Raw genomic sequence first — 66,657 nt, 5'->3', positions numbered from 1 at the left:
TCAGTTGATTGATTTTTCTACTAATTATGGGCCATATTTTTCTGCTGCTTTGCATGCCTCTCAATTTTTTACTGGATGCTACACATTGCAAATTTTAACTTTTGGGTATACAAATTTTTATTTTTCTATACAAATTCTTTTTTTTTTTTTTTTGAAATGTATTTATTTATTTTGGCGGGGGAGGGGAAGAGAGAGAGGGAGAAAATGAGAATACGAAGCAGGCTCTGCACTGTCAGTGCAGAGCACTGATGTGGGGCTCAAACTCACAAACTGTGAGATCATGACATGAGCCAAAGTCAAGAGTTGGCTGCTTAACTGAGCCACTTAGGCACTCCTGATTTTCTATACAAATTCTTAAGCTTTGTTCTGGGATGCAATTTTTTTTTAAGTTTATTTATTTATTTTGAGAGAGAGAGAGTGTTAGAGTGCACGTGCACAAGTGTACCAGGAGGGGGAGGGGCAGAGAGAGGGAGAGAGAGAGAATCTAAAGCGGGCTGTGCACTGCCAGCACAGAGCCCGATGTAGGGTTCCAACTCATGAACCCCGAGATCATGATCTGAGCCAAAATCGAGAGTCGGACACCAACTGAGCGACCCAGGCCCCAGGGAAATAGTCTGATTCTTTTGAGTCTTGCTTTTAGTACATGTGCTGCACTGGAGTCCTGGCTATTAAAGTTTTTTTTTTTTTTTTTTTTTTTTTAGATGGGAGCAGAGCAGCACTTAAGTCTAGGGTTAATTATGGCCCACATAGAGACAAAAACCTTCTGGGCACTCTATTCAATGTTCTGTGAATTATGAGCTTTGTCACTCTGGCTGCGGAGGACAGAAACTACTAGTGTCATGTGAGCTCTGAGTACTGTTCTATCTTCTCCTTTGGGGTGGTTTCCTCACATGCATGTGCTGATTAGTATTCAGTTGAAGATTCTGGGTGGGGGCCAGCTCTGAAGATCTCTGGAGATGTCTGTCATTATAGCTTTCTTATCTCCAATACTCTTCCCTCCCAACTCCCAGCTTTACCTCAACTGAGGGAGATTGCCCGGCCATGCCTTGATTACCCCTCACTGCTGGGACAATCATAGGATTCACTTTGTTTCCTGTTTCAGTCCTTTTTTGCCTAAAGTCCAGTGTCTTGAAAATTGTTGTTCAATATGTTTTGCTCAGTGTTTAGTTGGTTTAGGTTAAAGACTAAATCCACTCCCCATTTTTCCATCTTGGTCAGAAGCAGAACTTTTAGAGCACCCACCTGGCTGGCTCAGTCAGAATATCACGTGACTCTTGATCTTGGGGTCATGAGTTTGAGCCCCACATTGGGTACAGAGATTACTAAATAAATAAATAAATAAATAAACTTAAAACAAAAAGAAGCAGGACTCTTTAACATTTAAAAACACCCAAACATATCTTTTGACTCCATACTCTTTGATTACATCTTCATATTTATGGTGCATTTATAATTGTGTGCATTGCATTATTAAATATTTCCCTGGCAAGAGAAAACTTTTCTTTTGACTAGAGATTGATGAGAAATTAATTACCCATTATGATTTTACACACAAAATAACTGGATGAATTTCTAGAGACCAGCTTCTAGCTCCATTCATTTAAAACCTTGTTTCCACCCCACTTCTCACTTTACTTTTAGTGCCAGGTGCTATAGAATATGTCAATAGCAATACAACCTTTGGTGCTACTTCTTCATGTCGTTATGCAAAGCAAGGCAGCATGGTGACTAACGGGAGCATTTCTGGAAGTTGTTCCGACACTGGGATGGCAAAAACTCAACCATACATGCAAGCGATTGCAAACCACATAAATGTATTTCACTCAAAAATAGTCCCCTTTAGCTGAATTCCAAAAATGCTTGTGGCCACCATTCCAAGGTTACCCAGTATAGGGGAAAGTATGATATAGGAGAAGTCAGAATGAAGAGAGACAGCAGTCTTAACCGATTGCAGTGAAGATATCTTACTTTTGCAAATTTTATAAAAACGTATGACCATACGAACACATTCCTTGTGCCCTTCAGGGTTGGAAAGGTGCCATGCCAGCGATGGTCCTTGAAGCTTAAACCATTAGCTCCATGGTCAATCTACTTCTGCTCATGATGCCTCAATTCAGGCTCCCAGTGGCTCACCAACGAGAGTCTAAATTCTTCCTGTTTTTATCATAGTCCACATAACACGTTACTTTACGTTTGTCTCTCTCGCCAGCATTCGACCCCCCTAAAGTCCTGTAACTCACTGGTTTCTTCATCCCAGTGCCTATCCGAGTGTGGTACCTAGCAGGATGTCTGAATGAATGAAACGTCTTTGTTTTCCTTCCATCGATCGCTGGCTCTTGCTTACTTACTGGGCTCCTTATTAAGGACTTGTTTTTTATAGCATCGACCGTATAGGAGGAGTAAACATTTTGGAAGCATAATTAAATGGATGAATGGATGAATAAGTAAATGTTGATAGAGTCATCCTGACCCCTGTTTAACAAATAGTTATGCAGCACCTATTATGTGCCAGTCACTGTTCTAGGATTTACATAACCCTAACAGCTATCTCTTGCTGAGGGTTTGCTTCTGCTCCGACTAGTGTGTGAAGTCTTGGATTTGCTCATTTAAGGCTCACAACCGTCGTGCAGGGTGGCTTCCATTATCTCTCCCATTTTACTACTTCGGGCTTCCACGCGTGCCCCGCGAGGGGGACTGCCGCTGTGTGCCGCGCACGTCCCCCCAGAGAGGCGGCTGAGCGCCAGCACCGGGAGGGGACGTATCCCTGTTCCCGCCGCGTCTCCCAGGCGGGTCCCTTTCTGACCGTAGACCCTGCCTTTGCCCCGAGAATCACAGCGACTGAAACGCCAGGGGGCGCCAGCGATTCAGCTTTCGGACCGGGGGCGGGGCTGCCCGTCGCCCGGAGCCGCCTTGCGTGGGAGCCACCCAGCTTCCCTTCCAGACACGCAGTCCGCGGGCCGCCCTTCCACCCGCTGCCTCTCGCCATAAAGGCAGCGAGTCTTCCGCCGGGCACTCACTGTGTGCCGGGCACTTGCCTGCTTCATCGCACCGAATTCTCACAAAACTCTAAGAGGGAGGTGCTCAGATCTTCATTGTATTGATGCTGACCCGGAGGCTAGCAGAGGTTGATCGACTTGCCCAAGGCTACCCCAGAATGGCAAAGCTCTCGTTCTAAGCTGCTTTCTTGCTCCGTCAAGCCTTTGCCTCCCTTTATCTTAGGCACACAATGTACGCACACCCCTGTCGTTACAAACCGGGATCCTTCTCCCTTCTGTGTGCCTCTGGACCCACAAATTTCCCTGCTGTGCTGAACTTCTCTGGCGGGTTGGGCCCCATCTCCCGCTCTCTCGGGGACACCTGCTGCATGCTTCCGAGCCCTGCCCTGAGATGTCCCATCTGCTAGATTCGTTCCCCCATCGGAGTGTAATTTCCAGCCCTTAGCATGAGGCTTGACACGGAGTTGGTTCTTAATAAACATACGGTGAATAAATGGCTGACACACACAGCAAGTGTGTGTGTGTGTGTGTGTGTGTGTGTGTGATCAGCATAGCTCAGAGCCTGCACAGAGCCAGCAGCAACAAACACCGGTTGAAAATATGTGATTGAGGACTTAACAGTTTGACATTTACATTTTGTTCTCCCTTCTTTATGTTTGTATCCAGCAGGGACTGCAAACTCCCAGAAGGTGGGGATAAGGAATGTGGGCGTGTGTGTTGGGGGGGTGGGCAGTGCACCCGGTGTTGGGGTGGAGAGGAGAAGGCACAGGGCAGGGAGCAGAGCTTTCCCATGGTGAGAATAAGGCCCACATAGAGAATGAGAGAGAGAGGAAGGGAGTGAGAGCAGAAGGAACATGAGGCCTGAATGGGAGCCTTGTGTGTGGCCCGGTGCTGCTGACTCACCAAGACTCAGGAGAGGGAAAACACGCTAGGGATGAAGAAGGGGCCTGTATGCTGTGGTCGCCACTCTAAACCACCCTGCCACCCTGAGGACACCCTGTCTGCTCTGAGGCCCCAACGGTCCTGGAAGGCTCTGCTCTGGGCTGGCTGCACTGGGGGAGCGGGAGAGTGGGCCTGGCTGAGAAGGGAGATGGGCAAGTCTTCTGAGCCCGCAAAAGGCCCTTCCCAGGAGAGCCAGCCGTGGGTTTTGAGTTCAGGTGGGGAAGGAGGCCTAGAGGAAGAGGCGTCTCTCTCCCTTAGCAGTCGGCTGCCCTCCTTTGCCAGCGGGCGTGGCAGGAGGTACAAGGAGATAGATGCTTGTGGCTTCAGTGGCTTCTTGTCCATACCTGAGAGCACATGCCTTGTGAGCAAGTGCTTCTCAGAACTGATGCTGGACAGATGGAAGCACAGCCTGGGAACAGAAGCTCTACCATCCTCCCCACTCCCGGCCTCACCTCAGCTGTCAAACCGGTTCAGGGGCAGGAGGACGGGATTTCTGTGGCAACAGGTATGGCAGGCAGCCCTAGGCCAGTGGGCAGAGGATGAAGCTTGGAATATGGGGCAGCCCAGGTGAACAAGATCAAAGCCCAGACACTGTGGAGAAGCAGGTGAGAGGAAGGAGGGAGTGCCGGAGGGAGCAGCCAGGGCTGGGCCAGGGATTCCTGCTTCCAGGTCAGCTCAGGGAGGAGCAGTCAGTGCAGGCTCAGAGTGGGGGGCCTGACTACAGACAGTCTGGGCTCTGCCATCAACTAGACCTGGAAACCTGAGCAACTCACCTGACCTTTCTGGGCCTCGTTCTCCTCTGTAATATGACAGAGCTAGCTAGCATCAAAGGTCTCTAAGCTTCCTGCCAGCTCTAACATTTGAGGACTTCATGTGTGTAGGCAAATCATCCCTCTGCTTTCTCTTCACCAAAACTCTCATTCCTTCAGGATCTCGTTCCTACTGAAAGTCTCAAAAGCTGGCTAAGCAGTGGATTCATACTTAGGTGGGTGACTGACAATAGGCTAGTATTCTTAACTCCCCAAATGTATTATTGTTTTGTTTTGTTTTTTTAAGTTTACTTATTTATTTTGAGTGAGACAGAGACAGTGCAAGAGGGGGAAGAGCAGAGACAGAGGGAGACAGAAAATACCAAGCAGGCTCCACGCCATCAGCGCGGAGCCTGGTTCTGGGCTGGAACTCATGAATCTTGTGAGATCGTGACTTGAGCAGAAACCAAGAGTCAGATGCTTAACTGACTAAAGCACCCAGGAGCCCCTATTATTACTGTTTTGACTGTTGTGTGGCCAGTGGAAGGAGAGTGGACTCGAAGGCCAAACAGGCGAAGGTTTGAATCCCACCTGTGTCGTTGAATCTCAGCCCTGCTCTGCTGCAGGGCCGGAGGCAATTTACTGGGCCTCAGTCGGCCTTAATTACCTTGTGGGTCAAGAAGGAATCCCTGCTTCGATTAAATCAGGTAACATAGGAGATGCCCTGGCACCAAATAAAATACTCAGAAAATGTGCCTGCCCTCCTTTGGAGGACTTGATCGTGACCTAAAGGGACAGAGGAGAGTGAGATGGAGGCTGGGTGGGGGGTGGTTACACACCTTTGGGATGCACAGGAAGGGAAGAGAGGGAGAGGGGGGAGGAAGAAGGGAGGAAAGGCTGAGCTGCGTTAGTCTCAATAAAGGGCTCAGCCAACCCTACAGGGGTTTTGAACTAGGGAACGACCCGGCAGAGTGGTCTAGATTTGGGATGGGGGGGCCAGGTCTTTATACTCCATGCCAATCAGTCTTTGGACAGCAGCTCCAAAGTCTCCCTTACAGTCTCCAGTCTCCCCAAAGTCTCCAGTCTCCCTTACAGGAGAGGTGACCCTGGCCAAGCCGATTCCTTTCAGTTCAGGCAATTCCTGAGGGGCTTATACCTGAGGGCTCTTTTCTGACATTTCCTGCAGCTCAGGCAATAAATCCTTCATTTCTGAAGGGGACCTGAGTGGCTACCATGTTGAGTTAGTCAGTTGGACTCTTGGCAAATTAAGTAGGGGACTGATTCCCCGGGGAGAAGGCCAACCTTCTCAGTAATTTCTCAGAGGCAACCATTTCACAGCGGCGTGGAGAGAGCCACATGATACTCCACGTGCTCTCCGGTGTGATGGCAGCATGAACATTCACGCTATGGGGAGAAGAGGAGAAGTTGCTTTTATATCCCTCCAAGGCAAGAAGTCACTTGCAAGGTGTCCCAGAAGGATTCATTTGACTTAAAAAAAATTTTTTTTTCAAATGTTTATTTTTAAAAAAAATTTTTTTAACGTTTATTTATTTTTGAGATAGAGACAGAGCATGAATGGGGGAGGGGCAGAGAGAGAGGGAGACACAGAATTAGAAGCAGGCTCCAGGCATTGAGCCATCAACCCAGAGCCCGACGCGGGGCATGAACTCACGGACCGCGAGATCGTGACCTGAGCTGAAGTCGGATGCCCAACCGAATGAGCCACCCAGGCGCCCCTATTTATTTTTGAGAGAGAGAGCATGAGCTGCGAGGGGGCAGAGACATAGAGGGAGAGATACAGAATAAGAAGCAGGCTCCAGGCTCTGAGCTCTCAGCACAGAGCCAGACGCAGGGCTTGAACCCTCGAACCGTGATATCATGACCTGAGCCGAAGTCGGGACGTTTAACCGACTGAGCCACCCAGGCACAGGTCATTTGGCTCTTTTCAAAGTTTGGTTTTCATTTCTCTCTTTTGCTTATGGAGATTTTGAGGGTAAGAGGGAACACTTGTGGGTAATGCAGGATTTTTGCAAGGAGGTCCTTTCTCTATTTGCCTTTTCCTAGGTTTTCCCTACAAGTTACTTGGGAATGTTTTGCAGATGCTGTGCCCTGGGGGCTCCTTCTTACACCAGCCCCAAGTCCTTGCAGAAAGCACACCACACTGGTGTCTGTCAGTCTCCCTGAAACAGGACTCAGTTCTTGGGGACTTCCAGTGCCTCTGTCTGTGACCACGTCCTAAGACTAAGACAAGCCAACTGAAGCATCATGCAAACACAGGGAGATACTGCAGAACCCTAGGTAAACCAGGGCTTTGGAGAGAGGAGAAAAGACATTTGCTCCTTTTCTAGTTAACTTTTTATCTGCCCACAAAGAGCTCTGTGTGCTACCATAACGCTTTTGCCAGAATTACCTTCAATAACCCTGTATGGCATTTAAACCCCACTTACATAATTCAGTTGTCTCTGTTAACATTTCATGTGTTAATGTTTTGCTTTGCCCAACTAGAAGATGAGTACCCTGAGGGCAGGAAACACAGTTCAACGTGTGTTTTCCATAATAGCTACCTTTCTGGCTCATCTTAAATATTTAAGAAACATTGGTTGCTTGAGGGGAATTAACAAGAAAGATGCTTTTTGTTCAGCATATCTGACCTGAGAAAGGTCTCCTGGCGTTGGTTAGGTCTGAGAATCCACTCCTGGGGGTGGGGGTTGTTAGGGCCAGTGGGAAGAGCTGTGTGGTGTCTTGCAGGGTTCCACCTGGTCCAGCCTTAGAATCAGCCCAGGCACTCATCTTAGAGCCCCACCTTGGATTACTGAATCAGAATTCCCAGGGCGGGGCCTGGGCCTGGCCAACAAGCACCTCAGGAGATACTCATTTGGGAAACACAAGTAGTGGAAAGTGGGAAGCACCAGGGGCTTAATCCATGCTGTCACTCACCAAGGGCCCTTATACCAATCTCTGGTACTCAATGACCTCATCTGCACATGGGCGGTAACACAGTGCTGGGACCCAAGTAAGTACTCTTGGCTCTGAATATCACTGACATTCTGGCAAACCAGATTCAGGAGTTTAAGACATCACCTCAGGTCAGAGGCAAAGTTCTTGTGAAAGAACAGGTAAGGGCAATGAGGCACTGTTTCTCAAGATCGAGCCTCAGACCACCTGCATTAGCAGGCCCCTAGGCCGAATCCTCAGGAGTCCTTATCTTAGAAGGTTTCACAGGTTACAGTAAGGTTTGGGAACCGCTATCCCAGTCTTCTTTCTCCTTTGCTTTTACCAATGAATTGGCCATTGACGTGCAAGCAGCAGATGGGTGCTCTTAAGTTTTGTCAACTGGCTTTACAGCAATTACATGAAAATTACTCCCATGAAACAATGCTCATTGCTTACATCAGACTCAGAATTATGAGAACAGATCCTATTTTGAAGCCAGCATTTCAAGACATTTAAAGTTCTGTTTCAAAGACCAAGCATCAGAAGAGCTGCTTATAAATTGACAAGGCAGCATTGCTACTTCTGGGGAACATGGCAGAGCAAGACGGTCCTAAGGCTCACTTCGTCCCACAGATACACCTAGATAACACCCATAGCAGTATAAATAACCCAGAAAATGACCCAAAGACTGGCAGAATACTCTCCACTGCTAAATGCAGAGAAGAGGCCACCTCCAAGAGGGTAGGAAAGGTAGAGACACGGTCTAGAGCCAAACAGACCTGCAGGATCTGCAGGACTGTCCGTGGGAGGGAGGGATGCTCTAGGTGTAGAAAGGGGAGAGGAGCAAACCCCACCCAAGGCATGACGGACCACCTGGGGAAGACAAGGCAGCATTACTGACAGTGAGGCTGTTCTGGGAAGACATACCCAGTGTTTGTTGAAATGATCATTAATTGGCTTAAATGCTAGAAACTTAACATATGTAAACATCCATATTGTTTGAACGTCACAAGATTTTCAAGTGCTTTTTGTCTGCCTACAGCTCTCACTTGCTAACGATGTAGCACAACAGCACTGGACTAAGAGGAATGATGAGGGATTTGATAGTCACCTGTAAAATGAGAGGGTACGACAAGATCAGGCGTTCTTAAGCTAGAGGACGTGAATCATGGATGGCTTCAGGGTCTTTGGATCCTGTGAAGCCATCAACCAAACTCTACATACTAGTATATCCATTTGTCTGGGGATGGTGCCTAGCTTTTTTCAGATTCTCAGGTCCAGACCCCCCCCCCCCCCCCCCCCCGCCCCAGGGTTTGAAAAGTACAGACTGGATTATTGCCAAGGCTTCTTCCAGCTCTAAGGTTCTAAAGAAAACCAATATGCCAGCTCCTTTTGGAGTCTAACCTGGATGGGTCACTGACTTCACTTGGGTTTTTGAAAGCTACAGACGAGTGCTTCCTCTACACCACCTGCTCCTTCCCCAACAAAACAGGCCTTGTTGTGCAACATCCTTCACTTTGTACAAACAAGACTAGATTTTCCCCAGACAGAATGATTTAACTTGTTTTAATGTAGTCTGCTATAAAAGTGGATGAAGACTTCTGCATGGTACATTTGGCTTTACAAACGATGATTTAGTTAATGCTTGTGTTATGTGTCGCACATCCATTATAATCTGTTGAGTAGTAACACAGCTTTCACAACATGGGTTAATACCGAAATTGTGAATCATGGAACTTTTACTTAGCACACACACAATCTACAGCAAATTTAAATACTAATCTAGAATACCTAACTGGAGTATTGGATCCATTGCAATATTGTGCTTATTTATCTTAGAAGATAGGCAACTAGCAAAAATACACGTTTCTTTTGCATTTCCCCCACCCCCATATTACACTGTAAAAGAAATACATTATTCAGTGCATTTCCTAAGAAATAAACCTCCTTATAGTATTTCTCTCTCTATATATATATCTATGCCAAAACAAAGGAAGAGCACAATGCAACTTTTAAGATTACCATTTAAAGCAAGAGAGGTAATAAAACTCTGGGGCTATAGCCCCCTCTCCTGTTTAAAAAGTTCAGCTATTTTATCATCAACACTTCATTTGGCTATGCGTGGGAATAAAATTTCATGCATGATCGCTTTGGGCGATTTCTAAGATACCACCTTCATCATTTGGTAGATGCCCTGGGCCATTAGTAGTATTTTAATTTTTTCTGTATTGGCCTTAATCAAACCGTAAGCCCTGGAGACACCAATTGTGATTTATACATTGATTTCCATCACCTGCCTGTCCCCCCATCAATTCATATTGGATTGGGAAGAAGTAGATTTAAATTATAGCAGGGCAGGGCTTCTGGGTAGACACTGGCTAGGGAGAATGTATGTGAGGACACCAAGGCCTCTCCATCCATGGACAAATCATATAACCACCTTGTTTGAGCTGGGTTGCAAAGTCTTGTTTGGAAGACGAGGATCCTCATTATATTCTATAGCCTCTGTCAGCTGTACTAGCCTACAAGTTGGAGAGTGGAGGTGTCTGTCCTCACAAACTAACAACGATGCAAATGATGGAAGTTTCTAGAATGAATGAGGTTGCAACTTGTCAGCTTCTGAGCTAAACCCAGCTGCACAAGTGTTTAACCAGAAGTTTAAAATTGTTTTTGAATCTGTTTTGATATTTAAAAATGAGAATGTTTCTATGAAAATCTGGCTTTCCCCCAAATTTGAGGAGCTGGTAACCCTGGGCTAACACTATCGCACGGCAGCAAGCAGCTGGAGCTCAACAGGGGTGGCCCTTTCCTTTCACAGGGGGCCTGGGCACTTCCGTTTGCTACAGCTCCCCCTCTCCTGGCTGTCTTACAGCGCTTGATTGAGTGACCTGTTTCACTCATTCATTTGGCCAGTGGAGTTTTGTGATGCTGGGGTGAGTTTGGCTCTGGTTTTTCGTGATGCTGAAGACCTGACTTCATTTGGAATTTCCCCATGTCCCTGTGGACAAGATTCCTCCTTTGACTGGGTCCCAGCTGCATCTAGTTGCTGTGACAGGTAATCTTAATGTGCATGTCTACTCGTCCTTTATGCTATATTGCAAACTCCAAAGATATAATCACGCTAGTATTTATGTGTTTAAGTGTGTGTATGTTAAACACGTAAAGGGGTGTGTATCTATACATATATGTATATATGTATATGTGTGTGTGTGTGTGTGTGTGTGTGTGTGTGTGTGTGTATACACACACACACACACACATTCTTCCATTTAGGGAAAAGTTAATTTGGTTCCACAGATATAGACACCAAGTGTTGGCAGCTCGGAGAAGAAGTGTAATATTGGTAAAACCTGTATAATTCTGACTTATAATATTACAAAGAGAGTGACTTTTCAGTTATTGCTTTTTGATTACAGAATAAAGATCTCATTCTGTTGAAAAACTTTTATACAGAATGAGTAGCCATTTTCTATTCAAGTAATAGCGATTGGAATCAGAAGTTCCTTACACAACAGTAGATGCCCGAAGACATTTTTTGAAAGGAGATGTGATTTCATTCCATTCAAGAATTTATGCAGGAAACTGGGAGTGACTTAATTTTTCAGAAGTACAAGAAAATCGGCACCCCAGCTGCTTACTGCTCAGGAGGGTTTCTCAAGGGCTCTATAAAGCTCAGCTTTGTGGGGAGTCCACAACCACCTTTAGGATTCCCATCCTACTGATGCAGCCTTGTTTCTGGACACAGAGCTTATATTAAAAACAGCAAAAGAGGGTTAAAAGCAGTGTTGGTTTTTAACATTCAGGATTCACGGAGGATCTCATTTTCTGCAATTAGATGATCCATTTTGTGTTTTCGCTGCAGAATCACATTCATATGGCAGTCTTATTTCAGGCACTTTTTAAACACGTTCATCTGGAATAAAAATTTACACGAACCACTTTCTGCATAATTCAAAATGAGTGTTGAGTGATTCTAGTCCCAAAATAGCAAATCACCACCTGGTACTCAATTAGCTTTCTCCATCACAACAGGTTGGTGACTGCCGAGCTGGAGATGTCTTTGAGGTGCCCTTCCCGCGTTAGTACAAAGGTGTGAGTCATACAAATCCAAACTACTCGGTTTCTACTTAAAAAAATACAAAAAGGTGAAACACACTAAATGTATTATACAGATGGTTTCAGCTACTATCAAAATAAATAACATGATCTGACTCAACGGTTTGACTCTGAGCTCTTGGACAAAATCTGGTGGAATGTCAGATGTGGAGCCTCCCGCTAGGGACTAGCTGCTGGTAGGCAGAAGGATCTCGACGTCCTTGCCGTTAGCCACAACGGCATTTGAACAGCAGCTGCCGGCTAGGTCTTCTGCGGCAGCCAAGGAGGAGGCCTGGGAAGGGGTTTTGGTCAATGGAGTGGTAGTGGATGGAGAGGGAGTGAGGCCCGGTTTTTTGGGTGGGATGGGAGGCGGGTGTCCTCTCTCAGCTCTGGGGATGGTGGGGGACTTGATCCCTGGAGACAGAGGGCTCAGTGGACTGGACACTTTCCCTGGAGTAGGGGAATGGCTGGTGTCCCCTCTCGAGGTGGCAGTGCTGGCCAGATTCCGATAGTCTGTGCCAAAGGGAGAGCTGTTGGGGGAGACGGGCTTGATCGGCCCTTGCTGGCTAGTGAACCTGGAGAGCACCTGAGTGACTGTGTTGCGGGCCTGCTGCTTGGCGGCAGAATTGTCTAGGAGTGTGGGAGACAGGTCCCTGGATGGAGGGCTCTGCAGACCACTGGCCTGTTGGTCCTGATCTGCTTGGGACTGAAATTTGTGCCGCGCTGCATGGAACCGCTGGTTGATCCCTACTTGGTAGGATGACTGGTAGCCAGGGCTGCTGGCTGAGGACCCCAACAAGCGCTTAGTTAGCACTGGGGAAGAACAAGGAGAGGATGTGAGAGAGGAGGAGGCGGTGCTGCTGGGAGACAGCGAGCCCCCGCTGGACGGGAGGTGACCAGGTGCTGGGACAGGAGTCTCAATTCCCACAGGACACCCGCCATTCTCCACTGCTTTCTCTTGGGCCAACCCCACAGACCTCTCTCGTGGAGGCACTTGGTTTTCCACACTGCTGCCTGTAACCGACTCCTTGGCAGTTTGTATCTCGGGCTCCAAATGGCCATTGGTTTTTGCATAAGAGTAAGTAGGAGTGGTGGGGCCAGGCAGCCCAGTGGTCAGCACCTTGGCTACGTGGCTCCCGTGGGTTCTTTCTGCCTGGAAACCTTCTGTTTGGCAAAATACAGACACCAGCACAGGAGACTCAGTCGCTGTGCCCTTAGATACGGTTACCGGTTTCTTGGATTGCTCAGTAGGGCTACTATGCTGGTGAGAAGCCTCCAGATCCTTCACGATCTTCTTCAAACTTTCCATCTCTTCTTTTAGAGTTCTGGTCCGGTTCTCTTCTCGGTTCAGTTTTGCCCTCAGCTGCTCTCTTTCGATGTCGAACTCAGACAGCTGCTTCTCCACCTGGGCTTCTGTCTGCAAGCCTCGCTTCCGCTCCGCGGCCAGCTCTTCCTCCAGCTGGCTCACCCGGCTCTTCTCCTTCTCCAGTTTCCGGCTCAGCTCTCCCGCCCTCTGACCCTCCTCGGCTGCCTTGCTGGTGGCTTTCTTGCATTCGAGCACCAGCACGGACGAGAGCTGCTTGTGGCGGGAGCGCTCCTCCTCCAGCTGACTGGACAGCTTCTTCTGCTCCTTCTCAAACTTTTTCACTTGGGACTTCTCAAATTCCAGCTGGAAAAGAAGGCCGCCATACATGGTGATTAGAGTAAGAAAATGAAGAGATACGCTGCAAAACTACTCTCCAGGCGAGTGTCCTGGCTAGCTCTTCTCTGGCACGTGGTCTGCCACGGATGCCATGTGCTTAGCTCCAGTATTTCTGAAGTCTTACAGTCCCTCCCACGGAAATGGACACGCTACGGCTTAATCTTTCCCTGATGGTCGAGGAGGCACCTCTGCTTCCTGTACTGTTATCGGCAGGAATATGAGCCATCATCTGTGTTTTAGGTCTATGGAGCGCTCAGAAGATTGGAACCCACCGATACAGAAAACAGGAAGCCATATACACCAGGTTTCATGCTGAATGCTGATGAAAACAGAACGATTTATTGATTTTAACTCTGGTAGAGTGAACACACGGTGTTTTGTGTGTCTCAGGTGTACAACATAGCGATTCAACACTTCTACATGTTACTCGGGGCTCATCACTTTGAAAGCTTTGGTAATCATTCTTTCTGGTCTTAAAAACGAATAGTTGCATTTAAACGCTACTTGTTATGCAAATGCAGTCTATTTTAATTATCATCCCAACCCCCTATTTAAGGCAGAGAAACTCTGACCTAGAGGGAAAGTGTTGATGGAACACTATTAGTGTTTTTCAAACTCTGAGACCCAGTGGATGAGGAAACTAATCTCATGAGCCACGATCAAAATTAAAAAAAAAAAAAAAAAAAAAAGAATGGTTATTGTAACCAGTAAGGGTTATATGGGATTTCATCAGATTTTTGTTTTAGGCATGTGTTTATGTATGTATATATATTGGGCTGTGATATAAAATGTATTTCTTACTAGGATTCCTAGGTCAAAATACTTGAGAGTTTGAAGCTAGTGTTCCCAGAGTACATTTTATAGAATGACAGTCCCACAGTGAGTGATCTATGTCAAAACAAGATTCTATGAAAACATAGATTTGCTAAACTCAGAATACCCTATCTTGTTCTTAAGACTCACAATGTGCTTTTCTGTACTACAGGGTCCAACAAATTGAATTAGAAATCTATTTAACTTTGTTTAATCCAGTAATTCCCAGATTTGACCACAAAGCCCTTTCTTTTTGAGCAACACTAATTTCCACCCTGCAGAACGATCTTTGAGAAATGCTATTCCAGGCAAATGGTGTTGTGAGCCCCTCCACCTAACTACCTGCTGGGTCAGCCGCTCTCTCTCCTTCTCCAGCATGTAGGTGACATCATCTCCTTCAGCTGTGTCCTGTGCGTGCCTCTGCCTTTCTTCCTCAAGGTCTAGGATCACCTTTAAAGAATTAAAAAATAATAATATCCAAATAGCAGGGAAACACACTTGTAATACAATTAAATACTAAGTGCCTATCTAAGCACTTAAGATACTTCTAGAGATCAATCAGTCCATCCCAGTCAGGGCCATCAAGGATCACATTATCTAGCAGGGTAAAAGAGATGTAAGCTATGTGCTAGAAAACAGTAAGATCTATGCTTTACTTCAACATGCACAAAATGGCATGTAAATAGAAGAGAGCACCTAATTAGCTATAGGGATTGAGAAGGTTTCCAAGAATGCAGTTTGCTCTGATTAGGGGATGGGTGTGGGTGACAAAGCAAGGCAGGACCATGGAAAGCTGCAAGCTGCAAGCTGAGATCTTTCCCTCAAGCTCAAATCACTGTGCCTTGCTTAGTCAGTAATACACATTTTGTATGCAGTTAGCTAAGAGGTGGAAAGACTCTCCGAGTTCTTCCTGCATGTAAAAAGGCTCAACACTTGGGATCTTATGTGTAGATTTTTCACAAGGCCTCTGATTAACCTGCCTACCCCATTCCACTTATCCTGGCACCAAAGGATTAAGCCCAATTTGGAGGCAAATACTGCACAAATTTAAAGGGACATTTCCCTACAAATCAAAACCACATTGAGATACCACCTCACACTGGTCAGAGTGGCTAAAATTAACGACTCAGGAAACAACAGATGTTGGCAAGGATGTGGAGAAACGGGAATCCTCTTGCACTGTTGGCGGGAATGCAAACTGGTACAGCCGCTCTGGAAAAGTATGGAGGTTCTTCAAAAAATTAAAAATAGAACTACGCTACAATCCAGTAATAGCACTACTAGGAATTTATCCAAAGGATACAGGAGTGTTGTTTCGTAGGGGCACATGTACCCCAATGTTTATAGCAGCACTTTCAACAATAGCCAAATTCTGGAAAGAGCCCAAGTGTCCATCAACTGATGAATGGATAAAGAAGATGTGGGTGGTTTATATATACAATGGAATACTACTCAGCAATGAGAAGGAATGAAATCTTGCCATTTGCAAAAACATGGATGGAATGGAGGGTATTATGCTCAGTGAAGTAAGTCAGCCAGAGAAGGACAGATACCATATGTTTTCATTCATATGTGGACTCTGAGAAACTTAACAGAAGACCATGGGGAAGGGGAAGGAGAAAAATAGTTTCGAACAGAGAGGGAGGGAGGTGAACCATAAGAGACTCTTAAATACAGAGAACAAACTGAGGGTTGATAGGGGGTTGGAGGAGAGGGGAAAATGGGTGATGGGCATTGAGGAGGCACTTGTTGGGATGAGCACTGGGTGTTGTATGTAAGCGATGAATCATGGGAATCTACTCCCAAAGCCAAGAGCACACTGTATACACTGTATGTTAGCTAACTTGACAATAAACTATATTAACAAAAAAAAAATAAAGTACAGAGGAAAAAAAAAATAAAGGGACATTTCCCACATAATCCTACCTATAACTGCAATATTCTGAAAGGCAAGAGATTTCCTAGCAGCTTCTGCTCCTCCTTCAGAGGTGCCTTGGCCCATTCCTCTAAGACAGAGCACTGTCCTCCCCATGACCATTTCTCATCCTATCTCTTCACTAACGGAGGGAGAAAAGTTTCTGGCACATGAAACTCCTCTTTAAACACAAAATGTTTTCGTTTACCAAAATGAAAACATCTTGGTATACTTCCTTCCAATTTAAAAAAAACCCTAACTTGGGCAACTGGCTGGCTCAGTCAGTAGAGCATTGGATTCTTGACCTTGGGGTTGTAAGTTCGAACCCCATGTTGGGTGTGGGTGTGGAGATTACCTAAAAATAAAACAAAACAAAACAGGGGCGCCTGGGTGGCTCAGTCAGTTAAGCGTCCGACTTTGGCTCAGGTCATGATCTCACAGTTCGTGAGTTCGAGCCCTGCGTCAGGTTCTGTGCTGACAGCTCAGAGCCTGGAGCCTGCTTCAGATTTGATGTCTCTCTCTCTCTCTCAAAAATAAATATACATTAATAAAAAAAATTAAAAAACAACTTCTAACTTTTCAATTTAGTAAAAAGATAAGCTTTTGGCTACGGGTGGTAGATCATCTCCTTTCCCTTTGGAGAGCCCTCTAAAATTATAGAAATGGAATGAAAAGATAAACACCCACAAAGACAGACTGGAGCAGACAAGAAATGTTAAAGGAGGGAAGGAGGCAAGAGGTGGTGGCTCCTTTGGTGTGGGGGAGGAAGCTGATTCGCCCTGCAGGGCCCCAAAGAGGTGTGGAACCTGGAGGCAGCAGGTGCTGCTGAGGAGAGGTCAGATGAAGGATAGGAAACAAGAAGATTGGCTCAAAATCTGTATTTTCCAGGAGTTATTTGTCCCTTCCACCTGATTCCTGTACAAAGAGTATTAGGTGTCTACTGACCAGGCATTAGGCAGACGTTTATCCTCAGAGGAAACTGAATGTGACAGTCTCAGGATTTGGGAATAGCAGATACGACCGAGAGTGAGTAAGGAAAGGGGATTGTTTGTTTTGGGAAGGTGGTAGGGTGGAAAGGGAGGCAAGATGCAAGATAAATCTGCACCTATAATGAGAGGAAGCAATTTAAGTGTCAAGAATTGATAAGGGGTGGCGGTGCCTGGGTGGCTCAGTGATTGAGCATACAACTCTTGATTTAGGCTCAGGTCATGATCTTGCAGTTCGTGAGTTCAAGTCCAGCATTGGGCTCTGTGCTGATAGCATGGAGCCTGCTTGGGATTCCCCCTCTCCCTCTCTCTCTGCCCCGCTCCCACTCTCACTCTCTCTCTCTCTCTCTCTCTCTCACTCTCTCAAAAATAAACATTAAAAAAAAGAATTGATAAGGGGGGAATGGTATACCATTTAGAAATATGGAATTTACCAACCAAAATAAATGGTCAAAAGGAAAAAAGTGGTTGTCTCTGAATATTGAGGAGAAGAAGGAATGGGGAGAGGTGGATCAGGGAACTCTGTGTTTCATAATAAGCAGAGTAACCATATAATTTACTGTTCAAACCACAACACTTCTGAGAGTCAAAGGGGGTATTCTTAATGACTATCCCAAGGCGATAGACAACAACTGGGACTCTCTCAGGCAAACAGGGCCAATAAACACTCTAATTATAAGCCCCTAGGTACTACTGAATTTGTAACAAAGTCAGTGTTTCACTTTGATAAAACACTTAAAAAAGACAGGTGGTTGATTTAAAATATTTGACACTCACTTAAAGGAACTTACGTTGAAATATAGTATTAAACAATTTTGAATTATTTTTAACTTCTTTCTCTCCCTAATCACCTAGAGCCACAAATCATCTCAACACTACACCTTTCATGGGCATCATGGCCAGCCAGCCATTCAGCACCGTTCAACTGCTTCATGGAGAAAAGGGGAAAAAGGCCTGCCTATCAGACAAGGATGCTGTGAAGCCTTTCGTAGAGGATTATGTAAAAGCCCCCCAAATTTAGGCAACTAACCCAAACGCACTGATACATTTAAAAAATTTTTTTACTGTTTATTTATTTTTGACAGAGAGAGAGAGAGAGAGAGAGAGAGGGCATGAGCGGGGGAGGCGCAGAGAGAGAGAGGGAGACAGAATCCGAAGCAGGCTCCAGGCTCCCAGCTGTCAGCACAGAGCCCGACCGGGGCTCAAACTCACAGACCATGACCTGAGCCGAAGTCGGACACTCAACCGACTGAGCCACCCAGGCGCCCCCCCCACCCCCCGCCACTGATACATTTTAAATTGGGCATAAATGTCTTTAGTTCACTTCATTCTAGACCAGAGGTTAAACTCTTTTGTGTCCCGGACAATTCTGAGAATTCAATTAAAGATATGGGAAAAAATTCACATTCTACAAAAATGCATAAACTTTTGGCATTCTGTATATTTTCTGGAGGATCACAGAACATCTGAGGCCCATCCATGGTTAAGAATCTCTACTCTGGCCTTTCATTTGGACACTGTGAAGAGTTAAGAAAAATCATGGGCAAGACCTATGCTGAAGCAATCTGTCAGGTGCGTTTTAAGCAGATGGCTCTCTAATGCAGGCAATCATAAAAGTAAACTAAAGTTCATCAATTTGCAGCCACTGACCCCATTTTTCAGAATAAAATGTTTCCTGCTAGATGTGTTGATGTCTCCCTTGCTGGTATAAATCTAAACCAATACTTTTAGAAAATGTAGATTTTAGCCAAGCACCTTTTACAGGCCAGATTTCAGCGGTAAATGACAGGTCGGGGAATAAAATCATAAGCATTAGAATTCCAATGAGATGAGGTAGAGGAAAGCACAGGTCTGCCTTCCTAGCTCGGGGCTGTAAGACCGGGAGCCAAACACACACACACACACACACACACACACACACACACACACACACACACACACTTTCCTAATAGGTTCGAACAGCTTTAAAGTAAACAATCCTAGGGACTGTTTATCATTTTACGAAAAGTAAAATGCAATGAAACTCAAAAGTAGGAACACGTGAAAATAATCTATTGGCTTCCATGTTTATAGTCAGGTAAATTCTCTCCCTCATCCAGCATTCCCCAAATACCTGCTCATCTTGTTATTTATCACTTAAGTAAGCAAATAGGGAACACTCTGTTCACCTACAAGCTTGGTCAGACCCCAGTTTGTTGCCAAAGTCTGGACGATCAAGAGCTGAAAAAACATAGCCAGTGTTTTGGAGTGTCATATCGAGAAGGAATGCCGTCTTTAGTAATGTGTCTGGCATCCTCCCTAAATTTAACATTTTGAATAACTTGTGTTTTCTTTCTGATCTCTTGGCTCCGGGGTAAGCTGCGGGGCTTTTGACACCAGGGAGACCTCCCAGCTGACTTACTGTGGAAACTGGCAGCTGACAAGAAAGTATCTGGTATTATTTATCAAGTCTTCCTAAGAGTTTATGTGGCACAGGTCAGCTGGGTGAACCCACCTTCCGGTGCCTGCTCTCGGCCGCGGCCAGCTGGGACAGCATGCGTTCCTGCATGTTCTTGCATTGCTTCATCACCACCTTAAGAACAGAGAGTGGGTTTGTGCAGACCGGCTGCTTCTCGCCATCATTTTTCTCCTTCAGTGTTTCAAAGTCTCTCTGCAGGGCCATTAAAGGATCACTGATGTTGTATTTTCCATAGCGTTCTTCAATGAAAGTATCCCTGTGTTGGGCCTGGGAAAGAGAAAAACATCAGCATTTTGCTTTTTAAAACTATTGCGGAGGGAGAATTGCTAGTTGTTACACATTAAAGGTGGTGGTGGTAGTATGAATGGAACCTGCTGACTACAGATCTCATTGGTGCTTGAGCCATCTGAACGTAGAAACAACAGTGGAGAGGGGGCACGGTATAACATTAACGAGGACAATTACTTATGTAGAGCTAACTATGTATTAGACATTGTTGTAAGCATTTATATTCACATTAGATTATTTAAATTTTATAAGCCTATAAGGTAGGGCTATCATTTTCAATTTGCAGGTGAGAAAATTATTAAACAGTGGCCAAGTAACCTGTTCCAGGTTACTCATTTAGCAAGTGGTCAGAAGTAGGATTTAGGGGCGCCTGCGTGGCTCAGTTGGTTAAGCATCCGATTTCAGCTTGGGTCATGGTCTCACGGTCTGTGAGTTTGAGCCCCGTGTCGGGCTCTGTGCTGACAGCTTGGAGCCTGGAGCCTGCTTTGAGTTCTGTGTCTCCCTCTCTCTCTGCCCTCCCCCATTCACACTCTGTCTTTCAAAAATGAGTAAATGTTAAAAAAAAAATTTTTTTTTTTTTTTAAAAGCAGTAGGATTTAAACCCAGGCAGCCTGGCTCTAACGTCTATGTCCTTAACCACCACGCTACTGCCTCTGCTTATGAATGCTTGTACTACCAGCAGGTAGTTTATGAGTTTACATATTTAGGGATGTAACAAGGCAGTTGTAGATAAGTAAAGGACACTAAAAGTGTTTTCGCATTATGACTATTTGTGATTTGAACACTCAGTTATTGGTGGGTCAGGAGGGTGGAGGCACTCACAACCAGGTGCAGACAAAATCCCTTCTACCTGCTGCCAAATTCTACCCTTTCCTCTAGTCTCTGTTCAGCTGCTATCTGCCACCTTCCTTTTTGTGCCCCTCAGGCTTGGTGGGCTTCAGGCTTGAGAGAGAAGGTGCGTAGGGAATGGGGGCTGAAATCCGCTTTAGGGCCTGGGTTGTCAAGTTGGGTCCAAGGATCAGGAAGGGAGTAGAAAGAGAAGTCTTTGGCTTCCCTATTCTCTCAGCTTTACTAGGAGGGACCTGAAGTAACTACTTCATAAGAGCATCATAGATTACATGCAGGTAACAGAGTGACATTAACAATTCCTTTACTACACAGACTTGGAAACGTTTCCTGGGACATTTTACAACCAAAAGCAAAAATGAGGTGTTAATACAGCATTGAGGAAACTTTCTCAAAAACCACAGCAAAGTACTATATAATTTAAGCTTTCGAATGAAGTCTAGTCATAAAAACAACTGACATTTATCAATGTTTAGAAAGTATTTCATCAGAAGCAGGTTTTCTTTCTCTTTTCTTCTTCTTTATTTTTAGGAGCTAGGTTTTCTTACCACCATCATCCACAAAGAGGAAATCATTTGAAAAAAAAAAGAGAAATTCACAATTCAATGGCTATGCTTAAAAAACAAAACAAAACAGAGAACAACCCCCTCCCCCACCGACAATAAAGCAAAACGGGGTTTAATACAGAAGAATGTTTCAGTGCTGAAAAGGTGATGCTTCCTTCGTTAGACTATCCAAGATCAAGATCCAGGAATCACTTAGCCTTATGCTCTAAATTGTGTTGGTGTCACGTGGCAACTGTTCAAAGCAGTGTTAGAAGCCCTGTATTTTACTTCTAGCTTGACTACAACCATTTTAAATGATGACATTATTGGGGTATTTGGATAATACTGGTATACTGAAAATATGAAGAGCCAAATAAATCCTGTTCCTTTAAGGTACCATCTCAAGATAACCATAACCACCTTCCTGACCATACTACAGGTTTGTGTGCATGCACGAGTGTGCGCGTGTAAGCATGTGAATTAAAGGGGTAAAGGTTTGAAAGATTGAGTCCGAGACAGAATCCTAGTTTTTCAGCTCCCAATTAAAAAGCAAATCCTCAGTAAAATTTTGAAATAGTCTCTCTACCATTTTAGGATGGAGAAAGACAAGACCAATTCCTGAACTGGCTATTTTTATTTTTTAAGTCATGATGAGAACAAAACAGAAAAGGCTAGTTTTTAGTTACACTTTTAAAAGAAATAGTGTCAAACAGCAGGGACTCATCAATGTTTTCCTTTCACCAAGAACATCTGTTTAAGTTGAGCGGTGCTTGGGTGGCTCGGTTGGTTAAGTGTCCGACTTTGGCTCTGGTCATGATCTTGCAGTTCGTGAGTTTAAGCCTTGCATCAGGCTCCGTGCTGTCTGCACGGAGCCCACTTTGGATTCTCTGTCTCCGTCTCTCTCTGCCCCTCCCCTGCTCGCACTCTCTCTCTCTAAAAAAAACAAATAAACATTGGGCGCCTGGGTGGCTCAGTCGGTTGAGCGTCCAACTTCGGCTCAGGTCATGATCTCAAGGTTCGTGAGTTCAAGCCCCGTATCAGGCTCTGTGCTGACAGCTCAGAGCCTGGAGCCTGCTTCAGATTCTGTGTCTCCCTCTCGCTCCCTGCCCCTCCCCCACTCATGCTCTGTCTGTCTCTTTCTCTCAAAAATAAACATTAAAAATAAACATTAAAAAAATGAAAAAGAAGAACATCTGTGTTGAGTTTTATACCTCAAACTTGAGATTGACAACCTAGCTATTAATGTCCTAAGGCAAATCCAGGTTCAGAAAAATATTTAGACAAAAGAAGAGGAAAAAACCTTTAAAAAGTTGAAATTCCACTGTTCTTATTGCACATTGTTTTATTCATGATTTCCATTTCTGTCTGATTAGTGATGGTAAAGAAATGATTATTAGTACTGAAATTGGTTTAGCAGGGCAGAAAGGCAAACGTAAACCTAAATATTTCTATGGCTTTCTCCTTTTCAGAATAGCACAGAGAAGAAAAAGTGGGATAGGAGAGCAGAGCTGGGAGTACGATTCGTGACCTTGACAGATTTGCTGAGAAGCTGTCTCTCAGGTTTGAGTATATAGTTAACTAATCCCTGAAAACATGACTTTAAAAAACCCACACTGTTATTATCCAGTATAATTAATAAGCATCACTGAGTTACAAGTCCTAGACGAGGAGCTTCTTTGGTAAGGTCTCAGACTTCTCTGAGAACAGCTGTTACCCTGTCTGTTTTCTCTTGAAGTACTTCCCAGTAATTCCATAATCGCTTGCATGGTAATTACAAGTTATACAAAATTGGTGGCTTTGCACATAAATGAAAAGAATCTGTGGAATAATCTAAAAAAGCCTCCTTGTCACAAAACAATTCTTGTAGGCAAGTTCTACTATGGGGCCCAGATATGGGAAAAGTGAATTCGAAGTCTGTATTTATTATACCAAACACTGGAGTAGAAAATGGGGGAATACGGTCTTTTTCAGCCAACTCAATGCCTCAGTCAGGTAAGTGGTATGGATGAGAGGTTTAATAGGACAATTAACCAAAAATAGATGTTAAGAATCGAAGAATGAAACAGCTTTACTGGAGGTGTGTACTAGGTATCTATTCCTGCCTAACAAACCACTCCCAAATGTAGCAACTCAAATAGTAAATGTTGTTGTTGTTGTTGTTGTTGTTTTTAAATCTCACACAGTTTCTGAGGGTCAGGAATCTGGAAGGGGTTAAGCTGGGTGGTTCTGGCTCTGTGTCTCATGAGGTTGTAGTCAAGCTGTTGGCATAGGCTTTGGTTCCTTGCAGTGTGCTGGCTTCCCACAGAGCAAGTGACATGACAGAGAGAGAGGGAGAGAGGGAGAGACGGAGAGACAGAGATGGACATGCGAGTATCTTTTAGAACTTAACCTCAGAAGTGACATACCATCACTTCTGATGTATTCCATTGGTCACACAGACCCACCTGGTACACGTGGGAGGAGACTGCACAAAGGGTATGAATATCAGGAGGTGGGGTCATTGGGGGCCCTCTTGGAGGCTGGCTACCACAAGGGGAATGACTAGATATGCTACCTCTATTGTTTACATCTCAAGTCAAAATTTAGAGACCAAGTATCTACTAAGTACTAAAAACTGTCAAGGCTGAGTTTTAATACTCTAATGATATGTCAGCTATTTTATAAGAAATTTTAAATGATCTGGATTGGAGTTTTTGCAGGAGGAATTCAGTAATATAGCTAAAATCAATCAATTTCTGCAATTTCATTATTTTCACTTCACTGACAACATGTATTTTAACTGAAGAGAAATTTCTACATTTTCAGAAAACATAATGGTCTTTAATTTCAGACAACAGGAAGATAATTGGCTGGTTAGACAGATTCACTGATAAAAGGTATTACTACAGCAGACAAAACATACAGTCATCTGTTACTCATTTTTCCTGTCATAGGCGGAATGAAACATACCAATACTGAAAGCTTAAAGTAAAATCATATAATGTCCTTGGAGCTTGCCATGCTTGCTCTCTAAAATTATCAGCTTTGCTATGATAAACTTCAAAAAGAAATATGAAGCAGTCACCTCCTCTCCCCTCCCCAAGATTATTTATACTATTTTAAATATATATATTATACATTTTATCATATATAATAATGTACATAAATAGTATAATATAACACATGAAAATAATACTATATATATAGCATAATAGCATACTATTATAGTAATATATAAGTGTGTATATGGATATCTATCTATACATTTTTTTCCAATGTTAAAATAGGAAATCATTATTCTTTGGATGATAATCACCAACATAAAGGATGGTTCCATATCGAAAAGTGAAGACAAGGCCTACTTAACTGGGGGTTTACATTCAAGTATGAGTTTTATTTAAGACTCAGGCTGGAACCCTAAATGGATTAGGATACATCTTTGCAATTTATTGCCAATTCTGAAGTGATCAGCAATATAAACTTTGTGCCTTTAAAAATATCTGAATACCTCCATTGCCAGAGACCAGAAAGACCAAAGAACATGATTCCAGGATGGTTTTAATTAATGCTACAACAAAAGCATGTTAAAACTATCCTTTTCAGGGGTGCCTGGGTGACTTCAGTCAGTTAAGCCGGCTCTTGATTTAGCTCAGGTCATGGTCTCATGGTTCATGGGATTGAGACCCATGTCAGACTCTGCACTCACAATGTGGAGCCTGCTTGAGATTCTTTCCCCTGCCCTCTCCTTCTGCCCCTCTCTGCTTGTTTGCTCTCTCTCAAAAAAAAAAAAAAAAAAAGAGATAAATAAACATTAAAAATATATTTTAAAAAGCTATCCTTTTCACATTTAAGTTGAATCTACTAATTTTCAAATAATTTATACTCTGGAGTCCCTGATAAATTATAAGTAGCTGCATGAATAACTGGAAATAAAGAAACCATTCTGGATAAAGATGATAACATTACAAGTACACCCTTTGTTTTGGAAGTTCCTCTTACTTACTGAAAGAAAACTGGATTTCAATGTTTGACAATATTAATAAAAGAGAAGTTAGCCACATTTGAATTAAGCTTTAATTTTTGGAAAATGGTACAGAATTTAACATGAAAACTTTATGATTTAAAAAATACTTCTGACACATTATTGAAAACCCATTAATCCACTTAACCATAAATGCTATTTTCTCAAATCTAGCCTTTCTACACATTTATTTTCTTTAATAACGTTTGGCTCTGGAGTCTAACATAACTGGCATTGTTATCCGGGCTCTACTACTTTCTATCTGTTTACCTTCAGCAATTCCCTTAACTTCTCTGTACCTCAGATCCCTCATCTGTAAAATAAGGGCAACATTCTACCTATAGGTTTATTATAAAAATTAAATGAGTAATATAGAATGCTTCCTGTAAGTACCTGGCACATAGTAAATACTATAAATAGAAATTAATTTTTCAATAACCAAGTTTAGAGTATAGATTTTCCTTTTAGACCCAATGACTAAACCCACTCCTGGAGGTTTTAAATCCTGGAGATTTAAGATTCTGTAAAACTGGACTAAGCCAGGAAATCTTCATTAAAAGCAAAACAAAATTCACCAATCCCCAGATAACTCCAAAGTAATACATCACCAAAAATATATTGGGAACCTGAATAACCATTAACAGTATTTATTTAGTAATTAATCCTGAACTGCTATGTGACATTTTATGTAATATCGTCAGTTGGTATTTATCTTCTGCATTATGATTAAACATTTCTCATTTTTCTGTCTTTTTTTTCTTCCTGCCTAGACTGTAATGACTCAAAGGAAAAAGCATTCCTCATACATCTTTCTTCTTCCTATATCCTATATTTCCACTCAAGCCCAAAACATTGAACAGATGTTCACTTTCCAGCTTTTTCCTGATGTCTCAGCTTCTCCTTACTCTTATCATAGTTAGTGAGGTCAATATTTTATTCCGCTGTTAAGAAAATCTATGATTTACTTAGTGTAATCATTTAAGGTAATATTAATTTATACAGTTAGCAAACTGACTTTAAAGTAGAATGAGCTTCAAAGATTCCCTTTGGAGTCAGCTTGCAGCCGCAGATGTTTATAAAATCAACTATTTACATAAGGACAGATGACCATTTATTATTATTTGACTAAAGTGCACTAAATTCTTTTGAAGACTAAAAATGGTAAGTTTAGTACAAACAGATATTAAGTGTGATACTTCTAGCTAGTAGGCTGCTTGTTGATAGAATATGGGTAAACAGCTTAATGTAGCTGCTTCAACATTCAAATTCCAAAGAGTCTTATGAAAACTCCTAGTGAAATTGAAATAAATGTATTCAGTTTTGTGGTCTTTGTTCTGTTTTATTTTTGTGTGTGTGGGGAATCTATGTGTGTGGTTGGAACAAATTACATCTATATTCTGGACTGGGTCTATGTAAATAAGTTTCTGAGCTGGGGAAGAAAATGTGTAAAGACAGTCAATAAGTACTGAACAAATTAATGCTCTTGAACATAAATTAGAATTTTAGAATATAACTCTAATGGCACATTAGATCCTAATCTCTTTTATTCAGGATGCTGTATAATGAGAGTTGACATCTATCTCACCATATACAGGATGGATCACAGACCCAAAGATAAAATGCAAATGGCCAAAAAGCACATGAGAAAGTGCTCAACTCATTAGTGATCAAAGAGATGTAAATTAAAACAATAATAACACTAGAAAACCACTAGAGGGGTGCCTAGGTGGCTCAGTTGATTGAACTCTGACTTTACCCCAGGTTATGATCTCGTGGGTTTGTGAGTTTGAGCCCTGGGCTCATCAGGCCCTGCTGTCAGCGAGGAGCCCAATTTGGATCCTCTGTCTCCCCCTCTCTCTGCCCCTCCCCACTCGTGCGCACATGTGTGCTCTTACTCTCAAAAATAAATAAACACTAAAACAAATTTTTTTAAAGCCACTAGAAAGGCTAAAATTAAAGACGGACAACATCAAATGTTGGGAAGGAGATGGAGCAACTAGAACGCTCACCATATTGCTGGTGGGAGTATAAATGGTGTAATTACTTTGGATGTTAATCTGGAAATTAATTATAATGGTAGAAAAACGCCTGTCTGCAGTTAAGTATTTATCCAAAAGAAATGGAAACATAAATCCACAAAAAGATTTACACATAGCTGTCTGAAGCAGCTTTATTCATAACAGCCCCAAACTGGAAACGACCACAACTTCATGGTGAAAAAAATCACAGCAGCAGTCGCCTCTGGGTGTAGGGGAACAAGGAATCAGGAAGGGGCACAAGATGACTTTTTGGTGTGATGGGAATGTTTGTCTCTTGATGGGGATGTAGGATGTACGCATTTGTTGGAACTTATTGATCTGTGTATCATCACGTAAGATCTGTGCATTTCACTATACCTAAATTATATCTCTAGTTCAAAAATATAAAAGCACATAATGAGAGTTAAAGGGAAAATGAAGTTATAGTATTATATGCTTTATATATAGTGTTTCAGAAACATGGAATGTTCCAACCAAAGTAATTTTTAATAACAACAGAAACAATGAAGGAGGTGCTAATACTATATAGTGTTTATTACCTGCCAAGCACTGTACTCAGTGTTTTACACATCTAATCTAATCCTAACAACATACCTCTGGAGGTGTACGTCACTTATATATCCATTTTATAGAAGAAACTGAACACAACTGAACCTTTGTCCCAAGGTCACAAAGCCAAAGTTAGTAGTGGAGAGGTATAATAAATGGTATATAGTGAGTACTGCATTTGTTAGCTGAATGAGTAATACATAAACAGATATTCCCTAGGACTTTGGAGGAATTAATTTCAATTTAGTAGGGGTCTGTCAGTAGCTTAAAAATAAAATAGAACAGAAAACATTGTAGAGCATTGAATGTTGTGAGTAATGTTTCAAGAAACTTTTCTTCTGATCTAAAAATATAGGGGTGTGTATATGTATATGCATATGTACGTGTGTGTGTGTATGTGTGTGTTCGTTCCCTGGGTCACAATATAGTCTATTTTTTACTATGTGTCCCTGTCAAAGTATGAAAAACACTAAAATAAAGAATCCAATTAGTCTGACTCCTGAAGCTATGATTTTAAACAGTTTCGGGGCGCCTGGGTGGCTCAGTCGGTTGAGCGGCAGACTTCGGCTCAGGTCATGATCTCGCGGTTTGTGAGTTCGAGCCCTGCGTCGGGCTCTGTGCTGACAGCTCGGAGCCTGGAGCCTGTTTCAGATTCTGTGTCTCCTTCTCTCTGACCCTCCCCCATTCATGCTCTGTCTCTCTCTGTCTCAAAAATAAATAAACCTTAAAAAAAAAATTTAAACAGTTTAAACTGTCATAAATAAATTCTAAAAGAAGTAATAAGGAATCAATCTTACTGCTTTATTTTAAACTAATGAATGTTATAAATGTCTACAAACCACGACATGTTTGGCCTAACATCAAATATACAAAAATGTTAACAAAAAAAAAATCTGTGTTATTAGGGTTAGACAACCAAAACAGCACTGGAGAAGTCTGGGAAAATTTTTGGACATATGGCTGATTCACAAGAGCACATGCTTTGAATGCTTTTATTGAACACTTAATGTTTGCTGGGTACTACAAATGCTAAGTGATGTGGGCAATGATAAGAGAAGAGAGATTTGACTAAGTAAGATGAAGTCCTTTGCTCTTAAGGAGCTCAGAATTTGCCAGACAAGTTTAAGGCCTGAGAGCAGAAATAAACACACTGCCTCTGCTTGTTTAAATGTTTTCTAAACAGTATCATTAATGTTTAGAGGAACACCAAGTACAATTTATTTGATCAGGACTTTCTAAGCCTCAGACCTTACACTCAGAAGGAACAGGAAGGAAAAGACCAATCCTGGAAGTGGGCGGGTGCTGGCAGATCAATAGGACCATCAGCAACTTAATGAATCACAGGAAACACCATGAGGTTGAGGGGGGCATATAATCCAAAAACTGTCTCTGAAGTATTGCATAAGGAGACCCAGACCGCAGACTATAACCTGAGTGTGATACTTTAAGTAACTATGAACTTGAAAAACTTCATTAGAGGTGTGCTCAGCCTCTTTAACTCACAATGTATTAACAGTGCAGAAACTACTTCAAGGCTAACATAGTTAAAAAGAGCTCATAAATAAGATTGAAAGGGTTTCTTCTTCTAGTTAGGGATTCTATGGAGGGAGCTGTATGATTGTGGGATGAGACTTTAAACATTTTTTCGAGGTGAGATTCTTAAATCACAAACACAGTCTGTTACTGCAAGGAAACGTGGCAAGAAACAAGCTACTCAGAGGAAAGGTCGCAGGAAGAGGGTCCTTATTAGCCTAGCTGAGAAGTACAGAGTGTTCACATTGAGAAGTGTAGCAAGTAAACAGGAATGAGAAGTTTGTGGGGGTAGAGGAGGGTGGCGGGAGTGTACAGACAGGGTCAAATGAAAAAGGGGACTAGGTGTGGTTTGAGAGCCACACACAGTGAGAGCAAGATGTCAGGGCAGGCAAACAGAAGCAGGGACCGTGCTAATTATACATCCTAGTGTGAGAAGGTAGAACAGAGTATCTAGGATGACATATTAAGAGAGATCAAGCTCTATGTCCCAAGTCAGAGGCTGGAAGGGTGGCAACTTCTATTGTCACTGCAGACTAATGTGGAGGGAGGCAGCTAGCTATTCAGTTGGGAAGGATGGTTTTTCTTCAGAGAACAGAAGGGGAAGAGGAGTAAAGAAGCCAGGACCGAGAAGTAAAAGGTGGGCTCTAAGTGCGGTATGGGTGTTTAATGACAATTTTAAATGTGAACCGACAATGCTCATCACTACAGTAAGGTACTGAATAAATACATGGTGAAACCCAGCATGCTCAAGTTGACCACTAATTACTACTAATTCCAAGTAATCCTAACCCGAGACTGCCTTTGTCTTCGTAATAAAAGTCTACTGAGGGGTTTAGACTATGCATGGATGGGAAGAACAGGAGTTATCTTTGGAGATACAAGAGTTTTTCCTTTTTACTCTATGGGGTAGCAACACCTTTCAGGAACTTTAAGTGTCACCATGGACAAGAATGGGATAACCAAGACCCCTTTACCATTTTAATCCCAATGGGAATAGAACAACTGGCTCCATTCTAAGCCTCTAAGACTGCTTCAGTGCTCTTCCTTAAATGACTTCTCTTGGCCTCATGTGGTAGTCATTTGTCCCAGGAAAGGAAGGATAAGGGACTGAAAGGAAGATTTTTTACTTTAAGTAGGTTCCACACCCAGCCTGCAGCCCAACGTGGGGCTTGAAATCAGGACGCTGAGATCAGGACCTGAGCTGAGATCAAGAGTCACTTAACCGACTGAGCCACTCAGGTGCCTCTGAAAGGAAGATTTTTAAAGGGAAAAGTGATCCATTTGGAAAGCAACCAGAGAAGGGGGGATGAGGGAGATTCTGTGGGAGCCAAAAGCAAGAACAAAAACCCACTGGAGAAATGGGAGATAAGTGAATATATTCTGAAACATAGAGAGAGGATATGTGTAATTTAGACAGATGCCCATGGAGGTCCTTAGCTGAAAGTCTGGTAAACAATATTTTTGTATATATCTAGACAGATAAAGAAAGACAAGCAAAGCTGTACTCTTAAAAAAAAAATACTATTTTCAATGAGGCACACAAAGCTCCCGTTACTAATCAGTCAGGGAATGCAGATGACCACATCTCAATTTGACAGGAAAGGACACCACGGTAAAATGTCAGCTGAAAACTAAAATATGGTTTTTCAAAAAACAAACAAATAAAATATGGTCTTTTTTTTAGATGAATACATGTGCATAGTGAGCAAAGGTACACATCCCAATTATTTGGTATCCTTTACTACAAATACAGAAACAAACATACAAATACAGAAACAAACATAAGCAATGACATAAGTAAAATGTCAGCTGAAAACTAAAATATGGTTTTTCAAAAAACAAACAAATAAAATATGGTCTTTTTTTTAGATGAATACATGTGCATAGTGAGCAAAGGTACACATCCCAATTATTTGGTATCCTTTACTACAAATACAGAAACAAACATAAGCAATGATTTCCTGTCTGAAGAACAAATTGTTCCTTCTCAGTACAGGCTGAAATGTAAATAATGTCACCAAGTAGAAATCATCAACAGGAAAAGTAATGAAACTATATTACTATAGTTAAGGCTCTCTTCTCAAAAATATTAATTAGTAAGTGGTAATCTATTTTGAACCTTCAATACACTGAAGTTAGACTTAAAGAGCCTGAACGTATTCTGTCATATAACAAATATTTCTGAAGAACTTCTGAGGTTCTAGGTATTTGGGATGTAGTGCTGAACAGGATTAAGTATCCACCCCTCCATGAGGAGAAATACTAGGCCTAAAGAAGAGAGAGGTGAAAATCTATCATCTGTGATGCGTAGCAGCATGAATTCATAAATTTCCATATTATCAATAATCCAGTGCAAAGAAAAAGAAATCACATTAAGTCTGACTCAATTCTACAAAAATTTTATTGGTAAAATAATGTGAGGCAATAAGAACAAAGCCTTCCAAATTTAATAACACGGTCACATACTCCTATCTACCAACGAGTTCAGTCTTTTGTGGAACAGACAGCTATTGAATTAGATTAAAACAATTTTTTGAAGTTATGCGTTATCTTAGAACTCACTAGGTGGAGCTGGCTTTCTGATGCAGAAAATACTTTATGTTGTTGTTAAACAATGGAATATTATGAAGTGCAGATATGAAACAGAGCCAGGAAAAAATACTTTGAAGGGTTATAGGTCTCCTGCTATGATAATAACATTTCTTGAAATTTTCATCACGTAGTTGCTCATGCATACACTGTCAGCTCTATTTGAGTCCATCACCTGTGAAAGAATCTGCTTTGAAGGAAGAACTTTTAGGTGTCCTGTTCAAAAGCAGAATCTGAAAATTCGTGGGAAATCTACTTTTGCTTTTTTGGGAGACAATCAGGGATGTGATGCTAACAAGCTCATGCTTTACCTAGGCATGCTAGGCTTGTCTCTATCCCCTTAACTGTATTTTAGAATTAATATAGATTTATGTGAGAGGATAAACCAATTAGAAATAAAGACAGTTACAAAGTAAATGTTGTTCTTATTTTCTTTCTTTTTTAATATTTTTATTTATTTTTGAGACAGAGAGAGACAGAGCATGAGCAGGGGAGGGGCAGAGAGAGAGAGGGAGACACAGAATCTGAAACAGGCGCCGGGCTCTGAGCTGTCAGCACAGAGCCCCATGCAGGGCTCAAACTCAGACTGTGAGATCATGACCTGAGCTGAAGTTGGACGCTGAACCGACTGAGCCACCCAGGAGCCCCGATGTTGTTCTTATTTTCATACTCTATTTCTTAAAAATATAGTTAAAAAATTTTATTTCTTTACTTTGAGAGAAAGAGAGAGGGGAGGGGCAGAGAAAGGGAGAGAGAGAATCCCAAGCAGGCTCTGCACTGTCAGCACAGAGCCCACCGAGGGGCTCGATCTGACGAACCTTGAGAACATGACCTGCGCCCAAATCAAAAGTTGGACACTTAACCAACTGAGCTACCCAGGTGCCCCTAATTTTTATTTTAATTTCATCATAAATGAATATTTTCTCATAAAAAAATTTAATTATGTAGATAAAGCCAAATTCCTTCCTGAATACAAGCCAATGTCTCTACCTCAAGAGTCCTCAGTATAATCAGTATCGTCTCAGACCTTTTCCAAGCATATCCATAAATGTTTATATGTATACTTTTTTCATTTATTGTGTCTAGAGATCTAATAAGTCAGTACACTGCTTGTTTTCTTCTCATAAAAAATAAAGCAGTTACATAATATGGCATAGTAAGGATGTAACAGTTTACATTGATATATTTTACTGACGGATATTTAGGTTGTTTATAATTTTCCATTCCTGCATTAAACAATACTGCAATGAGCCTCCTTGTGCATAGATGCGAATAGTTTGGTAGAACAGATACATTACTCTGCTTTTCTAAGGAAATAAATGCCCATATAATAAAATTTCCTGCTTCATTCTATATATGCTCCCTGTCCATAAAGATTTTCGGCAAACATACAAGACGGTTTCCTTCTGTCTTTCAAATTTTTCCTATAACTAGCTATACTGAAATACTAAATGATGGACCACAGGCTTTAATTTTACAAGCAACCTCTTTGTCTTTCTTTCTCTTCTCTTTAAGGGGAGCCACTAGAAATAACTTCTGATTAATCCCAAATCACAAGGCTAACACATGCAAAGAAGACACAATAAGAGGAAGTCGAAATAACAGGAATAAGCTGTTTCCCTTTTTTACTTGTTTTAGTTTCAGGCTGAATAAATGCAATGAAATCCCCCACTGTTATAATCTTTTCTGAAGCCTCTCCCCAATGGCTACAGAACGATGTGTTCTCTAAATAGGTAGCATTTTACAAGCTAAATTCCCCCTTTCTTTCCTCAAAGTCATACAAAAACCAGGCCACAGAAAGATGTCAATTAAATGAGAAATTTGCTTATTTTTTGGAACCTTCACTCTTGAACTGCTAAATGCCATAATTTGTAATATGAATGATGGCATGTGCTAAAAAGTTGTATAGCAAGTAGCTGATATCAGATAATTATTCTTAAGAGCTGTTATACATGGGGCTCAATGTCTTTCTCTCTTTCTTTCTTTTCTTTTCCTTTCTTTTTTTTTTTCTAATGTTTATTTTTGAGAGAGAGAGAGAGAGAGAGAGAGAGCGAGCACACCAGTGGAAGAGGGGCAGAGGATCCGAAGTGGGCTCTGCAATGTCAGCAGAGAGTCTAATGCTGGGCTTGAACTCATAAGTGAGCCGTGAGATCATGACCTGAGCGGAAGTCAGATGTTTAACCAAGCCACCCAGGCACCCCACAATGTTTTTCTGATGCAAGAAAAGACACTTAATCACTTAAGAATGCAGTCTACTTTTTTTTATAAATACCCGACTCATAAACAGCCCATATATATGACCAGCCTTTCCTGCTTCTTTTGGCTCTTCTCTGCTAGTGTACCCACCACTGAACCTGGTAACATACATGCCTTTTAGTAATTTCATTCCCTTTCCGGGGCAGAACATTTTTGGGGAGCTCCTACCATTCTCAAAGGAACCGAGTCAAGGGGAAGCAAAGAAGAGGCTTTGTGAGATGTATTTCCCTATGCTCACTTTTCTGTGCATTATTTTTTCACTTACTATATCTTAGAGAATGTTATACATAAAGATTTCTCATTCTCTTTAATGACTGCATAGTATTCTGTTGTGTAATCATACCATAATTTACTTGGTCAGAACCCTACTAATACACACACAAGTTATTTCCAGCATTTTGTTGCTATGACCAATATTGCAATAAATGTCCTTACACATACACTTTATTATATAGGCCTAAGTACATCTGTAGGATACATTTCTAAAAGTAGATAATGACACTAGGTTAGTAGGATCACAATCTGCCTTTAATGAAAAATAAAGTATAAAAAAAAAACGAAAATAGTGTAGTATAGTATGACATGGTATAAATATTATAGTAAGACATAGAGTTACTATATATTTAGTGAAATTTTTGTTTTAATCGATACATATATGTGGGTGGGTATGGACGTCCTGAACTGTGACAAAATGATGGAACGTATTTCAAAATGTTTAAAAGATACCTCTTTAGACTCTGGTATGATGAAAAGGTATTTTTATCATAGCCTCCTTTCTTCTTCCCTTAAACTCTATGATCTTTTTATTGCATAGCTTGGGAGCTTAGGTTGGTTTTCAAGCAGAGACAGTTGAGTTATTTAGAGTGGGTTGGAAAAGAATAATATCAACAATATCAGGAAAAACAAACAGGGAAGAATTTAACTGTAGTTCTAATTAGCTCTAGTATCTTTCCCTACAAAGTGAATAATATGTGACTAAATTATTTTCTTAGGGCATAACTATTAATAAACAAGAAGCTGTTGTATAAAACTATTGCTACCTAAAAGCAAGTATTTCTAATTCTAAAGTAATTTACATATAATACAGAAGTTTGAAGGAAAAAAAGTAAAATTTGCATATGATTCCACTACCCAGGGACAACTACTATTAACACCACAACTACAAATTTCAATCTATTTGTTTGAGTCCTTTTTCTGTGTATACACACATGCACACATGTAATTGTTATGATCAAGATTAAAGGATATATTTAATGTTATGACCTGCTTTGCAAATTTAGCATTACACTGTAGGAACATTATTACTATGTCATTAAAACTTTTTCATATGCATCATGTTTTAAAATAGCTGTGTAATAGTTCACCACATGGATATATTACTAATTCATGTAGCCATTAACCAAGGGTTACTTTTTATAAAGAATTAATTGGAACTAGATCAATAGAACTATGTTATCATGAGCTGTTTGAAGGTAATTGGAAGTAACTTATAGAAAATTTTTTCTGTAAGTAGATTTTTACATAAAGCCATTTAGACTACAGCAACTCTCCTCAATAAATAGGTGTTCTGAGATTAGTAAATTTAATAAAAGAAACCAGTATTGAATTTTTAACTCAAAAACATAACAGAGAAGTAATACTATGTCTACCTATTCTGCAATAACTCACTCTGGAGCAGCATTCAGATGTAGGGTTGTTGCCTATAAATAAATCCTCTTTAAAATGAATTATCTTCCTGTGGTCCAAATTAAGAAATAATTAAGAAATAATAAAGAAACGGTATATATATTTTTTCTAAATGTTGATTTAAGAGAGTGTATGCATGCAGGTACAAGTGGGGTTAGAGCAGAGAGAAAGGGAGAGAGAGAATACTAAACAGGCTCAGATGCTGTCAGTGCAGAGCCCTACATGGGGCTGGATTTCACGAACATGAACCATGAGATCATGACCTGAGCCGACATCAAGAGTCAGAAGCTCAACCGACTGAGATACCCAGGCACCCCAAGTATACTTGGGTGTCTATTTCCTGACTAGTCATATGACATACTAAAATACAATTTAAATCATTCAACATGAAAAGATAATCTTTAATCTTCAATTAGATTACTTCTGTTACTCCTAGGAAAGAGATAATAATATTCTATCAGAAGGTGAAAAATGAACATGATGTTTGTTTTTGCCTCTTTAGAAAAATTATTTATCCAAAATAATAAATAAAATTATTTATCAAAAAATAAGAAGGTAATAGACTATTAAAACTAATAAAGACAAAGGATAAAAGCAGCTTTAAAGGGAACAGTGCATAAAGCAACAGAAGTATTCTGTTTCTTTTTTTGAGATGTTTATGATTTTTTAAATTACTATTAAGTTTTGCCATTGGAAAAATAATTACTGAACTTTAAAATTTAATTTTAAAAATTAAATTACAGAATTATAGTTTCTAAAAAGTAGTAGAGCAAAGCTGAAAAAGCTACTACACATCACACTACTTGGTCAAGAGAAGGTCAATAAGGGGATGAAGCTCTTTCTCAGATAATATTTCAGACACAGAGCAAGGACATAACCAATTATCTTCTCAATTGATACAGCAAAAGCACAGGACAAAATCCAATATTCATTCCTGATAAAAACTCAGCAAATTAGGAATGGAAAGAAATAGCCTCAACTTGATAAAGAACATCTGTGAAAAACTTACAGCCAACATCATATTTAATGATGAAAAACTGAGCATTTTCCCCCTTTCCCCTTGTCAAGAACAAGACAACGGTATTCTCACCACTCTGACATGGTACTGGGGGTTCTAGCCAATGCAATAATGCAAGAAAAATAAAAAGCATTTAGATTAGAAAAAAAAAAAAAGTAAAACTGTCTTTACTTGCAGTCATGATTATTTGTAGAAAATCCAATTATTTGTATAAAATAGCTTTTTATAAAAAAAGCTATTAGAACTATTAAGTGAGTGTAGCAAGTCTGCAGGATAATGAATCTATATGAAATCAATTTTATTTTTGTATAACAACAGTCAGAAATTAAAATTAAAAAACAACACCATTTATAATATCATAAAAAATAGGAAATAGTTAGGGATAAATCTGACAAAAGATGGGAAAGACCTATACACTAAAAACTATAAAGCACTGCTGAGAGACCTAAATAAATAGAGAGAAATACCATTGTCATGGATTAGAAAATATAATATTGTTAGATGTCTATTCTCCCCAAATTTATCTATAGATTCAATGCAATCCCAATAAAAATCCCAATATGATTTTTGGAGAAACTGATGAGCTGATTCTAAGATTCATATAGAAATGCCAAGGAGCATGAATAACCAAAACAACTTTGAAAAAAACCCCACAAGTTGGAAGATTAACACTATCTTATTTTAAGATTTACCACAGTAATCAAGAAAATACGGTACTGGCATCAAGGTAAATCAATGGAACGAAACAAAGAGTCCAGAAACAAACCTACAAATATATGGAAAACTGATGTGACAAAGATGCCAAGGCCATTCTACAGAGGAAGGACAGTCTTTTCAACAAATAGTGTTAGAACAATTGGACATCCATATGAAAAGACTTTGATCCATATGTTGTACTATATAATATATTAATTAATTGAAGTTGTATCATAGATCTAAGTGTAAAGCTTAAAACTATAAAATTACAGAAAAAAAAAAACATAGGAGGAAACCTTTCTGACCTTGGTTTAGGAAAAGAAGCAAAATCCATAAAAGAAACATTGATAAATTGGATTTCATTAAAATGAAAAACTTTTGCTCTTCAAAGGATATAGTTAAGAGAATGAAATGACAAGCCACCAACTAGGAGGAAATATTTGCAAGATATGTATCTAATAAATGACTTGGATCTAGATAGATCAGAAATCCTCAAAACCCAATAATGAAAAAACAACTCAATTTTAAAAATGGCCAAAATTTTGAACAAATCAGAGAACAATATAGACGGTGAAAAAGCTCATGAAAAGATGCTCAACATCATTAATCAAAAAGGAAATGCAAAATAAAACTACAGTGAGATATTATATACCTATGAGAAAGGCTAAGATTAAAAAGAGTGGCCATACAGGGTGCTGATGAGGGTGTGGAGCAACGAGACTTAGACATGACATACATGACAGGTGGGAATGTAAAGTGACATGACCACTTTGGAAAACAGTTTGGCAGTTTCTTAAAACAACAACAACAACAACAACAACAACAACAGCAACAGCAACAGCAACAATAGACATACACCCACTAGGTAATACAGCCATTCCATTCGTAGGTATTTATCCAAGAGAAATGAAAGCATATGTCTATATAAACCCTGGTATGTGAATGTTCAAAGCGGTTTTATTTGCAGAAGTCCCAAAGTGGAAACAATGAAAATGTTCATCAACCGATGTGGAGCATACATACAATAGAACACTACTCAGTAATAAAAGGAATGAACTATTAATACAATAAAAACATGGATAAATCTTGGGGCGCCTCGGTGGCTCAGTCGGTTGAGTGTCCGACTTCGGCTCAGGTCATGATCTCACAGTTTGTGGGTTCAAGCCCCGCATCAGGCTCTGTGCTGACTGCTTGCTCAGAGCCTGGAGCCTGCTTCAGATTCTGTTTCCTTCTCTCTCTGCCCCTCCCCTGCTCACGCTTTGTCTCAGTTTCTCAAAAATAAATAAAATGTAAAAAAAAAAAAAAAAAAATTAAAAAAAAAAACATGGATAAATCTCAAGATAATCACACTGAGTGAAGTAACAGGACAGAAAATGGTACATTTTATAGGATTCTACTTATATAAAATTCTAGGAAATGTAAACTAATCTCTAATAGATTAGTGGTTTGGGTGAGGATGTAGGAAGGAGTGGGGATGGTTAGGTAAAAGGGTTACAGAGGAATATTTGCAAGGGGAGATTGGATATATTCATTATCTTGATTGTAGTAATGGTTTCATGAGGGAATACATCTAACAAGTATCAATTTATATACATTAAATATATGCAGCTTACTGTATGTCAATTATACCTCAATAAGCTGTTTAGAAAAACAAAATATAGGGGCGCCTGGGTGACTCAGTTGGTTGACAGTCTGACTTCAGCTCAGATCATGATCTCATGGTTCATGAGCTTGAGCACTGTGTTGGGGTCTGTGCTGACAGTTCAGAGCCTGGAGCCTGCTTCGGATTCTGTCTCCTCCTCTCTCTGCCCCTCCCCTGCTTGTGCGCACACTGGCTCTCTCTCACTCTCTCTCAAAAATAAACATTAAAAAAATGAAAAAAAAAAAAGAACAACAAAGTATAACAACAGTATGCCAAATCAAACAATAGAAAAATACACAAAGAAATCAATGGGAAAAAAATCGATTCTAAAAAGGCTTCCACATTGTCCCTGTATTTCCTGTTTTCATTATAGGGGTGAGAGGGGATATAACATAACATCTGTTTAATGCCCCAGAACACACCCTTAACCCTTGCTGTCTGAAAATACACACTTTTGGTGGTGGGGGTAGGGATAGATCATCTCAAAGCCAACAATTCCTAAAAGAAACACAAGCTAAAGTATAAGCCCTGTTGACAACAAAGACTTAATCTAAAGATTAATCTTTCTTATGAAGAACAGCATTATTATCAGTATTTCTTGCTTTATGGAATATACTTTTGTTCCAAAATGGGTGGACTGTAAAACCTATGTTCTAATAATAAGAAGAGTAAATGAACACTGGGCACCTCAAATAGCATTTGGTATCTCATTTAATCCTCCCCAAACCCGTATCATTTTACTGATAAAGCTTACAGGGTAAATAACTGGCTTAATGTACACGATTAAATAGTAGTGTGCTAACCTTTTGATTTGAAAGCTTCATGCTCTTAACAGCTACACTTAACTGAATATTCTAATTGATAGCTTTGTAGACTGCCTAGTAATTATCTTTATGTTTCTTTTTTTAAAAAGCTAGGATTTCACTTATATACTTTACTCAGAGAGAGTAGGAATTAAAAATATCAGCCAATCCACTAAATAAATAGATAAATAAATAATAAAATATGTCCCAAACAGCCCACTGATTTCTTTCTTTTTCTCTCTTTCTTTTCTCTCTCTTTTCTTTCTTTCTTTTCTCTTTCTTTCTTTCTTTCTTTCTTTCTTTCTTTCTAATTTTATTTATTTATTTTGGTGGGGGGGAGGAACAGAGAAAGAGGGAGAGAGAATCCCAAGCAGACTCTACACTCAGCACAGAGCCCGACATGGGGCTTGGATGCTCAACCAACTGAGCCACCCAAGTGCCCTTATTTTCCAAAATTTTTAAATGGCCATGATGTCCTCTGTCTTCTTCTGGAGTAGTCAGTCCTTGCTGGGAAGCCATCTCCCAGATCTGCTTGGAATTAATGAGCTGAGGCTCTCTTGCTCAACTGTGTGATTCTACCCCAGCTTCCCCTAGACAGTTGGTTCATGAGCAATGTAATTTGCTTTTGATGTGGAAGGGACTCCTATAGTGTTCTTATTCATGAAGACAAACTGGTCAAAGAGAAAGACTTTCATAAAGAATGTTTTTCTCTGACATAATCCCTTGTAAAACAGAAAATCACTTTATATAAAAGTTCAATTAGGACCAAATACAGTATAAATGGCCTCTGTAACAATTAGACTTGAAATACAGAAGAGCTGAATATGACACTATTTTCTATTGACTTTTCTGGTTCCATGCCAAACATGTCTTGGCTGCAACAGAAGAGTGAGGAGGCTTTTATATCTTGGGGAGAAAAAGACCATAACCACAGTGGGGGCTCTAGAAGGGTGTAGCTGCAATCTGGCACTTTAGCAGAGATTCTGGAAAATGAATGAAGCTCTTTTATAATTATAACTCTGTATGTAGGATCTGGGAACTTTATAATAAATATAACCCTATAACCCTATATAAATGCAACCCTTGCCAATGTGACCTACTATTTATTTAGCAGCAACAGTGAACCATATGGTTTTATTCAGATATGCAAGGTTGAAGAACAGATTTTATGTCCAGGAAAAAAAATCTATTTTGAAGGTAAAGAGGGGAAGACAAAGGTAAGCTCTTTTACTTAAACAGAAAGAAAAAAAAACCCATCATAACTATTTCAAAACCTTTTCAACCCACTAAGCATGAATTAAAGAATAATAAAGGAAGAAAATTAGTAAGCTGCCTTGTTAGTCCAAGAAGTCCAACAAGTTGTCAAACAAGAATTATAGAAATTATAACAGTAAAATCTGTATAGGTTACAGAACCCAAACAAATAAACAAAAATAAAAAACAAAAAGCTACTCTACAAGTAAAAAGAGAGTTCATTTGAACTTTAAGAATCTTGTATGGCAGTTGCTTTTCTTGAAGGCCTGAAACAGTTTTGACCCCAGCTGCTACTTACTTTATCTAACAATAGACTGCTTCAAGACGTATCACTTCTGGCCAAGCTATTCATTTCAACTTAAACTGCATATAGCTCAAGCCTCAGAAGATAACTTTATCACCTCCGAGCCATATGCAGACTAAACACAACACTTGTGCCTGATTCTGAATGGTATCTTATATCCAAAAGTTCCCTTAATTATAGCTCTTCCTTCTCAAGCTGCTCTTTCAACTTGTCAGAAGCTGCCTAAAGTCACTAACATTGGATCTATGCAGAAAAAATATATTTTAGGAAAACATGTGCAACAAGGACCGACACATCTATTGACGTTAAAACCAGAAGGCAGTGTGTTGCGGCCACATGAGAACAAGCTGTAAAATTTAGTAATTCACAACATTCACTTTAAAATGTTACGGCAATCTTTTATTTATTTATTTATTTATAATTTTTTTAAGTTTATTTATTTTGAGAGAGATAGTGTGAGTGGGGGAGGGGCAGGGGGGAGGGAGAGAGAGAGAGAGAGAGAATCCCAAGCAGGCTCTGCACTGTCAGCACAGAGCCTGATGTGGGGCTCGAACTCAGGAAACCCTGATATCATGACCTGAGCTGAAATGGAGAGTTGGACACTTAACTGACTGAGCCACCCAGGAGCCCCTTATGGCAATCTTTTAAAGCAACAAATCACAATGGCACCATCATTTCCTCTATTCAACAAATATTTATTGAGTGTCTATATGTTAGGCACTAAGCTGGGTGCTGAGGGTATAATGATTAGCAAAATGGGCACACAAAAGCTCTACAGGTTTGTGTGGTTTCTGAGGCTGAAAAGCAAAGAGAAGGTAAGGTCAGCCTGATTTTTCCATTAGAGGCAGCCAGCCCCCCACCCCTACCTCAGTTGTGGAAGGGTTGAAGTCCACAAGTTTCTGTAAAAGTCAACTGTAATCTGTAGGGGGAACCGCTTCCCGGAGTCCTCCTGCCCATAGCAGTAGATTCTCAGGTGAGTCTGTTTAACACATTACCAAACTATTGTAGTTTTCTAAAATCTGATTGCTATTTATAATGGCTCCTAGAAAATGCTTTCTGGGTTTTAAAAGGAGCCATCACCATGAACCAAGAGCTTCCTGGTGCAGCCCAGGCAGTGAACTCTTCGGGTTCTAAGCTGATGACGCCTATCCACACGAGAGCCAGGGTCACAGATGAGAACCAAGAGAAAGAAGTGGGAAAACAACAGGCTATAGGAGTGAGGATTGAGGAACGATCTCAAATTTTCCCCAATTCTTTTTTCTCTTCTCTTCATTGAGCAGATAAACCCGGGATAAAAAATGGGAGGGTGTCCTGGGTTTAACCAGGTTAGGACTACTGGTAACAATGGGATAGGGTTACGAAAAATAGAATAGTTTCCAGCGATGTACAGGGAAAGAAAGAAAATTCACCAATAGTGACAAAAGGGAAGGCCTGTGGAGGTGGCAAAAATGAATCACCAGCCAGAGTGAATATTTATATGCAATATATGCTGGCAGGGGAGTCATTAAAAAACTAGGCACTGTTGAGGGCACACTAGAGGCATCCATTCATATTATTAGCGACCAATGACCGTTCCTTGGATATGGCATATACTATATGCACTGAAAGAATATACATAAAGGGAAAAAAAATGAATCCTACACTGTTGGGAGTATTTGCAATGCCGGGCAAATACTTGCAGTGTTACACACAGATACTAGTTATTAATCATTTATTCTTATCTCAGAGAAGGAAGCTTTGCTTCAGAGAGACTAAATGACTTGACCAAAGTCATAGTTCTAATTACTGGTATGGAAGGCAAAGACTCAGGCAATGACCTTTAACGTATGTGCCTTGGCACGTGTCGAAGCCATAAACATGTGATTCCCTGGGAAGCTACGCAAACCAAGACTGAAGTAAGCAGGGAAAGGAAGAAAATATGACCGACTCCATCCCCCCACATCAGAAGGGAATCACCTCATGCACTCTGGAGAGGGAAACCACTGGAAATTACTTATCACACGTTACAAAGCTACGAGGGAAAGCCAACAAACAAAAATCCAATAGTTTTCAGTGATAAACTACCCTAAGGCATATTTATTAGACAGAAATGTCAGTCTTTTTCGGTCAGCCTTGAAAGACAAACTAGCACGTCACTTTAAATTTAATAGCATATAGAAATAACGGTTTAGATTTTATTTTTATCACAATTATAATTTCAGAGTAATCCAAGAAAAGACTACCCAGGTTTGACTAAATGAACACATTTACTCTTCTATCACTGCAGGAAGGGAAAAGGCAAGCTAGAGAAGAGAAAAGCTATAGCTTTTTGTATGAACTCGACTGAGTGGTTATTGTTAGCTACTCAGGAAATCACCGATTCTCTGAGCCTCCTGGAATGGCAATGAGAAAATTATCTTTGTTGCTATAAAAAATGTCTTCAACAATGGAGGGTCATATGAACACATACGAAATATTAATGCAATATTTAAGAAGGAGCTAGGATAATTTTGAAAAGGGAAAACAACAAAGTACTTCATAAACCTTTTACCAGTGAGCTTCAAAATGTACACTGATAACAGAGAACAAACTGAGGGTTGGTGGGGGTGGGGCAAATGGGTGATGGGCATGAAGGAGGGCACTTGCTGGGATGAGCACTGGGTATCATATGTAAGTGATGAATCACTGGGCTCTACTCCTGAAGCCAGGACTACACTGTATGTTAACTAACTTGAGAAGAAAAAACAAAACAAAACAAAACCAGATGTATATCGATACAAGCTCTAACTAAAACTGGAAACTACAAAAATCTTGTTAGATCCTTAGACCGGGTGTATTTTGCAGGGGCTCTGCTCTCTCCAGCATGCTCAAGTCTCTCTCCTTTGGTCACTTGTCCTCCTTCTCCTCTTCCTGCTGCTCAGATACTCTTACTGTCTTTTCTTCGCCTCTCCAAGTCTGATCTCAGGACAGACTGGGAAACACTCTTACAGAGGTGTAAGGGATTCACAATACCTGAGTTATACTCCCTTGTATTTTTTCAATTAGACTTTGTTTTTTAGAGCAGTTTTAGGCTTACAGAAAAATTGAGTGGAAAGTAGAGTTTCCATATAACACACACCCACTTCCCCCACCCCTTGTGTCTTAGCAGATATCACACACTAAAACAAACGAATCCTTCAACAGGGGTCTAGAAAATCCAGAGATGGTCTTCATGGAGTCCTTGATCTCCCAGATATTATATACTGAATTTTGGTATATGGCTGTATATGTATGTTTTTAGGAAGCAGGTTTCATCAGGTTCTGAAGCAGTTGGCATTCAAAAATGGCTAAGGCCTCTAAGCTAAAAAAATGACGTTCAAGATCCAGACTAAAGGAAATATTTTGGAGTCGGAAAGGCTTTACCAGTGTCCCTAAAATCATACCACGCAAGGTAGCTGCGGGAGCAAGTATCAGTGTGTATATCCAGGCCTCTAACTTCAACAGGGGCTACAGAAATACCTTGGTTAAAGAAATTACAACCAATGCAACGACTTTTCAAAACATACGATGACCTCTTTTTTTCTTTTAACGTACCTTTAAAGCCTCTATCACAAGGTCCCTTGCTTCAAGCTCTCCTTCAAGAATACTGAATAGTGTTAGGAGTTCAGGCTTGCTGAGCTTTTCCAGATTCATCCTGAAAGCCTAAAACAAAGACAATGATCAGACAATCTCCAGAAGACAGAGTTGGTTTGATACGGCTAAGGAAAAAAAATAAAGTGAGTCACACAAGGAAAGAGCCACAATCACAGCATAAAATGCCTTAAGGCAGCAAATGGTTAGAATTAAGTTTAAAAAAAAATGGGAGCTTTCTGATGTTAATCATAAACTGAGCAGTAAGAGAAAATAAAATTCACCTTAAGTATGAATTTCGTCATCACTCACAAAGATTAATTTTCCATCATTTTTCCTCCAGGCATATTTACAAACATCCTGGGAGGTCTCAGAAAGAATTAGTCACTAGTTTTGTTCACCAGAAGTGCAGGTAAAATTGTGTTACAGTGAACACTATTTCACCGAAAAATTGTTAGAGCATGAAAAGATTTCTCAGTTTTAGATAACCGAATTCCTAAACTGTATATAAAACATTCTGGCATCCCTCTGAAGTTGGTTGAAATGAAATTTAAGCAAAGAGAATGTCCGGTGGCAGTATGGGAGAAATTTTTCTTTTAAACTGTCTGTCTACTTTCACAGGGAACCTCAATGAAACCATATACAAATATACTTTTACGTAGTTTCTTAAAATATATTGTCGTTTAAACATCTTCATTGGACAGGCTACTACTAACTGAATTTATCTGACTCCCCAAGTTCCCGTTTCTATGAAGTCCTGCATCTTTTGAGACATGTTAAATGGCAAACCGCATAGCACAAACTCAATCCTTTCCACAAGATTAATTTCTCAAAAGCCACATATAGACAGAAGTTAGATTGCCAGACAATTTTCAAAGGGTCTTCTGACAGGGTGCACAGTGAGATACATTTTTGAACCTCCAAAGCTGAGTAAATACTCCTTTCCTTCTCCTGTATTGTACTTGCAAATTGTCACTTCCATATAGTTTTCTTTAAAGGGAATTGCAACATGACAAGTTCACACACCCTCCCGTAATTCCCAACTCTTATGAGCACATTAAATTTTAGGAGGCACACAAAAGAGTCATTGATTCCTTCCAGACCTACTGCCTCTAAGTTCAGGAAAGCATGTAGAAAAGGCACACTTCACTGTGTTGTCAGATTATGTTCCAGGACATGCTGTACAAATCTTTTGCCACATGGCAAAATATGTTCAATCAAACTTCAGCTCTGCTGACTTTCTAACTACTGAGTTTTAGCAACTAGTGAGTGATCCTCACTTCAGCATTACAGAAGACATCTCACAACAGGTATTTTACAAATAAATAAAAACAAAAACAAAACCCCACACCTAATAAAGCTACACTTAATTTAAGCTATGTTGGAAAGAGGGGCGCCTGGGTGGCTCAGTTGTTTAAATGTCCGACTTTGGCTCAGGTCATGATCTCATGGTTTGTGTGTTCGAGCCTCACGTCAGGCTCCGTGCTGACAGCTTGCTCAGAGCCTGGAGCCTGCTCTGGATTCTGTCTCCCTTTCTCTCTGCCCCTCCCTGGCTCACACTCTGTCTCTGTCTCTCTCAAAAATAAATAAACATTAAAAAAATTTAAAAAAAAAGATATGTTGGAAAGAGCATGCAGCTTTGCAGACAGATGGATGTCAGGTCTGCATCTTCAGGTCTGCATCTTCTAGTTGTGGGATTTCTTTCTCTTTTCTTTTTTTTTTTTTTACGTTTATTTATTTTTGAGAGACAAGAGAGAGACAGAGCATAAGTGGGGCAGGGGCAGAGAGAGAAGGAGACAGAGAATCCAAAGCAGGATCCAGGCTGAGTTGTCAGCACAGAGCCCGACGCGGGGCTCGAACTCAAAAATCAGTTGAGTCACACTGGTTTCTTAGATAAAACCCTTCCCCCTCTTCCTGAAGGTTTCATATTTTAATATCTCAGAAATTATAAAGCAGAGGGAAAATCTCATCATTTTAAGCCCATCCTCTTCCCTCCCATGATGTTCAGCAGAATAATGGGCATCTATGAAGGTACTCTGTAAATACCAACCACACTGAGTAAATCAACTGGATGGAGAAGCACCAAAGTAAAGATGATTGTGTTCAGGCATATTCTTTTTTCCTTCAGTATCTTTGTAGTCCTTAAATACTCTTATTTAGAGATCTAAAACTGGGGCTTAAGGAAGCAATGTGATGTGAGTAAAGCATGACAGACGGGGGGGTGAGGAGTATAGAATTTTAGTCTGAGCTCTGCTACTAAGCAACTCTGTGACTTTGAGGACAAAAAGTACCCAGTTAGACTGGCACGCAGCCTCCTCACAGGTAAAATCAGCCTAGATAATCTCTAAAGTCCTTCTTGGTTCCATTTAAGCTTTCATGGGTAAAAATCAAGAATTGTTAGAGAATCCAATGAACTAAGACTAAAGTGAATATACAAAGAACTAAAACCGACTGTACCTAAATCAAAGTCTTGTATCTGCTGTAATAAACACACATCCTCATAAAGGAGTAAAATTGAAACACTCTTTAGAGCCACTTTAATTATAAAGGAGTCCAGCCCTGACAAGAAAAAATTCCATTCTTTGTCAATGGTATAAAGAATAATATTCTTGTTATCTACATTTATAAATCACTTCTGCACACAAATTTCAATATCTGGCACATCCTGCCAATATGTGCCCATTCACCCAGCTTAGTGTCTACATGAAGTGAAGACAATGCAAATCTGACACAGGAGGAAGAAAAGGGCCACAGCTATGTGACTGAAAAGCAATAGGTCTGTTTGTACATGTTCCCATTACCTTTCTTTATCAATATTAAAATTCAACAGTTCTTTGCTGTTCTTTATTATTTGAATCTAATCTCAATACACAAGACATCATGATAAATTTAATATATGAAAGATAGTAAAACCGTACTGTTGCAGGATGATGGTGATATTCCTGGGAGTGGGGACGGAAGTGGGAGTGGGGGGGGTGATACTGACCTGATAATCGGTGGTCACACTTTAGTCCTCAAGTATAAATTCTCAAGGTTTTCTTCAGTTAAAATTTGGGAAAATTGACAAATATACTCAAAATGCCATCAGCATGGTGGAAAAGTGTCCAATGCTGCAAAATAATAAGAAATTTATTGTCTATGTGACCATACTATAAACGATTTGATAAATCCCATGAATGTCAACTGTCATTGCAGCTGGTAAGGCCTGACAGGTGTAGGTTGACACAGAAAGAAGAAAATAGCCACTTCTTCAAGTTGAGGCTGAGTAATATAGGAAACATACCATGAATCTCACTTCCCTTTTGCAATTATCATTAGGGAAGGTGAGGGCTTTCAAAATCTTTTTTTTATGTTTATTTATTTTGAGAGAGAGTGCACGCGAGTGGGGGAGATGCAGAGAATGAGGGAGAGAATCCGAAGAGGGCTCTTTGCTGACGCAGGGAGGGGGAACTCAATCTCATGAGCTCATGACCTGAGCCCAAATCAAGAGTCAGACACTTAACCGACTGAGCCACCCAGGCACCCTCAAAATCTTTTTTACTTTAAAATGTCCAATGCTGTTTCAAGGACTAATTTATGAATGTCCTAGAAGAGAAAAGACAGTCTCCCTGAATTGACAAAAGCCTATTTGCTTAAATCACCATGATTTATGCACAATATGCTCAGAGAAAAATAACATAATTACAACCCAACTTTTCAAACTGCTAAATTTGTGTAAGGTACATGCTTATCCCCTCACCTCCTGCTAATCAGTGAACAAACAAATCAACCTGTCACCACCTGGACTTTGTCTGTAAGGCTAATGACTCATCCCAGCTCCTACTTTTCCCCGTTTCTTTTTTCCAACATTAGGTGTTGAATTATATGCCAACTTTTGGTGTATGTTTTCCTAATAGATCAGACCCAGCAAGCTTTTAAAAAAAAATGATAGGCTTTAAATTTTATTTGATAAACCATAATTTTTGTCTTGAACTTTACAGCACTCAGTCTTAAATGAAACTCCAGTTTCTGCCTAATATATAAATTACGTGGCCCGAGACTTTCAGAAAAAGGCTGCTGCTGCTAGCTCCAAACTAATCATCAGAAATATGATTGCCAGATTTTTGGCATGCCATATTGTAGTCTACAGACATGCTCTCTACTTGTTTTCTAAATGAGCTGTTACTTGTCACTGTCATCATCCATTAAGTGACTTTGAAAGACAAGATCATTTCAACCAGATGCTCAGCTCATTCCTTCCACTTGAATCTCTCCAAGATGCAACTTTCCTTAGAGTTTAGTGGCAGATATGTTTGTCTAAGGAACACTACAGTCTATAAACTTGAAATAAAAACCAGTGGTGGACAAGTTGTCTGGATACATTATCATATGCTGTGGTACAGCATACTAGCTGTAGCTATTATATTAAGCTTTATAGTTTTCTCAATTAAAAAATAAATACAGGGGCAACTGGCTGGCTCAGTTGATACAGCATGTGACTCTTGATCTCAGGGTTGACTCTTGATCTCAAGGTTGTGGGTTCAAGCCCCACATTGGGTGAGGAGCCTACTTAAAAAAAATAATAAAATAAAATAAATTTAAAAATATAAATATATATATATATAAGAAAAAAAGATAAATGATACATATTTTAAGACCCTGGAAAAATAAGCCTATTCATGGGATAAGTACGAAACTTATTTTTAGGTTATCAATAAGTGATTGCAAACATCAGTTTTGCCCAGAGGACCATTCGGTCTGTTCACATGCTACTTTCCATCAAGTAAGGGCCAACAGGAGTGCAGGAGTCTTCTCCACAAACTTTTATGTGCCAACAGTCACAAGGGCTGTGGCTCTCAAGAAGGGCACCCTCATCCACCACTGAACTTCCTAAATGGCACTGCCAATTTTGCCCTGAAGGTGCATTGCCGTGGCTTAGGCTCTGTTCATTTTATTCTGACCTTTTCCCTTCCCTGGATAATGCTCAAGCTCCATTCATTCTAGTTCTGGTCGTTCCTTCTCCTTCTTGAGGAGGTCCCAGCTTTTGCTCTGGAACTCTGAATGAATCCTCCAGGAGAGCAGGCGTTGTTGCCTCTTCACCACAGAGATTGGTTGGCAGAAAAAGAAACACCCCAAACAATCTCTATAGCTGTGTAAGCAGTAGGGCAGGGTGGAGTGGAACACAAGAGGGATGTTTGTCTATCTAGTATCAGGGCGTGTGTATGTCTTTATGTGGAACCGAAGACTTGATTTCTAAATGGTGAATGATATGGGGCATAAAAGAGGGAAAACAACATTTTTGGATGAGTCTTAGATATTTCTGGATATAGAAACACCTAAAAAAATCTACACAGATCTGTTTTCTTTTTTTTTTTTCCTTAAGTCAACTTGTCTAGTATAAAAAACAAATCAGTTGTTTTACCCAGAAAATCATGCTTGCAACACTGGATAAAAATCACTTCTTTATTTTATACTCAGATGTCAAATTGAAGAAATTTATACTTGGGCTACAACTGACTGGGATTCAGGCCATTTAGTAAGTTTTTAGTATTAGCAATAAGATATGAGCAAAGATATAAAGCAAATTTGCTTCAATTATGTAAGGATTTTCACATACATATCAGCTAGGCCAAGGAGGCCAATTAATTCTTAAAATTCAGAGTCAACACCGCCACACAAAATGGGTGTTTTTTTGACAGCTTTCCACTAGATAATGTACTTCCTTAAAAACGCAGAATATATGGAATTTAAAAAATCAAATAAACATGTCCTATTTATAAACATTCAATCTAAATATGGACAAAAATGCACTGCTATTTTTAAAAATGTATCCAAAGCATCCTATTATCTGGGGGTGGAAGGCGTTGACATATTACCTTGACTATCTCAAAAAGATTGAGGTTTCTCCAGCCTCTGGCGCTTCTGGTTTTCCAGAAGCGTTATTTATGCATCTGGGGATAAGAGTGTGATACCTCTCATTCCACTTTTGGCATTTTAGGATTAGGCTAGGGGAGAAAAACATGTCAAAATACTATCAGAAGATAATTTTCTGACCTAGAAAGCATATCTTTTGTACATTTACCTAAGAGAGCTGTTTTTGCTATTATTATTTACAAAGATTCTAAAACCAAGGCATAAAAACAAATCTCATTTTATTGAATTCTACAGCACTAAGCAATATAAGCTTTACTACATATGTCAAATCAATCTTTCAGTTGAAGATAAACGATATTCCGGACTATTTGGATCCTTACGTGTCTATGTGTTACAATTTAAATGCTTGGACTAAATTGGGTGCCTGCCCTCATTCATATATTGAAGTCCTGATCTCCAGACACCTCCGAATGTGATGCATTTGGAGACAGGGTCCTTAAAGAGGTAATTAAGTTTAAATGAAGTTATTAGGGTGGGCCATAATCTAATAGGGCTGTGTCTTTATAAGAGGAGGAAATTTGGACACAAACATGGGACAGGGAAAGACCACGTGAAGATGCAGGTGGAAGATGGCCATCTCCGAGTCAAAGACAGAGGCCTCAGAAGAAACCAATCCTGCTGACACACTGATTTCTGACTTCTAGCCTCCGGGATTGTGAGACAATAAATTTCTATTGTTTAAGCCAGCTGGTCTGTGGGACCTTGCTATGGTGGCCTGAGCAAACTACTGCAACATGCACTTTTAAACGCTATTAGAACAGCTAGATCTAAGACTTCCCCTTACCAGGAGAGTGCTGGAACATATTGCTCAGAATGCCTTTTGTTTGTCCTATTGCTATCAATTTGCTTTTTCCAGCCACACTATAGACAGTATTCTATAAAACAAGATGGTTTTGACCCAGTTTCAGAAATTACAAATTTCAGGATCCTGAAATGTAATATGAATAATGCACTTAGAAACTGCAATAGTGCTGAGGGATCAAGATGCTTGTGTATCCAATACTGTCAATATAGACTTTGAGGCAGGCCTCAAGAAACCAGTTCTGGGTCAACATTTAAATATACTTTCAGTTCTCTATTCAAACACATTCTATTCAAAGCAGATTCTAGGATACCAGATTTTCTGGATTTATGCTTGGTACAGAAATGAATGATATAATTGAGCCTATTGATGTTGATCACCACCACCTCAGAGTTTTATAGCATAGTTTTCTAAGAAGAATTCAAGCAGGAATAGTAATAACAAAAAAGACAAACATTTATTGAGCTAAATAAAAACAAAACAGAAAAGATAAACATTAATGTGTTCCAGGCAGTGTTGCAAGTACTTGACGCAAATTAATTCAATCCTCACAACAAGCTTGGATGACAGATGCTATAACCATCGCCAACCCCCCCCCCCATTTTATAGATTGGAAAAGTGAGGCACAGAGGCTAAATAACTTGCTCAAAGTCTCAGATCTAGTATGTGGCAGAAATAGGACTTGAACCAAGGTAACTGGATTCCAAGGCCTTCCTTAGTAACTACTGCTACTTGGTAACCATCATTCACATCTGATCTCATTTTATCCGCTTTAGGAATTGTGTGGTAGAAAAACCTCAGCTAAAACGAGATTCACAAAGCTGGAAGGGACCTGAGAAATAATCTAATTCAGCATTCTCCATTTTACAGATGAAAACTGAGGCCAGGGTTGTTAAGTGACTTACTGAAGATTATAGTTACACAGTAAAACTAGGTCTAACACTTATGTCTTTTTAAGATCCAGTCTAATCCACTTTCTGGGACACCATGATGATATCAGGTTTTTGTTTTGTTTAGCTCTAAGACTTAGGCATCTCTAGTTGTATCTCTCTGTGTGTGAATGTCTGTCTCTTTATCTCACTATGTGTATATGTCTGTTTCTCTCACTGTCTCTCTTATTTGTTGCCAACAAGATTTATATGTATATTGAGGAAAAGAAGGAAGTGGCTCATGCCCATAAACAAACATTCAAACATCTCTTCCCCAAAATGAGGACATTTAGCACAAGGCTATTAAAAACAAGTCTGTCTACCTGGATATCTGTTTACACCCTTTCAAGTACTCTCGTCTGAGACAAGACCTAACCAGAAGAACTACATTAGTTAAGCTACTGGAATGTATGTTAATGAAAATGAATAATAGATTTTATGTTAATATTTTGCATTAAAAAGTATGTCATTTAACATTAGAAAAATACCAGAAGCATGAAGTATATTTGTATATTTGTAAGTATACGTCAGTTGGCTTTCTTTAGTTAAAATGAAATTATAACATGATTTCATTGACATATGTATGTGTATCTGTCTGTATTATCTATGTCCATCATTCCCCTAAATTTTTGTTTTTCTGAAATAATGCCACCTGAGTCGTAAAATACCACAATGAAGGAAAAATAACATATAGATTGATTTTCTTTCCAGTAAAATGATTCATGGGCCACAATTCCAGGAGCAGCCTGAAATGCAAAAACCCTTCATATGTCAATGTAGAAGGAAGTTATGGACTCCATCAGGATTCCACACTGGAAAGAAACAGAATGTATAGTATGGAAGATGAACCAGAAAACAGTCAAGGGATTTGTGTTGTAGCCATGCTCATAACCCGGCTCTCTGGGAACTGCAAAAAATCCCACAATGAATATTATAACTGATGGTGGTTTTTTACTTTTTAAATTCTGATTTCGAAATTTTTTTAATGTTTATTTTTGAGAGAGAGAGAGAGAGAGGGGAGGGGGCAGAGAGGGAGGCAGAGAATCCAAAGCAGGCTCTGCACTGTCAGCGCAAAGCCCAAAGTGGGGCCTGAACCCATGAACCCGAGATCATGACCTGAATTGAGGTTGACCACTCAACTGACTGAGCTACTCAGGCACCCCTTAAAGTGTCTTCTAAATCAGAGATCATTGATTTTATTTTTTTGTTTGCTTGTTTTTTGTTTTGTTTTGGGGGGGGGGTTAAAAAATTTAACAATTTGGTATCAGCTGAAAATTACCAACAACAGACCGAGCAATTGTTCTTTGCTCCAAAGTTCTTCAGGGACAGTAATTCTCCTAAGAGGCAGCATGTCAATGAAAAGCTGCATGTGCTTTGGAATATGACACGCCCAGGTTTACATCCTGGCTCTGCTACTTCATAGTACCTCGATCCACTTAACCTCTGAATTTGTTCTTCATCTATAAAATGGGATGACACCACCGACTCGAACAGGATACTGAACAGTTAAAATGAGTGACTGGTCAGTTCTCATCCCTGGAGTACATATTTGGTTTCATAGCAAGGATAATGAAGTTTTCCTTTTGCGATGAGTTGCCAGTTTCTATCATTCGTGTTGTCTAATTTAGAAATCAAAAACAAGTTTACTCCTGACTTGGCAGGTTGATTTGCTCCAGGAAGGAGATGGCCTGGCCAGTTTCTGGGAAAGTCTGGGAGAGACACGGTTCAGGCCAATGGTTATCTCCATACTTGGGCAAAGAAAAGGACATTCTTCTGCCTACACTAGCTTTTTGTGACTTCCAGACACAGGTGAAAACCATATCTTTGCTTCCACAGAATCTGTATAGCTTTTAATTAAGTCACAATACATTTTTAAAAGTTTATTTATTTATTTATTTTTGAGACAGAGAGAGCAAGCAGGGAGGAGCAAAAAGAGAGGGAGAGAGAGAATCCCAAACTGATGTGGGGCTCAAACTCATGAACCATGAGACCATGACCTGAGCTGAAATCAAGAGTCAGACAATACCTAACTGACTGAACCAGGCTCCCCTAACCAAGTCACAATTTTAACTTAATGACTGAGAAACTGATTTTCTAAACATATCACAGCTATTTTTTACATTATATTAAATGCATAGTGCATATGTATCTATATCCATAGTCCAGGAGCAGTTATCACATTCAGCTGTTCTGTTTATATATCTGTCTTCTTAAGACTTTGCTCTCTTAGACAAATCCTCTGTCCTAATCAACTTGATGAAACTTAGCACCTAGCAGTGTGGTTCTCAGGGGTATTCAAAAAATGCTAGTTGGAAAAGAAATGTACAGCATAGTACTTTGAATTACAGCCAACAAGACTGGAGTTTCTCTTTTAGCAAACGAGAAGCCAGTAAACATTTTTAACCAGGTGAGCATCATAGTGAAAGCATAGTTTTAGGAAGGTTAAGGCTTGAAGGACAGAGCTGATTTGATGTATGGGAAATTGGAAACAGGAAAAGTAGGCAGGAGAAAACTGTAACAGCATAGGTATGAGGCTAAAATGTGTGAACTAGGATGGTAGCAGTAAGGATGCACGAGAAATACCGATGCGAGAGACTCCATGCAGAATTTACAGTAACTTGGTACTGGCTCCATTTAAGGAGGTGAGAGGGGAAATAATCCCAGATCAGCTGAGCTTGTAAACTGTCTGACTCCAATAATGACGCCATTAACACAAACAGGGATGTTAGAAAAGGAACTGGTTTTGGGGGAAAATGATGACTGATATGAGGCATGCTGAATAAGAAGTTAATAACTCAGTAAACTTCCCAAGAGGAACAAATGTGTTAGGAGTCAGTGTGGTGAAAGCTAAAGGTCTAGAAGTGAAGTCTTTAGGGGGTAATGCCTTTTAAGAGAATTTCTTCTGTGCCTTCAATTTAAGAACAAGAGGCAATAGGAAGAAACTGATACATCAGACTAAACCTGATCATTTTTGTACCCCCAAATATTAGATCACTGAAGAACCAGATTGGTTCTGTCGTTACTCCTGTACCATCTACCCCAACAGTAGGGACTAGTTAGCAGAAATTAAGAGATGGGGCACCCCTACCTTCCACACCTCCCGACAACAAAGTTAGTGCTTCTCTCTTCTTTCTGCAACTTACTTGTCACTTACCCTTCCTTCTTCTCTCCTTTATAACTTACAGTTCCTATCTCTTGTTAAAAGAGTTCCTGGCTCCTCCTGGCTTTCACCAGTCCTGGGATGGCAGACCCATAGAACTCTTCAGCCTCACCCTCCCCAAGCAGCTTTATGCAAAGGACCCAAGCAGATGCTCTCAAGGCTCAGGGTCAGAAGGGGGGGGGGGGTTGGTGTGTATAAACCCTGTCATCCTGTGCTGTCCTATTTTCCTTTCTAGTTTCTACTGAACTCAGTAACAATTAAGGATAACATTCTTTGTGGCTCGGCAAGTCAGAAAGGATTCATTGAGCAGAAGGGATACATTTAGATTGGGAACTCTGGCTTTGGACCTGAAATACAGACTTTGGAAATACTTGGCAGGGAGGAACCATATTACTGCATTCTCTACTTCAATGCCTGCTTGTAGTCCTGTTTTCCTCAACCCACACACCCCTGTCCTGGATTCCCCCCACCTCCACTCTTAACTGCCATCCATTGTTTCTTCTCACCTGTTCCTAGGATTGCTCCTTACTTTGGGGGACAATGGGGAAGTTGTCTTCAGAAGGCAAAAAACACTTTTGATCAAAATTACCACTGAAAATCCTTTAAATCTCACAGAAGGTACAACCCTGTATCGTCACAATGTCCACAAAACCATGTATATGACTCTGAGGATGGAGGCACTTAAGATTGTAGAGTTTGGAGTGTGACAATGGACAATTCAGAGAAGACACCAGATGGTTGAATCCCTTGCCTTTCTTTTTCTCGGGCCAGAAAAACTCAAGAAAGGTAATTTGCGTGACAAAATTATGAAACCCACACTCTATGAGACAGACACACACACTCTCCTAAAAATCCTTGCATCAGATGTTTGAGATCACGACATGTATAAGCTTTGTTTTCCTCAACTCAGGAATCTTAGCTATATATTGAAATACTTAAAACCAACTGAATGAAAACTAAAACCATACACAAATTCTTCGTCTTTGCTAAAATGCTAAGGGAGTAAAAGAATGTTTAATATTAAATTCTGTAACTCACAGGAAAGTGCTAAAAACGACAGCAATAACACCTACTAATATTGTGTGCTTCCTACATGCCAGGGACCTTGCTCTGTGATATATATATATATATCATATGTATCATATATATATATATATATGATACATATGATACATATGTATATGATATATATATATATAATTAGTTCATGTAAACCTTAAAAAAACACCTCTAAAAATTATTTCTATGTCGCAGTTGAGGAAAATGGGATATGGTGAGATAGAAAACTCTGCCTTTGCCTGGGTCACATAGTAAAAGAGCCGAAGAGTTGGGATTTGAACCCAGGTTTGCCTTTGGAGTCTGTGCTGTCAATTTCCATACTCCATGGCCTCACAATAAATAAGCCATTTTCTCACTGAAATGCTCTGAACTGAAACTTAGAAGATGTGATCTTTAGTTATTAGCAGCAAACATTCAGGAAATAAGAAAAAATAGCCTTTAGAAACAAGCTGACAAGCCATTCCCGGGTCAACCACCACAGACGGGACAGATTTCCTCTAGAAACAAACAAATAAATAAATCTCTGCTTCTCATATCATGCCACCAAACACCAATTCAATGGCAATCCCTCGAAACACCACTCTACTCCACTCAGAAAAGCCAAGAATTCCAATCCTGTTCTGCAAATTAACTGGTAGCACTGCAAACCTGATTTTGCCAAGACAAAAATCCACTGTAGACTGAACACATTATGCCCACCATAATCAGTTTGCATGATTCTTTTTAACGTTTATTTATTTTTGAGACAGAGAGAGACAGAGCATGAACAGGGGAGGGTCAGAGAGAGAGGGAGACACAGAATCTGAAACAGGCTCCAGGCTCTGAGCTGTCAGCACAGAGCCCGACGCAGGGCTCGAACTCACGGACCACGAGATCATGACCTGAGCCGAAGTCGGACGCTGAACCGACTGAGCCACCCAGGCACCCCTGCATGATTCTTTTATTTATTTACTTATTTATTTTAAGAGAGAGCACACGCATGTGTGGCAGAGAGAGGGAGACAGAGGATCCGAAGCAGGCTCTGCACTGACAGAGCAGAGCCTGATGTGGGGCTTAAACTCCCGAACTGCAAGTTCATGACCTACGCTGAAGCCAGCCGGTTAGCTTAATTGACTGAGCCACCCACCCAGGCACCCAAGTCTGCAGGCTTCCATTCAGGAACCCAATACTATTTGTGTCCCTATTCATGTATTTAGGGCTAGTTCAGAAAAGCACAAAATCAACTAAAAATTCACTTAAAAAAATTCCCAAAGTAGCTCAGTAACTTGTCAAAATCAAACACTCAGAACCTGTTCTTAAAAAACAGCAATCAGTTCCTAGTGTGCTCTCTTAAATTTACCTCATTCCACTCAGGTCAGATTCTTAGAAAAATAAAACCCTAAAATGACTAGCAGTGATTACATTAGCAAGTCTGCTTCAAATTTCATTACAGCAAAATTATACATGTAAACATCAGACATTTTCGTATAGGAAATTCAGCATTTTAAAGTCACTTAAGATACTGGAGTTCCATAAGACATCAGATAGGGAAAACAAAGTTACATCAAGGCAAAAAGAAATGGGCTGCTTATACTAAGTTTATACCTTATCAGTAATTTGTCTTTCTAGTCTACCATAAGGGGACTGCTTCAAACTAAATTCAACAAACACTTATTAAGTCAAACTATGTCCCAGGCACAGGGAAAGACTCAAAGCTTTTAAAAAAATTACTACTACCTGCTCTCAAATAATTTATAATCTAGTGACACAGATTGGACATATACATAAATATCCTCTGCATACAATGTTTTTCTTCACCTAATGACCAAACAGTTGTTGAAAAAGGCAGAGGAAGGATTTCCAAGACCCAAACATGTATCAGACGGGTCTTGCTTATTATGCCAAATAATCAAAGAGAATTATTTGCTCTTTCCTCTCTGCTCATTAAGGCCCTGGTAATCACCCCTGCTTTGGTTTCTTTAGTCTCTTACCTTAGTTTATTTTCTGTTCTCCACTCATGTAATAAGATATATCTTTTTGGGATTTCCTGTTCTGCTTTTAGCTTTTTCCGCTGCTATTGCTGGGGGCCCGTGTCTTACCCTCCTATCGCAGTACACTTTGTGTTTGCTGGGGAGACCTACCGCACAGTTTTTTCTTTGTGCTTTTTTATTGGAGATCTGGAAACAATCACGGAACAGATCTGTGAGCACTAAGAGTGGCTCTGAAAACTTCGAATCTAACTATTGAAAACTAATAATCTTCCGGAAGTCTACCTACAGAAAGTCTAATCAGGAAGGTAAGAGACGGCGTTATAATTGCCTGCTATGATTCCAACTCCTTGCATCTCATTGCTATGAGCCTGGCTACAGAGAACAGTAGTAAGATGGACTTCAGAATGAGAGCAAAACAATGTTAAAAAATACAGCAAATATTAATACCTGGAAGTGCTACCAATAGATGATTACTGGGGATTCATTGTCATTAACATCAGGCTAAAATCATCAATATTTTGCACCTGCTGAAATGAAGGTCAACTTGACAAAGCCTTTATGAGCACAATACAGAGACACTTCTTGCTAGTTACAAGTATGTAAATAGCCGGAATTAACCTTGCTTTTATTTATCCTGATCTCTGAGATTTAAAACTTGCTCTTACTTTTCATCCGCTAAATGTTGGTAGGTGATACTGGTCTTGTAAAACCAATCAACAACATCATGTATGTATCAGTTTCCCCTGGAGGGAAAACCCCACCATAAAAGAAGGGCTAGAGAGTAACCAAAGGCCTAGGGACCGGATTAATCATAAACCTAGATGGCTGAACCTGAATTTTCCTCAAACACTTCCTGTCTTTTGTTTCAACAGAACTACACCTTCAAGGTTAACTGCAGTCTCCCTGAGCAATGGACCAGCCCACCCTAGAGTGGGAAACACTCATTCCTAATCCAATGCTCTTTATTTACTTATCGACACTGTTTTAACAGAAAACACGCTCCTATTCACTGACAGTCAAACAATATACACTGCATTCTACCCACGAAAGGCCAACTCTGCAGATATCCAACACACCCACCTCAATGTTAAACATAAAAGGATGGTTTTTTCCTCAAGTTCCTAGGGCAGATACAGGATAGAAAGCAAAAATGAAACGCAACCCAAACCTAAAAAACCCTCGGAAGTTAGGTTCTCCCTCAAGGAACAGACTGAGGGAACCTTCCACTGAGGGAAGGTACCTTTAAGGGTGATGGGGAAGTGGGGAGTTACTATTTCTCCTTCCTCCAGAGTCTAGAACAGTCCCAAAGCGGGTGAGCTCTCGACCCCTGCGCCCCCCACCCCCACCCCGGGAACAGAGGATCCGAGGGGCTTCAGGAGGAGGGCTGAGGATCAGAGAATGGGGGATGGGAAGAACTGAAGTGGGGGAAGGCCGCTTCGTCTCTCGGAGCTGGTTGTCTAGGTCGGATCTTGATTTCTGCTTCGCTCACTTCTCTTTTTTGGAAAACAGTGATTTTATTTTACGCATGAAACTAGCTCTGATCCCACTCAAGCGAGCAGGGACAAGTGTAGGGAGGGATGTCTGGCCTCCCGGGGGTACAAAATGGGGGCGGGGGCGGCGGCAGCCTAGAGAATGGAAACCTGTGCGCCCTCCCCAAGACTGAGGCGCTGGGCGAGAGGATCCCTTAAGCGAGGGGTGTCAGGAGGGAAGCCCCTTCTGCGGAGCTGGGATTGACCGGGGACAATAAGTAGTTGCGAGGACCCTCGGAGGATGAGGAGCCGCCTCCTCGGGGAATACCGGGAGGCGGAGGAGAGGGCCCCGCCCCCTCAGGGGATGGGAGAGAGCGCCAGTTGGGACTGTGGCGGGACGACACCGGTAGTCCTACCCTTGCTTTTCTCTCGGGAACCCGGCCTCCCAGCCACCCCCAAACCCCAGCCCCGGCGGCTCCTACCTCTTCCCGGCGCTCCGGGCTCCGCTCCCCGCCGCCTCCGCCACCCGCTCCCATCCACAGCCCCCGGAGACCCCGCCCCTCAACCGCCAGGCGGGGGCACTGGCATTCGCCAGGGCCAATCGTCACCTCGCTTCCTCAGCCTAGGCACCAATGCGCGCGGGCTGGAGGAGGGGCTTCTCCAATGTCATTTAGGCTCCTCCCGGGGCCCCAAGATCCCTTTTGTTTGGGGAGAGCCAGGCTGGGATTGAGCTCGCGTCACTTCCTGGAGGAAGCGCCCTCCTCCGGCCCGGGCTCCGGGGTGGGCTCGCGCCCCTCCCGGCTCCGCTTCTGCAACTTTCCACCTTGCGTGCGGCTTCTGGGCAGCGCGGTGGCGAGTGTTTCGTGCTTTACCCTACTGGTCTGGGAAGCTTAGGAATGGCGGGCTTTGGGTGCCCAGATTGGGCATATTAACGCTTCATTTTATCCAAAATGTTAATCAATAAAGTGTCCTTTTGGTGTCTGCATTAGAATTAGTTGTTGAAAAGCCGGTAACGTGGCTTTTCTTTCTCTTGGACAAGCTTGTGGGTGTGGTGCTAGAAGCTAGAGCGCAAAGATGGTAAACCTGGAGACAGTCCCCGCCCCACCCGCCCCTTCTTTTCCCACATTACGTTTGGAAGAGAACTACTGGCACTGGAGCCCCCGGCGCGGGGATACTGGGTAGCACCTGGGAGAGCAAAACCCAGTGGGACCTACCTTCCAGGCAGAAGTCTGAATTAGTCTGTCGAGGTTTTTAGTCTCTCCAGGTTGTGCCGGTCAGATGAGGGGACATCTTTGTGTCCTTGGCCCCATTATACTGTGGGGCAATGGCGTTTGCAGTGAAGCTGGAACAAAGGACGGTGTAGAGGATGCAAGGAATGTCTGTCCCTTCTTGTGAACACAGGAATGCAGATCTTGCTGGTAGCAGCTAGCCCTCCTAGGACCAAATAACCCAGAGAAGGAAGAGGATGCATCCCTGAGGTGAAGGTTTCCAGATTCCTTTTCCATAGACTGCACTCCAGTTCACAGGTTGATTTAGCTGGTTAAAATAATAATCATATTATTTTTAAAGGTTATTTATTTTTGAGTGAGCGGGAGAGGGACAGAGAGATGGAAAGAGAAGCCTAAGCAAGGCTCCTTGCTGTCAGTGTAGAGCTGGATGCTGGGCTTGATCTCAGGGACCAGGAGATCATGACCTGAGCCGGAATCAAGAGTTGGTCATTTAATCAACTGAGCCACCCAGGTGCCCTAATAATAACCACATTATTTAAAATACAATATAATAAATACTTACGATACAGTTAAATATTTGCAATGCATGAATATTGTATTGCTTTTAATACATTATTCTTATTCATAACGATTATTAAGCAAGAAACTATTAGGGAAATAGAATTTGATGAGGTTTTTTTGGGGTGCTAGTGGGGCTCGTGGGGTCCAGAGCCGACGACTGAGAAAGAATTCTTGAAGTCGTCTTTGGTGCAAAAAGGTGATTTTATTAAAGCGCGGGGACAGGACCCGTGGGCAGAAAGAACTGCCCTGGGACCAAGAGGAGAGGCTGGTAATACACTGTGGAGTCGGGGAGGTAAAGTGCAGGGGAAGTTTCCAGTGAGATTTTCATATGCTAAAGAAGACTCTTAGGATACTGGAGGCCTGGCCATTGTCAAGCTAAGGTTGTTTCCCACCCCCTAGCAAAGTATTAGCATCAAGATAGCAGGGAGTACCTGTAGAAACAGTTCGCTCTGCCTGCCTCCAGTATTTGTCAGTGGGCTGCAGGTTATAAGGAAATTTAATTTTATCTGCCATTTCCTTCTGCCTTTGTTTCCCACATCAGTATTCGGGTAGGCAGACTTAGTCCTTAAGACAGATACAGCCCAGCCCTTATGCAGTCTACAGCCTGATGGAGGATGTGGTCAGTCTGTGCAGTTACAGAGAAGTTTGAAAGAAGAAAGCCAGAATTTATCATGTCATCACAGTGGCAGATACTCTCCTACGATATCTTACTTAATCTGCACTACTATATGATAAATCTTTCCTATCTCCCTGAGAAGATAGAAATTAAAAGAAATCAAATAAGGTCACAGAGCTAGTAAATGGCAAAGAAAGAACTTCCAACAAGGATGTAGGGACTCCAAACCTGTGCCATATTCTGCTGCCCGCACACTGACTCTCACAAGGAGGACTGGTCCAGAGAATGGGCCTGAAAGACTATAAAACCACCATCAGAGCTAGAAAAAGGCTCCATGCTTGCCTGCGCAATTGATTGTAGGCCTGAGAGAGTCATCTCTATTTAAAGGACAGCAAGACTGTGCTGAGGTGCTCAACAGCAGCCCAAGGACTTTTGAAGTAATGAAGTATGAAATTCAGAACTGAAAGACCCCGTTCCTTGTGTTCAGGAGACTGATGGTCTGAGAGGTGGGATGAAGGCCAGGCACAGAGTAGGTGCTCAATGAATACTGACTTGACTTAAAAACAATGTCTGGAATGGTTAAAAACATGGACCGTGAGGTGCTGGAATCGGCCGACAAACTTGAAAAATCCCATTTCCTTCTCCTCCCTTTTGCCCTGCCTCCGTGTTTGCAATGAGGAAGTGCCTCATTGCCTGACAATGAGGCAGATGTGGGAGAACAGGCTATTTTCTGCTAGCTTCTGAGTCACTCTAAGAGTTGTCCTAGTGAATCAGCTCCTCCCTCCCTCCCCTCCTTTCCTTTGTAGCTATTAACCCACCACCACCCATTCTACTCCCAGGGGGACTGGGAGGGCAGTGCTTTGTGGTTTACTTCCTTTATGGCCACCAGCAGCTCCCCTGACCCCCTGGGCTGTCTCTGCCCATTCCTGAGTGAGTGTGGGAGGACCTAGCAAGAATGACATCATCCCTGTCTGGTAGGAATCAGAGTCCTGAGGGTGTTCAAATTGCTTTACTTTTCATTCGTCACCTCTGGAGGTAGTGGACAGGAGGAGTTGGTGACCCTTATGGAGACCCTTAGGCTGCAGTATGAGAGTTCTGGAGTTTTGTGATTTTTCAATACATAAAACATGTAAATAAATTTAGAATCTGGTACAAAGGTGTACACAGAGGCAGAAAGTGGGTTCATAATAATACCTTAAATTTGTACAACATTTGTATATCTATTACTTTATCAACTTGCCAGTAAATATTTATTAAATGCCTACAGTGTGTCAGGCAACAAATTCATAAGAAGTGGTAAAGATTATAGATTGTGTCAATTTTTCTCCAAATAGGTAAACTTCTTGGGTAGGTGTTCCATAAATGTTTATTTGCTGTTTTGCGGAGGTAATGATGGAATAGACTAGAAGGGCTAAACTAGAAGAAAAAGAATTTAGAGCTCTGTTGGAGTTCTCCCTCTTCACAAGCCATATGAGTTTCCTATGGCTGCCGCAAATTACCACAAACTGGATGGCTTAAGACAACAGAAATTTATGCGGTGCCTGGGTGGCTCAGTTGGTTAAGCGTCTGATTCTGGATTTGAGTTCAGGTCATGATCTCACTCTTCATGAATTTGAGCCCCACATCGGGCTCTGCATTGACATCATAGAGCCTGCTTGGGACTCTCTCTCTCCCTCTTTCTCTGCCCCTCCCTTGCTTGTGCTGGTTGGTGTTCTCTCTCTCTCTCTCTCTCTCTCAAAATAAATAAATAAGCTTAAAAAAAAAAAAAGACAACAGAAATTTGTTCTCTTTCAGTCTGGAGGCTATAAGCCTGAAATCTAGGTGTTGACAGGCTGGTTCTTTGGGGGAGGGAGCTCTGAGGGAGGATCCATTCCTTGCCTCTCTCCTAAGCAATCCTTGGCATTCCTTGGCTTATAGCTGCATCATCCCAGGCTCCGTCTCTGTCTTCACATGGCCTTCTTCCTTGGGAGTCTTATGTCTATACGTCCTCTTCTTTTCTTATAAGGATAACAGTCATATTGGATTTAGAGCTCACCCTGATGTAGTAGGACTTCATCTTAACTCATTACACCTGTGAAGGCCTTATTTCCAAACAAATTCATGTTCTGAGGTTCGAGGTGGACAGGCACTTTGGGAAGGCGTACATTCAAACCAGGACACAAGCCTACTTGACAGAGTAACCTTCCCCACTTAACTCCATTTAAGTTCATCAGTAAATGGCATGAAACTAAGGAGCTGATTCCTGAAGATCACTTTGTTCTATGACTGTATGATAATTATATATACAGGAAACATTTGTCAAGTCTTTATGCCAGGCACTATGAGATTGCTTTATAGTTCATCTCATTTAACCTATAAAAGAATCTCAGGAGATAGGTGTGAATATTCCCATATTACAGATGAGGAAACTGAGGCACAAAGAAATTCACGGCCATGGAATTCATAAGGGATGAATATTGGATATTTACTCAGATCTGATTCCAAAGTGTACCCATCATACTTACTATGCTCTATCATCTTTCCATCATGCTAGATGGGAATATGGGGAATGCAATGAATATTTTAAAATTTTGATTTATGGACCACTTGGAGTTGACTAGCAATCTTCCTGCAACTATGAGTATAGTTTGAACCTATTTAAAACAAGGGAAAGCAAGAGAGGAGGGAGAGGGTGGATAGCAATGGAAATTTAATAGGGAAGAGGAGAGCCATGGGCACTTACCTGAACCTCAGTTTCCTCATTTGCAAAATAGAATAGTTCCTTCCTACAACACCTGGTGGTTGTGAATATCCAAGCGAGATGATGGACATGAAAGTGTTAGATAAACTCTATGAGGGATTATTATAAACTGCCTGGGAGATCTTGCTCAAGCTCTTTCTTCTCTCTGGCCCCAGCCCTTCAGCTAACATCTGGGGCTCTATAAGACTTCTTCTAGCTGTAACGCACTGGGACCTACTAAGTGGCTGGGGGGCTAGATGTAGAAGTTGTTGTGACTGGGAAAAGTGACCTGTCTTCCTCACCTCCCATTTTCTTCAACCCCCAGGGGGCTCCTCCACCAGGGGATCCAGAGAGGGTAGCCTAGAAGCCAACGAGTGCTCTCTAGGCCGGTACCAAGTTGAAGCAGGAGAGGAGATGTGCTCTCCACGGATCCCTGCATTTCCCCCTATCATCTGTCCCCACAAAGGCCTTTCTGAGTATTCCTGAAGCGTTTTCTTCCTGCTTGGATCATCCCAACTGGGCGACTGGGGCATAGGAGTGGAGAGATTCTGGGCGTGGCCCTCACTGTGTTCTCGAGTTTATTGCTCCCCCTAGTGCCCAGAGAGGAGTCCTGCAGCTGTCGCCTTCCCTCTCGGCCATCCCCGTGAGTTTCAGAAAGGCTTCTTCCCTGACAGTTTTTCCTTTTATGGGTGTGGGCTGAGCGCACAGCAGGTAAGGTCTCCAAGGACCACCTGCAGGGACAGATTCTCCTGATTTCTAGCTAAATATTGGGGCCAGCTTGGCCAGGAGGGAGCAGACACACTCTTATCCTGGATTGTGTGGGGGAAGGTTGAGAAGGAAAGGGAAAGAAATGTAACACTGAGTGCCTACCTTGTATCAGGCAGGCACTGTGTCAGGAGGTTTACTTATATCACATGTATAATCCTTGTGATCTCTACATATGTAATCCTTGTGATCATCCTAAGAGATAATTATTATTACGTCTACTTTTTCAGATAAGAAAG

At 41.1% G+C, this 66,657-nt stretch overlaps 1 protein-coding gene across 1 annotated transcript; it reads right to left on the bottom strand.

Moving 5' to 3' along the window:
• Positions 1-9,168: 9,168 nt before the first annotated feature.
• CTTNBP2NL (CTTNBP2 N-terminal like) lies at positions 9,169-61,068 on the bottom strand. Its single transcript, XM_042998193.1, has 6 exons — positions 61,011-61,068; positions 48,213-48,336; positions 45,191-45,298; positions 19,627-19,857; positions 14,574-14,681; positions 9,169-13,385 (listed from the first exon to the last, which is right to left on the bottom strand). The coding sequence occupies exons 3-6, from the start codon at positions 45,287-45,289 to the stop codon at positions 11,904-11,906; spliced, it is 1,920 nt and encodes a 639-aa protein (XP_042854127.1). The 5' UTR covers positions 45,290-45,298; positions 48,213-48,336; positions 61,011-61,068; the 3' UTR covers positions 9,169-11,903.
• Between the last annotated feature and the right edge of the window lie 5,589 nt (positions 61,069-66,657).

Source organism: Panthera tigris, chromosome C1, assembly GCF_018350195.1.
Source record: "Panthera tigris isolate Pti1 chromosome C1, P.tigris_Pti1_mat1.1, whole genome shotgun sequence".
Taxonomy (NCBI): Eukaryota; Metazoa; Chordata; class Mammalia; order Carnivora; family Felidae; genus Panthera; species Panthera tigris.
This window is presented reverse-complemented; position numbering and strand designations above follow the sequence as displayed.

What these genes read in the sequence shown, in the direction of transcription:
- CTTNBP2NL (XM_042998193.1), bottom strand. Translation starts at nt 45,289, where the DNA reads ATGAATCTGGAAAAGCTCAGCAAGCCTGAACTCCTAACACTATTCAGT. An exon ending in TTGTGATAGAGGCTTTAAAG is followed by an intron (nt 19,858 to 45,190) that starts GTACGTTAAAAG and finishes TCTCTTTCCCAG; the next exon opens with GCCCAACACAGGGATACTTT. An exon ending in CCGAGAGCAGGCACCGGAAG is followed by an intron (nt 14,682 to 19,626) that starts GTGGGTTCACCC and finishes AATTCTTTAAAG; the next exon opens with GTGATCCTAGACCTTGAGGA.